This window comes from Adiantum capillus-veneris, chromosome 4 (genome assembly GCF_014529385.1).
Source record: "Adiantum capillus-veneris isolate H3 chromosome 4, ASM1452938v2, whole genome shotgun sequence".
NCBI classification, from domain to species: domain Eukaryota; kingdom Viridiplantae; phylum Streptophyta; class Polypodiopsida; order Polypodiales; family Pteridaceae; genus Adiantum; species Adiantum capillus-veneris.
The window spans coordinates 47,919,133-47,991,221 of record NC_140934.1 but is presented as its reverse complement, the minus strand read 5'-3'; the positions used below and the strand labels follow the sequence as shown (position 1 = coordinate 47,991,221).

The 72,089-nt window shown below is 40.5% G+C and overlaps 1 protein-coding gene across 1 annotated transcript; it reads left to right on the top strand.

The window, feature by feature from the left end:
• The first annotated feature begins 34,420 nt into the window (after positions 1-34,420).
• On the top strand, positions 34,421-63,820 carry LOC147459108 (uncharacterized). Its single transcript, XM_086509773.1, has 7 exons — positions 34,421-34,851; positions 34,945-34,995; positions 60,689-60,979; positions 61,123-61,228; positions 61,324-61,365; positions 62,514-62,570; positions 62,926-63,820. The coding sequence occupies exons 1-7, from the start codon at positions 34,658-34,660 to the stop codon at positions 63,649-63,651; spliced, it is 1,467 nt and encodes a 488-aa protein (XP_086365899.1). The 5' UTR covers positions 34,421-34,657; the 3' UTR covers positions 63,652-63,820.
• The last annotated feature ends 8,269 nt before the right edge of the window (positions 63,821-72,089 follow it).

The window sequence follows — 72,089 nt, the reverse complement described above, 5'->3', positions numbered from 1 at the left end:
CATCGATATGCCAACATACAATTCCTTTGAAATCGGATGCAAAACCCAGCAAACAACGTCCTTATACATATAATGACACATTTGCTAAACGAATCAAAGAGGAGATTGACAAGCTGATGGAAGCTGAATTCATCTATGAGATCGAGCATATAGATTGGGTGTCACCCATTGTGATAGTCCCCAAAAAGAACGAAAAACTGCAAGTGTGCGTAAACCTCAAAAAGGTAAATGCAGCCACCATAAAGGATAATTATCCCTTGCCAATCACATAACATGTACTTGAGAGGGTGGCCAGAAAACGGGCTTATTCCTTTCTAGATGGATTTTCAGGATACAACCAACTGGCAATTGCAATGGAGGATCAACACAAAATAGCGTTTGCCACAGAATGGGGAATATATGCGTATCGAGTTATGCCGTTTGGCTTAACTAATGCCCCAACTACCTTCCAAAGGTTAATGACGCACGCGTTCAAAGAATACCTGAGAATATTCTTAGAAATATACATGGATGATCTTTGTGTACACTCTCTTCTACGAGAGGAACATATTGACCATTTGCAAAAGGTATTTGAAAAATGCAGAACATATCGAATCTATCTTAACCTGGAAAAGTATATTTTTATGGTTAAGCAAGGCTGCATCTTAGGACACATTGTCTCAAGAAATGGCATAACCACTGACCTAAACAAAGTCAAAGTCATAGTAGACCTACCCAGGTCTACTAATGCGAAACAAGTGCAATCTTCATGGGACACTGTGGGTATTATCGAAGATTCATATATATGTATGCAGTCATCGCACAACCTCTCTATTGTTTGCTAGTCAATTTCGATTGGACCGAGGAGTGTGAAACTTCATTCGAAAAGCTGAAGAAAAACTTTGTATCAGCACCTGTACTTAAAGCACCGGATTGGGAAAAGATATTCCATGTTCACATTGATGCTTCTGCATATGCAATCGGGAGTATTCTGGCTCAACCTGGAGACGGAACAATGGATTTTCCAGTTTGTTATGCCAGCCGACAGTTAAAAAGTGCAGAAAAGAACTACATAACCACCGAAAGAGAGGGGTTAGGAATGATTTATGCTTTAAATAAATTTCAGCATTATTTGCTCGCAAACAAATTTGTGTTCTTCACAGATTATCAAGCTCTTTTGTATCTGGTGAATAAACCATGCAATACAGGGAGGATTGTACGCTGGTTTATTATATTGCTGAAGTTTGATTTCACAGTGGTGGTCAAAAAGGGTAAAACCCATCTAAGAGCGGATCATCTTTCAAGGATACACAACGGGGAAGCTCCTGAAGGAGTAGACGATGACATACCAGATGCTTATCTTTTCAATATTGAAATGATACCCAAATGGTCTCAGGAAATTGTTAGCATTCTTTCCTTTGGAGGTAGGTTTGATAACACGGAATATAGATCCAAACAACAAACAATTCGACAAACAAAAAACTTCCAGTTGATTGCAGGACCAAATTCTACGATTATGTATAAATCCGAAAGAATTCGAGTGTTATCTTAAAGAAGTACATGTCCAAGATTGTGCATTTCATTGTTCAACGATGAAAGCACACCAGAGATTGAAACAGTTAGGGGTTTATTGGCCAACTATGTATGCGGACTCACATGCTTATGTTACCAATTGTACTATATGTAGTGCCAAACGACCAGTAGATCACGTGACATTGTTTCAGGTAAACATTGCACCTGCATGGAGTCAATATATCATTGATTTCTTAACCACAAGGACGTTTCCTGAAAACATAACAAGAGCACGGAAAAGGGCTATAGAGCTGGAGGCTCGGGACTTTCAGTTAATTGGGAACCAACTCTATAACAAGGAAAGGACAATCAACTTAAAATCTGTGCAAGTGAAAGTGAATACCTACTGATTCTAGAACATGCACATAGCGGAATAAGTGGAGAACATTTTTCGAGCGAAAAGACGGCAAAAATCTTCTTAACCGCAAGAATATGGTGGCCTACATTGCATATGGATGCTGAAGAGTTTGTAAAGCGTTGTGACGCATGTCAGCGCACAAAGGTGCCGATAAAGAGAGATGAGATGCCACTACGGCCAATGATGGGAGCAAGGGCATTTGCAAAATGGGGCATTGATTTTGTGGGACCTATTTCACCCCTTGCATATTGCACCCATACCCAATATATCATTGTGGCTACGGATTATCTCACAAAATGGGCGGAAGCTAAAGCAACACAAAAAGTAGATGCACGGACCACTGCACAATTTTTGTATGAGAATTTTTTCGTACGATACGGTTTACCAATAGAAACTGTCAGTGATCGTGAAACACATTTTTTTAATGAAGTCATTGAATATCTTCTAGAGGAATTCATGGTCATACATAGGAAATCTGCTCCATACCATCCACAAGCAAATGGACAAGCTAAGGCCACAAATAAAACACTATGCACGGTTCTCACGAAAATTGTATCAGAGTCAAGAACTGATTGGGATCAGCAGCTACACTCAACACTATGGGCATACATGGTAGCTTACAAAACATCGATAGGAACGACACCGTACAACATGGTGTTTGGTCTAAATGCTATTTTACCCATAGAGTTTTTAATTCCAACTCTACGAGTAGCAAAACGCCTAGAATGGACAGGGCATGAGCTCTCTTCAAGAATAGATGACCTTGAAAAGCTAGATGAACTCCGCTTGAGAGTTGTAGCTTCGATCTATGCTAAAAAGAGACGACAGAAAGAGTTTTTTGACAAGCATGTGTGCACGAAAGAGTTCAAAACAGGTGATTATGTACTTGTTTATACTTTGAAGCAACATGCCAAGAAACTTAAAAATCGAGGGATGGGACCCTTTGTGATTAGTGACCTATCGCAAAGCGGACCTGTCAAGCTTGCTACATTAGCAGGTGAAGAAATGCCAAATTGGATTAGTGGGTGTCGATTGAAGAAATATGATTTACCACTAACACAGGATATGCTTCAACAAATCCATCAAGGAAAACAAAAAATGAAGGAGAAACAGAGGGTATGAGAAGAAGCTCAAGCAAAAGCAAAAGAACGCATTGCAAAAAGAAAACTTCTGCGACAACAACAACAATGTGGAGCACCATTGAATCAATGCCATTCGACTAACGAAGTTTGATGAAGACAAAGTGGAGCCAATAATTGCAGTCAAAGTGGGTAGCAATCAAGTTGAATCGACGGCATTTCTTGATTCTGGAGCTCAAGCAAATTTAATCTCTTATGGATTATACAAACAGCTCAAGCCCACAAGTCAACTTCATCCTACTCCACAAGTGCTGGAAAGTAGTACATCACACTCGTTGAAAACATGCGGCTGGACTATATTACATGTACAAGTACATCAATACATCTACCCACACAAATTTTATGTAGTCAAGGATGACAACACACAACACACAATGTTGTTGGGACAACCTTGGCAAAAAGAATACAATGTGCAGATAGATTGGAATGCGAATGCAATCAAAATTCAGCATGCACAAGAACAAAAGGTGATAGCCTTTGCTCAACAACCCTGGAATAATCAGTTGTTAGCAATGCAATCCCTGGATAAAGAGCCAAAAGCAAGGTGCCACCAAAGAAAAACATGATACCCAAGGCTAACAATCAGGTAAAAGCCAACCATGCTCACTACATACATACGAAGTCACCGACCGCAGTGCAAAGATCTAGGTTATTAAAACAAGTATGGATGCGAAAAGATAGAAATGACATGACAGACAGAAAACAAGACAGTGGGGGAATTCAACCGAAGACGACAGTTCAACAAGAGAAACAAGTATGGATGCGGAAAGATAGAAATGACATGACAGACAGAAAACAAGACAACGGGGGAATTCAACCGAAGACGACAGTTCAACCAAACACCAAGGGCATAAAAAAGCTATGGATCCCAAAGAAAATGCTCAGCAACAACTCAAACGTGACTCGCATTTGGATACCGAAACAAAAGCAAAAGGAACTCCCTTCTGTACAAGCAACATCGGCAAGCAGACAACTGCATTTGCAACCGGCAAACCGACTTATGTGGATGCCAATAAGCAACAAAACAGTGGCAACCAAGGAAGTAGCAAGAAACCTACAAAAACCGGCAAAAACAAGATACCAATGGAAAGCAAAAGAGATACGGTCTACGGCCATTCCGGCCAAGCCAATTCTCTCCAAAGAGATAACTATGGCCATATCAACAGTAGCGGCAAAGCAAGCGACTTTTGCAAGAAAGACAATCAAACAAAGAGCAGTAGAGTTACAGATGTTACTTACAAAGAAAATAGGAAGCGTCGATGACGAATGCCAATAAGCATCTTGCTTATACCCTTCTCTTGCACAACATTAATTTTTCCATGCATTGACCAAGTATGCATAAAATAGGGCCACATTACACGGCCAAGCATTAGCACAAATTTTTCAACCTATGTACAACACATACTCCGAGGCGATACCTTGTCGTCCGGGAGGACTTCGGCTAGGAGGGGGGGAGGCATTCTCAAATGCGGAACCAATAGCAGAAAGAGCAAAAAAGGGCATGATTTTCGACTATTTTAAAGGGTTGTTGTTTGATTGCAAAATTTCTATGGACTAACCCAAGTACATATGCCCTTATACAGCATGTATCTACAAGTATATGGGGCCAAACGCCGAATCAAGCCCCTAGGTGTGTGTATATAAGTAGAAATAGCCATTTTTCTGGCAAAATATTGGTAAAACGGAGAATTCCGGCCATAAAAATTACATGTGAGTGTATATAATGTTTTGCGGTGATGTTTTTGATTTATTATGATTTTTGGAGATTTTTTGGATTTGATTTGCTATTTTTCTTTTAATTTTGCTAATTTTCGGAAGAAAAACTTCAAAAATATAAAAAGTAGGTGAAAAACGGTCGTAATGAAAAAAAATAAATATGGGGATGATTAGTGACTATAGGACAACCTATGGCACAGTGGGGGTGCAATTATGAGACTGGAGCGGAAAGCGTGTTGACCAAATTTTGACCGAAATACCAAATTTCTGGTAAACAGAGCAAATGGAGTCCAAATCAAGAAATTTTTGAGCCTAAACCGCATCTCGCAAGTAGTTAGCAGCACATGTCAAATTTCATGAAAAGTGGTTCGGGGACCTCCATTATAATAAATTTTCACCTCATTTTCACTATTGTCCTTTGAGAGAGAGCTTCTGCCACCTAGAGAGAGCGGAACTTCCAGTAGCTTCTACGACGCGCACGACTACCCAACGGACTTCAGACATGAGAGATAGACTCACCACCTTGAGCTTTTCGTGCATGTTTGTCGTTTTGTCGCGAAAACTAGCGTAGGGTTCACACACAAAGCGGGCAGTAGAGACCTACAACTAGAAGTGGCCACCTAACGGCTAACCCAAAAGCAATGAGACTTCATCGGCAGCTTACCCTATCATAGGAGACCAATCTTGGATGTCCAAAGGCAGTAGAAAACCATCGAGAAAAACCCTAATTCCTAGAATCCCGCAAGAGGCCACCAAATGGGAAATCGGCGGGAAGGCGTCCAAATGCTACCAAAATTCATGGGTAGGAGCATCTCGACATGCTCGACAAGTCTATGTAGCCCACATGACTAAAAGGTGACCCGAATTAGCACTAAACTTCAGAAACGGCATCAGACACACAAAGCCTCAAATAGCTCTCGCAGCCAAACCGCATGTCCGTTTGCCACCAAACTTCACGAGCGGCTTTCCTAGACCATCAACAACCAAGTCCTATGGTGGTAGACCACCACAAATCATCAAAGACATGTAAACACAACCACGGGTGCTTATAGAGCGACAAATTGCCAAATGGAGCTCCGATGAAGCCAAAGTCGACAAAAACCATACGGCAACGATCCCCAAGGGATCGGGAAGCTATGGAGACCAACATCAAGAAATTTCATCGCCGAAAAGCACTCCCAAAGTCAGAAAACGGCTCGGAGGCTTTGAAATCCACACAAAGAGTTACTTTCTATCCATTTGACTTTTTGTTGAAATTAGGCTTAAAAGGGACTCAGGGGGACTAAGGGCAGGCACTAGTGACAGATTCCATGAAAAAATCATAAGGAGACATCCTACGCGTAGGATGTCTGAAGGGCATTTCTGAGCACATAACCTAACATTTCTCATCACAAACATTTTTTGAATGGCCTTTACATGCTAGCCACCAAGTTTCATCACATTTGGACCAAAATTGATCTCATATGCAGGAAAAAACGCAAAGTCAGGGCATAGAGGCAATAATGGGCCATAAACCTACCAAAACTTGTCCAAATCACATGTAACTTGCACAACACATTCTGTTGGAATTAGGGTTGCAGAGAAACACACACACCTTGGAGAAGACGAAGGAAGCTCAAGGCACATAATAGAGAGTGTGTTACTTAGTGTGCAATGGAAAGATAGATAGGCCTAGAGTGATGGGCGTATATACAATGCTCGGAGGAAAAAACCTCCTAGAGAGGGAAAAAATGCCCCGACGGTCCTAGTGTGTTCACACACATCACTACCACATGTATATGGTAACAAATCCCCCCTGGAGTGATGCGGTGAACGAGAGCTGGCACATGAGTAAAGGGAAGTGCCATGCCCTGAGGACAGGATCAGTCCACAAAGGGGAGTAAGCCCAAAGCTTTGCGGAAAGCTTCAAGCTTCTCACGAGACAATGCCTTTGTGAAAAGATCTGCAAGGTTGTCCTGTGTTGGCACATAAGCCAAGCTGATCTCTCCTGCTGAGAGCCTCTCCCTGACATAGTGGTAATGCACCTCAATGTACTTTTTGCGAGCATGAAAAATTGGGTTCCTCGCAACTGCCAATGCGCTCTGACTGTCAGTGTAGATAGTGTTGGCAGTGTCCTGTCCAACACCCAAATCAGCCATAAGGCGTCTGAGCCATACACACTCAACCGTAGCTGTGAAGACTGCCCTGTACTCAGCCTCAGTGGCCACAGTAGGTTGCTTCTTGCTCAACCATGATATACACTAACTGCCAAGCATGAAACAAAAACCACTTGTGGACACTCGCGTGTCAAAACAACCAGCCCAATCTCAGTCTGAAAAAGCATGTAAGTCTGGCGGCAATGATCCCCCCTTGGGATAAAACAAGCCAAGATGTAAAGTGCCACTAAGGTAGCAGAAAATCCTCTTGACAGCCTGCCAATGCTTAGACCTTGGGCTATGCATAAATCTGCTGACCTGTGAGACTGCAAACTGAATATCCGGCCTCGTGTTGCATACATAAATGAGGCAGCCAACAGCAGTTTGGTAAAGAGTGACATCAACAGGATCACCATCATCATGTAGACTCAACTTCAAACCTGTTTCCATGGGAGTGGCAATAGGTTTTCAATCCTCAAGTCCGAACTTACATAGCAATGTCTCTATGTAATTTTTCTGACACAAGGCAATACCACCATCACACTGCTTAAACTGTATACCCAAATAATGATGCAACAGCCCCAAATCTTTCATCTTGAAAGTAGCATTCAAATCAGCCTTAAATTTAGCAATATGTCTCTCATTTGGTCCAGTGATCATCAAATCATCAACATAAAGAACCACAATGAGAAGTACATCACCTTACCAAAAGAGGCGGCGACCAACATCAAAACACTAATAGACTCATTTTGTACCAATGGCTTTGAAAGGGAAAAGTTATGGAGAATAGTTCGGATATCCCTACTAGAGGCTACCACGTCCCCTCATACATGTGACCATCACCTTGTCTTGGACCTTCTGAGAAATGGTGGGCACTAGGACCCCAATTTAGGGGGACCTAGTGCCCCCTAAAAACGGGATACCACATTGCTAGTGTGGGAAGCTCCCTCTCTCTCTCTCTCTCTCTTGTCCTTTAAAAATAAGTGCCCCTAAGAAAGATCTTTTTGCCTAAAGGAAGACCACAAAATTAAAAGCCTTATGTTGGGACCCTCCTAAGGCAAAAAGCGTGACAATTTGGAAGCATGAAAGGGAATCACACCATGACACCCTCTCATATGTAGCTCCCAAAAGAGTAGAGGCATGGGGTACCCCACCACTCCCCCACCTCCCATGAACTGGATACTTTCTTGGGCAAGGAAGGGATGAAAAGGGACTACTATAAAAGAAAACCAAAAGAAGACAAGGGATCCACTTTTTGAGATTGCAGGACTACTTGAAGGATACCTCACCAACCTTCTTCCTCTCTAGCATGGAGCCTTCTACTAAGGTAGGAGGTCAATATTTGTTGTAGAAATTAGAATGACATTGATAACAAATAGACAAATCCTATGACACCTGTCTTCCACTTTTTCAAAGACTAACATTCTCATGTTGTTTTTGTGGTGATGGTGACAGGTAACATGACTCGTCTCTTCCTAATTTACACAATCATGTTACCTCCTCTTCCATCTCCCCTTTGTAAAAAGCTCTGGTCAACAACACACATGGTTAATGAGTCTAATTTGATGCTGCTGTTTTGACTGGTCCAATCGGGCTTGGCACCGCTTACTTTGAACTTGTCCAACTCTGTTTTTTTTGTTTTTTTTTTGGTAGTAATCCTTTTAAGTAGCCTACCCTCATGCTTTACATACAATGTGCTTTCTGTTGGACTGTTACAAAAGCCTTGTTTGACCAAATGAGTGTCAGCTTTCTCATACCAAGCACGAGGAGATTGCTTCAACCCATACAAAGCCTTGTTACATTTGCACACTTTGTCCTCTTGTCCTTTTATGACAAAACCGCGAGGTTGCGTTACATAAACTTCCTCAAATATGTCACCATTCAAGAAAGCGGTAACAATGTTTGATTGATGTACATCCCAACCAAAATGAGCTGCCAATGCACATAGAAAACGCACAGTAGTCATACGACAAGTGGGAGCAAAAGTCTCCTCATAGTCTATGCCTTTTTGCTGTGCATAACCTTTTGCAACAAGTCGAGCCTTATGGTGATCGATCTCACCATCCGGCTTGCGTTTCAACTTGTAAACCCACTTCGTACCAATGGCCTTTTTGCCAGGAGGCAAATCACATAAAGTCCATGTGTCATTTTCTATAAGTTCATCATATTCTGATTGCATGGCAACCATCCAATTTTCTGAATTATGTGCTTCATCAAAAGACAGAGGCTCCTCAACATCATGTAAGCTAGACACAGCCAAAGCATAACAATCTGATGCATAAGATGCATGGCGAGAGCCTGAACGAGTACGACTAGACAAAGGTGCATCCAATTTACTGTCACGCAAAGTGTTCACCAGCCATTTTGGCATACCTCTAGCCTGCTCATTTTCAGCCCTTTCCTCATCAAGTACATCATGTACATCTGCATCAGTAATAGGCTGATCTAAGACATTTTCAGAAACCCCCATAGGCTGTACATTTGCCTCATTGGAACTTACATTCGTATTTCCACCACTGAAAAGAGGCAACAAAGTGTCATAAATGTCCTGTGAGCTTACATTACTGTCTCTAGTACATGACAGCAAGGGCTGAACAGAATCTTCCACAAACACTACATCCCAAGAAACCAGAATACGTTTTGTTTGCGGATGATACAACCTATAACCTTTGCTTTCAGCACTATAACCAACAAAAATACATTTGAGAGCCTTATCATCCAATTTTCTGCGCTGCACTTGTGGCACCAAAGCATATGCCAAACAGCCAAAAACACGCATGTGCTCAATAGAAGGTTTTCTATCATGCCATGCTTCATATGGAGTAATAGACTGCAAAGCTTTCGTAGGACACCTATTAAGTACATAAGTGGCACACATGATGGCCTCAAGCCAAAACGAATGTGGCAAAGCTTGACTTTTGACCATACATCGTGCCATTTCTGTCAGTGACCTGTTTTTCCTCTCAGCAACACCATTTTGCTGAGGTGTATAAGGCACTGTACATTGGTGTTTTATCCCACGACTAGCCAGAAATGCATTAAATTCATGAGACATATACTCCCCCCCTCGATCGGAACGGAGGGTGCCCATAGTACATTTTGAGACATTTTCAGCCATAGCCAGAAATTGTTTGAAGCACATAAAAACTTCGGACTTCGCTTTAAGTGGAAATACCCATGCATGCCTGGAGTAATCATCAATGAAAGTCACGAAGTATAGGTAATTTCCCAAGGACGGAGTTTGCATGGGCCCACAAACATCACTAAACAAAGCTGCAACCTGCATGTGGCCCGAACTGAACCATCCTTTGGAAATTTAGAACGTTGCATCTTACCCAAAATACAGCCTTCACAATCATGTTTGACAGATGCTTCAAGAGGCGGCAAAGAAGCAACCATATCACATTTCTGCAAACGCAACAAACTGGCAAAATTCAGATGACCAAAACGTGCATGCCAAAGTTTTGCATCTGAAATAGCCCTTGAATCTGCAACAGCATTTGCAAAATTTTGTCCACACTTGTCATACAAAGTGAGCTTATACAGCCCACGGCACAAAAGGCCAGATGCAACAATTTCATCACCAAAACTGAGATCATGAACTGTACATCTGTCATCCACAAATTTGACTACAAGTCCAAGTCTAGCAAGTGCGGATACAGACAAGAGATTCTTCTTGATCCCAAGTACATAAAGTGCATCAACAAGTGTGAAGGAACTTCCATTAGTAGCAGTGAGCACAATCTTTCCAACTCCTTGAACTGGATAAGAGGCGTTGTTGGCACAAGTGATTGAATTCCCATGAGGGACTGACTCGAGAGAGGTAAACAATTCACGATGTGAGGTAATGTGCTTTGTAGCACCACTGTCAAAATACCACACATGTGAATCTGCAGAAACTGACAAGCATGCATCATGGACAGCAGGATTGTAAGTGCACTCTGCGCTAAAAGCCCATTCTGCATCAACATCAGCATTACAGTCTCCTTTCACAGAAGACTCAACAATGGCCGCATTTGTAGTGGAACCAGCATTTGCAGTGGAACCACCCTCTTTCTTCTTAGCCTCTTTGGCCTTCAACTTACGACACGACTTGATCAAGTGATCATTGGCTTTACAATAATGGCAACGCATCTTCTTTTTGCCCTTATCACTAGAATTGCCAGACGAAGTGCTGCCAACAGAAGCATTAGGAACATAATTTTTGCCACTCGCAGCAGAACCATAAGAAGTGGCTGCATTACTGTTACCACCCTTTCTTTGAGAAGCAATAAAAGCCTGTTCAACTGCACGCTGCCTAGTCCTGTTTTTTCTGGAAAGTGACTCTTGCAACAGCAATGTGCATAATGCATCAAACTTGACAACTTCAGGATTTCCTTGGGTCATAAGTCTCCAAGTACTAGCAAAAGTCTGGTAGGAATCTGGTAAGGCATCAAGAACAGTCTACACAAGGGAACTGTCTGAAATGACTTCACCTACAGAAATAAGCTGCTGATTGATATCCTTGACACTAGCAAGGAAAGTGTCCATATCATCTTCCTCATGCATAATCTTCGACTCCAGCTCTTTACGCAACAAAGCAATTTTAGCCTCATTGCGGCTTGCATAAAGACCTGCTAGAATATCCCAAGCGTGTTTTGCAGATTTTGCTGAACGGATGTGAGGAACAATGGTGCGCTTCACAGACAACGCAATCAATGCATGAGACTGCGCATCCTTAACATCCCAACGAGCTTGTTCTGCCGTAGGCAAAACAACTCTAACAGCTGCAATCCTTGCAGCAAGACCTGCAACATCCTCAACATCGCCTACATCCTCAGAACCAGGACGTACATCAATGCCCTGCACAATGTTCCAGACACCCTTTGACACAAGAACATGTTGCATCATATAAGCCCACATAGGGTAGTTGTCCCCATCCAACCTGTCCTCAGCAGCAAACATCTTGAACACATCTGTGTTGTTGTTGTCAGCCATGATAAATGCTGCACCTGATGTGAAAACTGCCCAAAAATAGGAGAAAAAAGAGCGGGAACAACCTGTGCTATATAGCACAAACCGTAGAAGACTATAAGGCACCTGTTATGCAAAAAACGCCACTGACAGAAATTTTGCACAAATTGACGAAATAGCCTGTGCAGTACTGCCTGTAGTGGAAATGGAGGCCGAAATGAGCCCAAATCAAAATTCTGAGCAGACCAAGCTCTTTGAGCTTACCCAAAATTTTTGTCGACCTGCGAACGCTCACCAAAGCTCACTGAAATCGAAGAAAGTGAGCAGGCGTGTGCTAGAGCAGCTGGCAACTAAGCCCGGGAGGACGTGACCTACTCTGATACCAATTGTTGGAATTAGGGTTGCAGAGAAACACACACAGCTTGGAGAAATCGAAGGAAGCTCAAGGCATAGAGAGCGTGTTACTTAGTGTGCAATGGAAAGATAGATAGCCCTAGAGTGATGGGCGTATATACAATGCTCGGGGGGAAAAACCTCCTAAAGAGGGAAAAAATGCCCCTGCGGTCCTAGTGTGTTCAGACACATCACTACCACATGTATATGGTAACACATTCATGAGCACATAGCCAACCAATCTGTGTGGTCACCTGCAAGAAATGATGAAGTAGACATCCTACGCGTAGTATGTCTATTTGACATTTTTGGCCTACAGAGGGTGTTTGTCCATTCCAGATCTAATCACATCATCTTCAAGAGCTCATATACCAAGTTTGAAGCCATTCTAATCATTTTTGACCCCCAACACCTTCAACATACACTTTTTGAGCCCAAAAACACTACACAAGGTCTTACCAACATCAATTCTTGTCCAAATCAAGATCCAAGAGCATGGCCATGTTCCCCATGCCAAGGACTACCCACAAAACAAATCCCAAGCCATTTTGATGAGATAGACATCCTATGCGTAGGATATCTCCAGCATGTTTTTGAACTTCTGTGCAAAGAATGACATCATGGGAGCCATTACCATGGTGCAAGGAGCCCATATATCAATTTTCAACCCATTTGGACATCAATTTCTACCAGTTATGGACATTCTACCCAATTGGTGACCTAAAGCCCGAATCAGCCCAAAAATCCACTTTTGGATGCCCAAATCCAAATCCAAGTACATAGACATGTTGTACAGGCCAAGGACCACCAACATGTCAAGTATCACCCAAATCTGATGAAAAAGACATCCTACGCGTAGGATGTCTAACTGAAAATTTGTGGCCAGAATTGCACTGTGAGCACATGCACAGTTTCACAAGTTCCTTTTACGCTTTATTTTCAATTTTCAAGTCATTTGGATAGTTAAAACTCAGTTTCTCAGCTGATATGGAAAAAAAAAAATCTCTAACTTCGGACTACTGAGTGCAACAGGATCTATGGCAGCCGCAAAGTCACCGGCAAAGAAGAAGAGGATGACCATAAGAGATTACCTAGAAGAGGTAGAGCCCTTCGTCATACCAGAAGGAACTCTAAAGCCAACCAGCACCTGGATCCAAGAAGATCTGCTAGAGTCAAATGATCTAAAGATTTACCAATGCGTGTTCAAAGACACCGAAGGAAATGTGATAGAGCTACCAATGCTACCGCGGGAACTCAATGAGTTCGTCTGAAGCAAGATGGAAGAGTATCTGGAGAAGATTAATCTCCACAATTATTTTGAAGCGGTGTCGGCAGGTATTGACATAAAAAGAGTATGAGAATTTGTGACAAGAATAAAAGAAGATGGAGTGGCCCAAGTTACAGATCTGCAGAGCAAGCCAGGCACAGAGATTCTAATCACAGAAAGAGTAGTGGCAGCTGCACTAGACCTCTCCAACAAGGGGGATAGTGTAACCAAAAGGAGGGACGAAGTAAAGGTGTACACAGAAAAGAAAGCCAACTACACCTTTGAAGACATTGCCAACCCTAAAGTGGAAATCATGAGTCAGCTGTACAATCAATATTTCCATATGTGTACAAAGCGGCCACAAAAATATAGAATGCCGCCTACAGCAATTGCCACAACATTCACTTGGGCAATGCAGAAAAGCAAGTCGAAGGTCATCAATTATGCAGCTTATGTACATGATAATCTGGTGAAGATGGGCAACAAGAACCCCACATACATCGTGCCAAATGAGCTAATTACGAAGGTGATTTATGGAGCATTGCACGCCAAGGGGAGATGGCCTGAGCCTCCATCACAAAACGACTGGTTGAGGCTCAAGGAAGATAAGGAAGACGAACAACCAAAAGCACCAAGGGTGGCAACCCGTTTGAAACGCCGGTTAGAAACCGTGCAAGCAGAGCAACGAGAGCTGAAAAAGGGAAAGAAAGAATCTTCCCAAGTGCCGGACAAAGAGACGAAATCACAGAAAGCGGCACGTCTAGAGCGGCTGATGGAAAACTTCAGGGCAGAAAGATCCCTCAAAGGAGATTTAGACGAGCTATGGAAGCCATCTCTAGAAGCAATGTCGGGATCATCCCGAAGGGGGCACAGAGACAGATTCGATGATTACATTAAGAATTTTGAGATTCTGGATGCCACAGCAGAGAATATCCCACATGTACCCTTGAGGAAGTGGAGCAAGTCCGACGGAAACTGCTAGAAGAGCAGGAAGGCCAAGAGAGAGAAAGGAAGACAAAGGCGGACAGAGATTTCAAGAAAAAGCCGACAACTCCAGAGGCCCCAGCCCTGAGTCTAGCCCACCGCCCTCACCACCTCCTCGTAGCCCTCCACAAGAAGAGAAAGAGGAGCAAGACAAACCAGAAGACCAAGAAGAATCAAAGCAAGAACAAAGCCAAGAGCAAGAACCAAAAGAAGAGGCTAAGACTAAGAGTGAGCAGCCAAAGCCAAATGAAGCAAGGTACAACACATTTCTAGACCTGCTACCTGTCGGATATACAAAGGAACAGGCAAGCATGGGACCCAAAGAGCAAATGGAAAGCCTACGGTTAGTAGAGCTAAAGGAGATGGCCACTGATACAGTGGACCTGCACCCACCCACCAATGATTGGGATGTGGTGATGACAAAGCTAACCGGGCTAAGAGCACAGTCAATGGCCTCAGAAAGTGAAATGGCAACTCTCAAAGCCACTGAAGTGCAGATAAAGCTTGAAGTTGACACTTTACAAAAACAAAGCCAAAGGCAAATAGAGAGAGAAGCAGAGCTGCAAGCCAGTCTGGCAAGGGCATTGCAAAGATGCCAGAAAATGGAAAGAGAAAATCAGGCAGCAGATCAAAGACTGCAAGGAGCCAAAGAGGAGTCAGAGAAACGGCCAATGAAGCCTTGGAATGGGAGCAGAGGGTTTTTAAATCCATGATCATTCAGAAGGTAGACGCCAGCAACCTCCGGCATGAATAGCTTCAACCCTTTCTCCCATATCCTTTGCTAAAGTACAAAGCCTCCACCATCAACAAGAGGATCAGAGAAGAGCCAACCATGCCACTCTACACAACAGATATCTCCCAGCCTGAAGGGGCAAAGTTGATAGTCGACTCCCAGCCCAGGTGGAGAAAGGCATGGCTGATGAAGTATCCACAATACCTAATCCATTTGGTAGAGGCACCCAAAATCATCAGAGACAACCTAAGCTTTTGTTATCTACCAAGGATGCGGACGTGGAAGGCCCAGGAGATACTACAAAGAAGCCAACCCACTTGGCTGAACTATCCGAAGCTGTCAGGCTTGAAGGCAGGTGAGAGAATAAGTGTTCAATACATGGTGAAAACCCTAACGGGTGCCATCAAGTTGTTCACTGGCTCGCCTGACCTTTCTTGCATAATGATGAGGAAGATCTGCAAAACCCTTTTGGCAGTCTTCGAGACGTTCAAACCAGGCCAGGTGACAAACATTATCTTCTTCTTTCAGGATACTATCAGATGTGCATACGATCTGTCTGATCAACCTTCCAAGGAGGTGATACATGCATTGTATCAAAGGATCATGTTTTTGCCATCCTATCACCTCTAGGCCTTTGAAGAAGCTTTCTACACCGGCTTCTTCACCATTAACACTGATATATTCAGCCCAACACTACTGGATCTACATGCAAGATACAAGTCGCTGCTTAAGATGCGCGAAACCATAAGATGAAAAAGCAGCTCAACAGCCATGTCGGGGACGACATGATCAAGGAGGGGAGGAGTGTTAGAAGCTGGACACACCCTATGGAAACTGACTACTCAGCAGATTATCATTTTTGTAATTATTCATTTATTGAGAAAACCCGACATTTCACCTTGTAAATATTGGGGCTTACAGAAGTTTCCAGATTGTATCCCAGTTTTGACATTTAGATTGAGTAGATGGTTAATTTGGAACTTTAGGGTTTGAGAATTGTAAGGTATTTATACCACTTTTTGACCTTAATGGAAAACCTTTTGTCATTTAAAAAAAACGAAGTTTGAGGTCTATGAGTGAGCGTACTGTGTACGAGAGAGAGTGTGAGCTTCATCTTGACGCTACGTGTGCACTGGTGGTCGAAATTAAGTGTGGAGAAGTGTAGCGTGTTGCCCCCGACGAGAGCTACGTGCCGATACCTACATTGCGCGCATACGGTCCGGTTTTGCGAGCTCCATCTACGAGCTTCATCTGGTGATTCGGTGAGCATACATTGTCCGATTTTGCATTGCAGCATATCCATGCGTTCATATTGAGTAGAGCTACACATTAGGCACTATAGATTTTGGAAACGAAGACGTGCAAATTTCGGCCAGACATCCTACATGATTTTGTACCTGGTGTTTTGGGTTGGGGTTTTGGTTCATAGACCTTAGGGAGAGCGACCTATTGGTGTTAGTAGGGTCTCCTTCAAGTTTTGTGGTGTTTCGAGATGGTTTGATGGGTGTTCGGCTCTAGAAAGCGTTGTAGGAAGTTTCCTCTTATGCACTCCTGAAGGCTGTGACTTAGACATTGGGTAGAGACCTCTGTAGGAATTAGTTAGGAGTCGGTCGAGTGTAGGTTGACACCCTATGCTTGCTTCCACGCGCCTGCGGGTCGAGCTTCGTCCTTAGCTGACAAATCTTGTTAGGTGAGTTCTCGCTGTGCTGACGTCCGTCGCGACGTATCCGTCCAACATATTGGTTACCATTTCAATCAAATCAAGCTTCAATTCTTGTAAGGTGGCAAGTACATAGTATGCGGTTGCAAACCTTGTGCACAAAATATATGTAAAGTTTTATTGGCTGATTTTGTTCGAAAAGAGCATACAAAATTGATGCTCTCTAATAAATTTCACAACATGGTTTGCATACAGTAGCGTTTGTTTTATGACAGCCATTTTACCATTTTACCAATGTCTTTTAATAGCAATAAGATTATCAGTGACACATGGCACCCAAGTAATCTCTAGGTACTTAACTTGAAAAGCCCTCCCTGCAGCCTTGTAATTGGATGCATTATCTGTAACAATTATAGTCACATTCTTTGGCCCACCTACCTTTGCTATGGCGTGCTCGTATATCTTTGCTCGATAATCACTGGTCTTCTCTTTCAAAGAGGTGTCAATGGCTTCTATGAACATGGACCCTCTAGGGTTGATAAGAATCACATTGATGAGCGGCTTCTTCTGATAGTTGGTCCATCCATCCAGCACTATGGTGCAACCATTTGCGAAAACAAAGTCTACCACTGTGCGCTTGAGGATGGCTTCAATATTGTCTTTCACTTTATCTAGATACTCGATGCACATCTGATGATAATCAGGAAGCACAAGGGCCTTTTATAGCTTTGCTCATTAAAGCATCTTGAAATATGGGGTTGCGCAGAGCATTGAATGGTATACCGTACGTCACAAAAGCTTGTGTCCATTTCAAGTGCAACTCAAGCAACCATTGCTTATCTAACGCTTTATACAGTGTTTTTCCATTGGATTATGCTTTACTAACTTTAGTTGAGCTAGGATCTGCTGCTGCTGACATTGAAGCATGTCCATGAAGAGGAGCTGATTGGGGATTGTGATCATTTGCTTCCGTAGGCACATGCTCTATCCTCTCATTGACAATAGATATTTCAACATATATGCAACTTGTTTGGTGGTAGCACTTTTCTTTTTAGCTGCAAGAATTTGCTCTACTATGCAAGCATACTTTGGCAGTCTAGCATGAATATATCTTGGCGGAGCCGTACACTTGGACACATTACCACAGACTTTAAACAGATGCTCTTTAATTTTGGTTGCATTACAACTGAACTCGTGGCCGTAGGTCTTGCAATGTATTCTTTTCGACACGGAGCTCGCGGACGTAACTCCACTCAGGTCCTTTCACCATGCTGACAAATGAATTTAATTTGCTAGAATCAACAAATCCAACTGTCAGTTTTGAGATAAAAAACAATTCAAAGCAACAAACTACACAAGCAATGCTCTATCGATCAATATAGTGATCAAAATCTATCCACATTATCAATTAGACTCACGCCACATTATCAATTAACAATAAGCAATGATAGTCTTATCGTTCTTCACGTATAAACTCATGTCAATCAAATTATCTTTTCAAGTGCAAAATAACTTCATCACTTCAAACAAAACATTTTGATCACAATGCTCACATTGCACTACATCGATTCATCTAAAGTGCAAGCTTTTGTCTTTCACTCATTACAATACTCGATATTATTTAAAACAATACAAATAAATCTCATCATCACGTTGCACTATATCGATTTATCTAAAGTGCAAGCTTAAGGCTTTCACACGTTACGATAATCGATACTATTAATCAAATCTTGCAATTGATTCTCATTGTAACATGAGGATTACGTGCAAACCTTGATGATTTCTATATCTATCTGAATTGCAAACATGAAGTTCTCACACTCCACTATAGATCTTTGAGAGCTTACCTATCTACAGTTGATGCATGTGTTCGATCACACAGTATGATAGACGTAGAAATCCAAATAAAGATAATTTAGTATCAATGTATTTGGACATGAGATTCCTTAATTTAATTCCAATTGAGAGCATAGTGTGATGGCTCTACACGGGAGGAAAAAAATTCTACCTATGTTCACTTTGAGGTGAGAAAATATCTGCGCGTCAAAATTGAACCTACCTAAATAAAATTAACCTCTATTCTATTATATTTTGCAAACTGATTACCTCATGTGAGAGTACACTTTGCACACAACGGCAACCTCTAAATTATATCACTAATTCACTTCCACATGTCAGTAAGCTGAGTACGTAGCAAGTGATTCCTAAAAAATAAACACCTTCTATGAGTGAGAGTTTGAGCTCTACACAATATACAAAGCTTACACAATTTAAATCTAAAAAAAAGAATAAATCAAAAATTTTTAAAAATTAAATTGATTTTACACAAAACTATTCTAAATTTTAATGATTTTTGAATTATAATCTTTTTTCTTTTGATAATGACACGGAATACCTTTTGTGATGAATACTAGTCTCAACAAGGTGCTCTGCTGCTATATATACTTTCTTTAAAATCAATGTATTCTTCGATAAAAAAAAAACTTTGCACAAAGTTTTTTCGATTGAAAAGATTTTCGATCAAAGTTTCTTCAATCCAAAAACCAGGAAAAAAAATGGTTGCCCGTTTTTGTTGACATGGCACCGTATAATATGAGGTCGTGTAAAATACGTATGTATATGATGTATTATACGTATCCTATATAACATATAATGAAAATTAGTGCACTACTCCACACATAGAGATCTCCTCAACCACGTGAACCAAGAGGTGGATTTGGCTAAGAAGAAAGGACAAGAGACTCTTGTACAAGCCATCCTTCGGCCATGCTACCCTCGGGGCAAGCCCTTTGACAAAAAAACCCCTTTAAAGTCTTCATAAATCTCTCCAAGAAGAACATCCACCTGCTATGGACCACCCTAGCAATTGCAACTTCATCGATCACATGCACAAGTACATGCATTTGGATGGTAAGAATGTTTGTTGGAAAGTACTTCTCCACCATGCACATTGCTTCAATAGCATTTAAGCGTGCTTCATCGATGCTGTCTTCTCTTATCTCTTTTGAACTGATCCAGCGTACCAACTCACTGATTTTGTAGAATGTTCTTTTAATGTCAAACAACCCTTTATGGCAATTGGTAAGATGAATTGTAAAAATTTGTGCCAATCGTGGGACTTAAGACCATTGAGATTGTCATCTCTCGTAAAAGCCATTTTCAAACATCGCATGCACCCTCTGGGAGTCTTGAATGAAGATATAGTCTCCTTCGCTTGTTGCTCTTCTGTGCGACTCAGAACCCATGGACCTTTTGGTATAGACCACTTTCCATTGGGTTTAAGTCGAGGCCACATCTCTGACATTCGACCCACAGCCTGCAGGTCATCTCTTTGGGCCTTGCTCTTCCTTTTTCCAGTGATGGTCTTCTAGATGATCCGACCCCACATTCTTGAAGATGTGCATTGGGTTGAGCAAATGATTAATCAGCAGGTCACTCCAGTACGGGAGATCATGGAAAATAGAAAGTCTTTTCATTCCAGGTGGCATCCAATCTCCCCTCTCCAGTCATATGTTTTTCCAATCGCTCGCTTTCAGTGGATGCATGTCATGTTTGCATATGTTTGGTCCATGTAGCTCATGTCCTTCAGGAAAAAATCTACCATGCTCCTCGTAAAGTGTCTTGCTCAAATACTCAGAGCAGTGGAAGCCAAGTCGAGGACCACATTTCGGACATGCATGATTGCCCGAGTAACTCAAGCCTGAAATATCACATATTAATATTTAAAAGCGTTGACATAGCCATGAATCACATGCGTGTGAGGGTTTTAAAGGCACTTACTTGAGCACTCACCGAACCCTGGCCAATAAATCATGGTCCACATGAGAATGCCTTGCACATGTACATTCCATCATCCGATTGGTTGGGACATATCAACCACATCGATTCCTGTCCATAAGATTTGGAGTTCTTCTATAAGTGGTTCCAGATAGACGTCCATGTTCTTTGCTTTGTACTTTCCTGGGGACGATCAATGACAACAACAGATGGCCCTTCTTGATAGCGAGCCATGGTGGAAGATTATAATTAACTAGACAAATAGGCCACGTTCTCCATGACGAAATCCGTAATCCGAATGGGCTTACTCTGCCCATTGCCAGACCAAAGTGGATACATCAAGGCTCGTTCTTAAATGTAGGCCAACTTTCCTCTATGTGCTTCCATGCACAAGAGTCAGCAAGTACCTGCATAACATCATCTGTCGATCTAGTATTTGAGTGCCATGTCATCAAAGCGGCTATGGACTTGCACCTGAACATGCTCTTTATTCTTGGAATGATAGGAAAGTGTCGAAGGACCTTTGCAAGGATAAATTTTCCTTGTGTGTCCTCCCTGTGCCTGTTTGATCCACAATTGGGACACTGTTTCATGTTTGCATACTCATTGCAAAAAAGTATACAATCATTAGGACATGCATGTTTTTTTGGATAATCCAAGCCTAAATTAGTAGGAAGCTTTTTAGCGGATGGACGGGTATGGGGCATTAGGGAAAATTTGGACTCACAAAGGGGCCTTATAAGGAGTTTGACTTCCTCTCTCATGTCCAAAATGGGCGTGTGGTAAAATTTTTGCAAATCAACTCTAAACTTGGCGGAGATTTGGGAGTTAGAATCTACTCTTCAAGCTCTTTCTATTGATATATAGCACTCCATGAGATTCCTCATATTTTGAAAGATTCTATAGAATCTTTCAAAATATGAGGAATCTCATGGAGTGCTATATATCAATAGAAAGAGCTTGAAGAGTAGTATCTAACTGTATAGAATCTTTCAAAATATGAGGAATCTCATGGCGTGCTATATATCAATAGAAAGAGCTTGAAGAGTAGATTCTAACTCCCAAATCTCCGCCAAGTTTAGAGTTGATTTGCAAAAATTTTACCGCATGTCCGTTTTGGACATGAGAGAGGAAGTCAAACTCCTTATAAGGCCTCTTTGTGAGTCAAAATTTTCCCTAATGCATGTGATTCCCTTCTGGCAAGATTTGCTCATTTAGCAACGTGATGTTACATGAACAAGTCAGCCCTTTGATCACTTTATATGAACTGTAATTTGCACTTTACCATGCTTAGGATAAATATGTTTACCTGAAAAGCTCTGTGGATTGAGGCGTCAGACCAACCGTAGACAAACTGCAAATTAAGCATTGCCAATGCGGTATGGAGAACTGAGATTTTTGCACCAGTGTAGAGTGGCATGCGTGCAAGACTTTGCATCATCTCCCCCTTGTCATCGTTGCTATCATGCCATTGATATAAACGAGATGGCTGAGGTTGGTCCATAGTACTGCGTTCAATGTTGTCGCCTTCTATGTTGGAATCCAAGTCAAAGAACTCATCCAACATCTGCTCCATCTGTACTTCTTGGAATGCCGCTTCAGGTATTGGTTGGGAGGACTCGGTCGATGGTTTCTCGTTTGAAAATTGTCTTCTCTGGGATGAAGTTGGAGCACTATCTACTTGCGGACTTTGACCTTCAATCTCTAGACCATGAGATCGATAAAGCAGGTCTTGTACTTGCTCTATTGGAAAGAGATCGTGATTGCGTATGTATTGGTTGTAGATTTTTCGTTTTTGAAAGATCTGATGCTTGCAATGCGTACAAAGACACACCATCCTATCGTCCATACTTTATCTATCAATGATGCAACAAATAATTAAAACACTCTAGTTGTTATAACTACACACTACTAAGTACATGACAAACTTTAACAACCTCATATTCGCTAGCCAGGCCCGATCCTCGCACACCTCGGTCTAGAGGTGCACGGAGATTAGGACCACAGGGTAATAATCTCGTCTTTATTGGTCAATGACTATATATTAAAGTTCTTGAAGTCTGTGTGCACTTTTGAAGTTCGATTGCATTTTTCCAACTATTTTCTGCCAGCTCTAACAACCTCACATTCTCTAGCCAGGCCCGATCCCCACACCTTGGTCTAGAGGTGCACAGAGATTAGGACCACAGGGTAATAATCTCGTCTTTATTGGTCAATGACTACATATTAAGGTTCTTTCAGTCTGTGTGTGCTTTTGAAGTCTGATTGCGTTTTTTCTACTATTAATTTGACGCTAGCTCTAACCTAACCTATAATCTAACCTAACCTATAACATAACCCTAACCTAACTTATAATCTAACCTATAACATAACCCTAACTTAATGTAACCTAACTTATAACCTAAACCTAACCTAACCAAAGTCTGTTTGCGTTTTTAGAAGTACACGAGTCATCTTCGAAGTCCGATTGCATTTTTTTACTATTAATTTGACGATAGCTCTAACGTAACCTATAATCGTTATGCCTAACCTATAATCTAACCTAACGTAAAACCTATACTTAACTTAACTTAATGTAACCTAACTTATAATATCTACCTAACCTATAATCTAACCTAACCAGAGTCCGTTTGTGTTTTTAGAAGTACACGAGTCATCTTCGAAGTCCGATTGCGTTTTTACTACTATTAATTTGACGCTAGCTCTAAACTAACCTATAATCGTTATGACTAACCTATAATCTAACCTAACGTAAAACCTATACCTAACCTAACTTAATGTAACCTATCATATAACATCTATCTAACCTAACCGAAGTCCGCTTGCATTTTTACAAGTACACAAGTCATCTTTGAAGTCCGATTGCATTTTTTCTACTATTAATTTGACGCTAGCTCTAACCTAACCTATAATTGTTATGCCTAACCTATAATCTAACCTAAAGTAAAACCTATACCTAACTTAACTTAATGTAACCTAACTTATAACATCTACCTAACCTAACCGAAGTCCTAACCGAAGTCCGTTTGCGTTTTTAGAAGTACACGAGTCATATTCAAAATCTGTTTTGTATTTTCTCGAATATTATGCCGTCGATAGCTCTAACCTAACCTATAATCTTACCTAACATATAACCTAAACCTAACCTAACATAAAAACAACACAATGGTGAGGCTTTTAGCAAAACGACAAGCCATACAGCTTGCCCACAATGCATATGCGATGTGGGCAAGCTCTATGGCTTGCCAATTTGGCAAACGGCTCACCATTGTATTGTTTTTAGAGTTACGTACGAAGCAATTTTATGGCATGAAAACCGCTCACAGACATATAGACAACACAATGGCAAGCCGTTGGCAATATGGCAAGACATAGAGCTTGCCCACAATGCATACGCCTTGTGGGCAAGCTTTATGGCTTGCCGTATTGCCAAACGGATCACCATTGTGTTGTTTTTAGGGGCACGAAGTAATTTTAGCGCTTGAAAATCGCTTGCAAACATATAGACAACACCATGGCGAGCCGTTTGGAAATACCACAAGCCATAAAGCTTGCCCACAATGCATATGCATTGTAAGCAAGATCTATGGCTTTCCGTATTGCCAAACGGCTCGCCATAGTGCTATTTTAGGACTTGAAAACCGCTCGCGGACATATAAACAACACAATGGCGAGCCGTTGGCATTACAGAAAGCCATAGAGCTTGCCCACAATGCATATGTGCTGTGGGTAAGCTTTATGGCTTGCCGTATTGACAAACGGATCGCCATTGTGTTGTTTTTAATATGCACTGTGGGTAAGCTCCATAGCTTGCCGTATTGTCGAATGTAGCTTAACCTAACTTAACCTAATGTAGCTTTACCTAACCTAGCGTAACATAACCTAACATAACTAAACCTAACGTAGATAAACTTAACCTAACTTAACATATAAGATAACCTAACTTAACTAAACGTAACTTAACCTAACCTAACCTAATATAACTTAACCTAACGTAGCTTAACTTAATCTAACATAACGTATAAGATAACCTAATGTATAACCTAACATAACAATGTAGCTTAACTTAACGTAACCTAACCTAATCTAACTTAACTTGTAACCTAAACTTAACGTAAAACATAAACCCCATCAACTACATAATTTGAAAAACGACATAATTCAATAAAAAATTTCTTCAAAATAAGATTTTTTCATAAACTTAAACAAATTTTTTTCATAATTTAAAATGAAATTTCACATAACAAATCCTAATTTCTTTTAAAGTATTGAAAGCTTAAAGCATTTAAAGTTTAAAGCATGAAATTTTCTTTTCTAAATATACAAAGTAATTTAAATAAACTTAATATGCATTTAAAGGTTTAAGCACTCACATTCGTCCTATTTGAGCAATGAAAGTTGTTGTAAGAGTCCTGGAACCTGCAACAGCGCACACACAAACACAAAGTTAAACCCTAAACCCTAAATCTACAAGTAAATATGAAAACAGTCTTACCTTGGTGTTATGCGCTAACCCACAAGCAAGATTAGCACCTCCGACGGCGTGTATCGCAGCAGATCTGTGAGAGATGGTGAAGAGGAGAGCTTGAGATGTGGCACAAGAACTAAGAGAAATGCACAGAGAAAGCCCACGATTTAGGGTTTTGCAGGTACCGATGGTACAGCTATCGATACAGCCATCGGTACAATCATCGAAAGGTGCGTCGGAATGCACATTCGTGCTGTCATCGGAATACGTACCGAAAGAGGCATCGGAAATTTGAAAATGAATTTTTTTAGAAAACCTTAGCCCCCTCCATAAATACACACACATATACCAACGCCCGCCAATGACGGCGGTAATGTGGCGGAATTCAAGTGACCTCTTGTAGTGAGATATTCTCTAGACAACGTTGGAAAGGGAAGGGTGGTACTTCCAATTGTTACACAATTCTAAGCTAAGGGAGCTAGGTATTCAACAATGAAAGTGAAACTTTTCTAGGGGGAAGCAAATAACTCTCATGGTGGCAATTCTAAAGGCAATCGACAGCACATCGTGATGCACCACAGAGCACTTCTTCCAGCAAACGAGGATAACCCCTACCAAGGTTGTAAATGTGACCTTTATTTGCTTTGGTTTTCTGGTAGTCTTTTATAGTGGTTGTTGTTTACAACAGCTCGCTAATAGCATAATACCCTCATTAGTGTTCATGAAAAAAATTTATCCCAAATATACACAAATCCCTTTATAGGAAATACTTAAGTGATTTTTTTTGCAAATTGAACTATATTTTTAACTATATTTACAATATTTCATTGCTAAAACTAATTAATAAAATTTTATTTCAGTCTGTTCTCAACTGGTTTACATATTAAATTTTTGACTAGCTCAAGGCTAAGTTGACACACTTTTCTAGAACATCGGTCCCTCGTGATCAAGAGGTTGCTTCAATTAATTGAAAAAATAACATTTCCCAAGTTGAAGCTACTCAACATCTAAGTTCTAACACTAAAGTGTGAATTTAACGAGAAATAAAGGTTGATAGAAAGAACTACTAGATTGAAGCCCTATAGAGGAAGTCTCCATGGCCGAACGAGGCTCAGTGCACGTGTGAGCTGCCCTATAGAAAGGTCTCCATGGCCTTTCTCTATCACCCATGGTGATGGTCACAACTTTCTACTCATCTCATGTTCAATAGCACCACTATTTGGGAAAAGTGTGTCTCTCCTTACAATCGTGCTCCTTTGAAATTCAAAAATGCTTCTTGAGAGAAAAAGGAAAAAAGAAATGTCCCGCCCAAAAAATAATGTAAAAAGATATCAAAATTCAGTTTGAATTTTGAAAATTCCTTTTTAGAAAAAACATAGTGAGGAATTGTGTGAGGTTTGGAAAGAGATTTTTCTAGAATACTAAGTAGCACCCTCTCTATTCGCGACCCCTCGCCCTTGTCTTGATGGATGTGAGTAGAAAACCCAATAATACCATGCGAGATGAGAGAAATGGTGCCCATGATTGGTTAACATACTGATTTTTTTATAAAAAAAATACAGTCTTGATGGAGAGTAGAAAATAACGCCATGCGAGACTTGGTAGCTTGGGATATTGTATCCGTGGCCGGTATAAAGAGCACTAGAAAAGCTCTCTCTCTCTCTCTCTCTCTCTCTCTCTCTCTCTCTCTCTCTCTCTCTCTCTCTCTCTCTGTGTGTGTGTGTGTGTGTGTGTATGTGTGTGTGTGTGTGTGTGTGTGTGTGTGTGTGTGTGTGTGTGTGTGTGGACGAATCTTTCTCTTCAAGATTCTGCACACGAACGAGCATGCACAGGCCTTTTCCCAATTCCTTGTCGGTAGCCCGTATAAAGAGCACTAGAAAAGCTCGCTCTCTCTCTCTCTCTCTGTGTTGTGTGTGTGTGTGTGTGTGTGTGTGTGTGTGTGTGGATGAATCTTTCTCCTCAAGATTCTGCACACAAACGAGCATGCATAGGCCTTTGCCCAATTCCTTGCAGTAGCATCGTAGCTGCAATTGTGTGATTGCCGAGTAATCCAATGTAGAACTGACGTTGATGGGTGCCTGAAATACACATCATGCACATGCTACTCCAATATTGTAGGGCACGTACTCAACGACCGATGCTCCAACACTTGCGAGTGGGCAATGCTCCATGCGCTTTTGAGTGAATGAACCTACCTTGTGGGTGTTCCTTCGTGTTTTGTGGAAGATCAAGTCATCTCGTAACCTATCAGAGTCCAGACTAGCATGTTGTAGGCAAGTCTCAAAACCAAGCACGTGGCGGCTTCAAAGTTGAAGCTTGGCGGCTCTAGAATGGCAATGCTGCAGTCAAAATTTTTGCAAGAATTTTTCCTGTAGCCATCCACGCCGGCGTGGATGGCTATAGGCAATTGATAGTGTGAATGTAAGTGTTTAATACAAACATACCTGTAGCCATCCGTGCCAGCGCGGATGGGTACAGGCAGTTGCATTTTCTACCAAAGTAGGCGCGGTCCAATCATTTTTATTCGTGAGATAGGCCGAATCTTTTAAAGATGTGATGCATGGATGCAACCCCAAGGGCAAAAAAACATGCAAGAAATAGTGGCGATGGTCCTGCCCAGATTGTGAGGATGACTGTTGTGGCAAGGGTAGCGATGGGAAATATGTTTTTTAATGATAATAATATGGTCGACCAACAGCTGGTTACGGCAGAGTAGGTAGGGAGGCCAATTGTTATAAATCCAAAATTGGCACTAATCTTTGAGGATGCCCATTGAAGGGTGGGCTGTCACCGGACAAGGGTCAGAGAGTAGGGAAATGCTCCTTTGGAGGTGGAAGAAGAAGGCGAGCAGTTGCACAAGTTTGTCGTAAGAGGGATGATGCAAGGAAGAGTGCAAACATTATCTTCTCTTTTTTCAATTAAGGAAAGCGGTGCTTTGGACATCGTGAGCCTCGCATTGTTGGTCTACGACAATGATTCACATTCCTTTGAAACGAGTGAGTAGAATTCGATTTTATATTGTTGCTTATATAATGATTGCCAGTGGACAGCAACCTTAGGCTTGGCATGAGAAATCTTGTGGAATCTACAGGAGAAATGAATAAACATAAAGTAGAACCAGTATGTAGTATAAAGTATAACCCTTTAATTTTTATGGTGCAAATGTAACAAGATTTAATGAATTGTTTTAGTGCATGAAGAATTTTGTGTCCTTGACACCTTTGAGTTAATATTCTACTGTAATTTGCTTACCAAGAGCACTTTCACATGCAACAAGAGTAGCATTTTTGCTTACTTGAGCAATCGTGAACAATCGTGGTTGGCTTGCGTAAATTGTCCATCAAAAACCTTTGATTGCACTAGAAAGGATGAGAGAGAGGGCATAATTTTTCCAACTCTGCTGACATTGATGGCTAAAGACACAGCAAGAGAGGAAAATATTATTAACACACACCAAAAATTATAAATTATGCTTAATTTTAATGACCTAAGTTGACCTATGATGGCACTCTTCTACCATAAAGAATTGCACATAGCCATTCGTGCTATCTTGAATGGTTGCTAGTCCTCTTTACGCAAAAACCAAAGCTAGGGCTCACAAACTCCTTTCTTTGTCACCTTCCATTGCATGTACCCATCCGTGTCCGCACAGATGGCTCAAAGAGATAGAAATAGGATTGTTTTTTCTATTTTTATGACAGAACAAGCATTGTTGCTCTCAAGCTTCAAGATACAGAAACTTGACATGCTCTATTTTCATCATAGAAAACACACTAGAGAAGGGAAAGAAAATAATTGGAGAGATGACCCTTCATGGGCATGTGCCATTGCAACATGGTGATTGTTCATTCCAATTTTTTGATTAAATATCTATTGATAGCTTGGTTATAGTGAAAAAATTGCCCTTTTTTTGTTGTAAAGATGATGCACTAGGGTGGGTCGCAAAGTATACTCATTAATTGGACTTGACTATTAGTAATTTCATTATGGTTTATTTCTTTTGGCTATCTTGAATTCTTGGGTGATTGCACTGAGTAAAGCATGTTTTTACTTTAAATGGAGATTCAATCATATAATTTGTTTCAAGCCATAGCTGTTGGTTTTTGTGTTTGTAGTGCCAATACTCTATGATCTTCATGGGGCATAGAAGAGGTGCGAGTCCACTTGATTGCACTGAGGAGAGGAAAATTTTTTTCTACATCTCGGAAGTATCACCAATTGATTCATTTATGTGACACCACATACTTAATCACCCAAGTGTGGTAAATCGGTTATTCCATTTCCCTCTTGAATAATAGGTCTTGAGTTCAAGTACTCTCCTCGTTGGCTAGATCTTTAAGGTCTCTTGGGATATTTTCCTACGAAGTTAAAACTCTTTTCTTCTGAGGTGTGTGTACTCTCCTCGTTGGCTAGATCTTTAAGATCTCTTGGGATAGTTTCCTACGAAGTTAAAACTCTTTTCTTTTGAGGTGTGTGTGTTCTTGGGATAGTTTCCTACGAAGTTAAAACGCTTTTCTTCTGAGGTGTGTGTGGGTGTGTGTGCTAATAAAAAGAAGAAAATGGTATAGCCTTTCTATCACCCAAGTGTGGTAGATTGGTTATGCCATTTCCCTCTTGGATAACAGGTCTTATGTGAACTCTTGTCGTCGGCTAGATCTTTAAGGTCTCTTGGGATAGTTTCCTATGACATTAAAACTCTCTTCTTCTTCTTCTTCTTGTCTCTCTCAAATTGCTACTCGGTTATTTACTTGCTCGAAAATATTCGCTCGCCATATGGTAGGACTCGACATCAGCAAGGACAGTGTCCATATCATCCTCCTCATGCATAATCTTCAACTCCAACTCTTTATGCAACAATGCAATTTTTGTCTCATTGCGACTTGTATAAAGACCGGCTAGAATATTCCAAGCCTGTTTTGTAGATTTTGCTAAACAAATGTGAAAAGTAATAATGTGCTTTATAGACAACGCAATCAATGCATGAGACTGCCCATCTTTTACATCCCAACGAGCTTGTTCTGTCATAGGCAAAACAACTCTAACAACAGTAATTGTTGCAACAAGACCTGCAACATCCTCAAGATCGCCTACATCCTTAGAGCCAGGACGTACATCAATGCCCTGCACAATATTCTAGACACCCTTTGACATAAGAACATGTTGCATCATGTAAGCCCACATAGGGTAATTGTCCCCATCCAATCTGTCTTCAATAGCAAACATCTTGAACACATCTGTGTTGTTGTCGACCATGACAAATGCGCGCACTTGATGTGAAAACTGTCCGAAAAGAAGAGACACGAAGCAGGAACAACACGTGCTATATAGCACAAACCGTAGAAGACTGTAAGGGATCTGTTATGTAGAAAACGGCACTGACAAAATTTTTGCACAAAATGCTGAAATAGCACGTGGAGTACTATCTGTAGTGGAAATGGAGGCCGAAATGAGCCCGAATAAAAAATTTGAGCAAACTGAGCTCTTTGAGTTCACCCAAAAGATTTGTCAACCTATGAACAATCGCCAAAGCTCACAGAATTCAGAGAAAGTGAGCAGGCGTGTGTTGGAGCTGCTGGCGACTAAGACACAACCTGCTCTAATACCAATTGTTGGAATTAGGGTTGCAAGAAAACACACACATCTTGGAGAAGACGAAGGAAGCTCAAGGCGCACGATAGAGAGTGTATCACTTAGTGGCAATGGAAAGATAGATAGCCCTAGAGTGATGGGTGTACATACAATGCACAGGGGAAAAAACCTCATAGTGAGGGAAAAACTGCCCCGGTGGTCCTAAGTGTGTTCACACAAATCGCTACAACATGTATATTGTAACAGAATTTCCACCATGCGCCATGATTTCGCCCAGTAGATCTTGTCGTACTCTTTCGATCTTATGTGCTAGAGGACCCCCACTGAATGAATTTCCAGCTTGGCAAATTAGAGATTTGCAATAGCAAAACAAGCCATTCTCTCCATCACCAACAAAGTTTAATAAACCAATAGGATTTGCAAATGTAGGAGAGGCATTAGTTATAGGTTTTTCAAAGGATACAATGAACCCTGTGTTCAAATGTCTACATATTTTGCTCCCTCTACTCTGAGTCTTTCTTTCTCTGCTAGCTGTATCACTTATGTGTGTACTAGCTTGTGTTGGTAGTTATACCAATGATTGTGTACTACCGACACCTTGTATAACTACTGACACCTTGTATGACCAAGGTGTACGCTGACACCCATAGCGATGCCTAGGCTAAGCCACATGGGGAAAACCTTTTCAATGTACAAACAAATGGCATGTTGGAACTTATAAACCCATCTTGGGTCACTATCAAAGGTGCCAGTATGGCCATGACCCTTTGTAGTATCATGGTAGCTATGCTTTATAAATGGTGAGTGCAAGTGGACATGGCAAGAGTATCATGATTGAGGTAGAGTCGGACATAAAAGGAATCCTTGGCCTAGATGAGAGGGCCAAGTTATCTTTTATGTATGTGTGTTTGCATAAGTGGGTCAATGCATAGCATGGATGCCTCATGCATGTGTGGAGCCTTGGGCTTCTAGGGTTTAAGCCTCACAAGCACCCCTACGAGGAGGATAGGGGTGGTATAAGCCGTGAGGCCGGGTTGTTGCAATCGATACTAACCCACTCTTTGTCAATAAAATTTGCAATTTTGTCATGCGACCCTATGAGGGGTATTGGGTTGGTTGTTTGCTTTTTCCTAGGCTTAAACTCATGGGATGCCTTCAGAGAGATGACCTTGCACACTTCGATCTTCCCAAGTGTACTTGTCGATAGTCCCACATTTTATCATACCTCCCTCAAAAAGGATGTGGGAAAAGCTTTATGTATCTATAGTTAGAGCTTGAAATGCTAAATTGAAAGAAATGTCCTAGAAAAAGTATCAAGGGATAATTTTTGCATACACGCCACATGAAGCATTATAGCCTGTTGCTTCACAAAATTTAAAGTTATCTTTGTAGTACTATTAGGTATCTTAGTGAAGAGATGCCCTTAATACTTATCCCACATGACGCAATGCTAGTGTATTGTGTGATCCCAATTTTCCAAATTTGTTCAAGAGCCCAAGTTTCAACACATGTAGACAAAGAAGGGTGGCATATTTGGAGATGAGGATCGAGGAGCAAAAAAGAAAAGAAAAAGGGCTCCATAAAAGTAACACATGACTTACACTGGCAAAGGAGAAATCCGGAGGGTCATTATTTGAACTATTTTAAGAATGCTTTTTTGATGAAATACTTTAAATTTATTGGTAGGGTACCTAATTATTAGGGTTTGTGAAAGCAACACACATGACTTACATAGGCCAATGAGAAAAAGAGACTAGGGTTTGTGAAGGCAAGGAGAAAAGGGTGGAAAAGGGGGTTGTTATTTGAAATGTTTAGAAAAGACTTAGTCTATTGGTAGGATTAAGTACTTTGTACCATAAAAAGAAGGAGATCCAAGATTGTTGGGGACAAAAGCATAGAAATTCTCAAAGGGTGAGCTTATAGGGAGTTGAGAAATGAGACTTGTGGGGAAGTGGGTCGTTCATCTTCCTTCCTCATGTCCCCCATTAATTTAACCACAAAAAGGCTCCTCAAAAGGGGTGACTCTTGGCACTCTTTTGATTCACCATTAAACTAATCCTAGGAGGTTCAACCCTTGGTTTGAAAAATCTTCAAGTCTTTCCTCGAACGGATAATAACTAGTCTCCGGACCGGTGCTCCGTGGCGGGGGCAAAAGATCACAACCCAACCTACTCTCTCTTTGTGTGAGAAATGGACACACTCTCTATGCAATCACATGGAAGTGTCAATGTTATGATATAATTTAGAAAAAACTAAATGATTACAGTTACTTTTTTAGAGGTAATTTCTCCATAGCTTCATGACAAGGCACTAAATAGTGGCAAGTCATGAAGTCTTAATAAAAATTGTCAATTGTAAAATGAATAGAAAAGTAGAAGGATCAAAAAAATTTGAGCCTATCTTTTGAGCAATGGAAACAAAAAACGTGCTTATAAATGCTAGGCGAGGATATGAGGGAATCATTTCCTTGCATAGTATTGGCCACAAGGTCAGCATAAGCGGTTATACACTCCAAGGGAGCTTTCAAAGTATAGGGTAAAAGTCCCAATAAAAGGATGGAGCTTGTAGTATAGAGACAGCTCTACAGGGATTTATTTTGTACAACACATCTCCAAAACATGGATATCCATGTGGGTGTAATGGTACAAGAAAGGTGACGTGTTCAATTTTCATTCGTCAAGAAGTGAGTTTCATCCCCGATTAATCGTGTCCTGCGGGTATCACAAGAAGATTTAGAAATTTTCTCATGTAGGAGAACGGAGTCTTTGTCAGTGTTTTCCATACAATGCATAACATCATGAGCTTCTGTTCGAGAGGCACCGCGTACCTAGCTAGGTACGATCGGGGGGAGAGGACCACCGGCCCCCCCACCGGGCCGGCGGTCCCCTGCCCCCAATTGTACCTAGCTAGGTATGCGGTGCCTCCCTTGCAGAAGCTCATGATGTTGAGGTAAGTCACAATGTGGGAATATTGTGAGAATTTGTCCAAAACTTCTTGTGTATGAGCCTTGCTATTGGCACTCAATTCTGTTACACAACAAATGAAAATGCGCATTGCGACTTCATTATGGTACATGAAGTGCAACCCCGCCTTTTGCGCATAAAAGCCCTCTTCTCAAGCATCATTTTGTGGCATTCCTCGCCTAAATCGAATTTGAGATGATAATGATCAAGCTGCCTTGATCTCGGTGTCCTTAACTTGGCACCTTTACCCTAGACGTTTTTGCGAAATGCCATTGGAAAGAGTAATTACAAATGGTAATCAAACTATGCCATTTTTGGAGATGCATGTTATGAACAAGATCAAGTCTTCAAGTGGTCGATTTTTTCTTAGAAACTACCATTTATCAACAAAAAAAAGGTTTATTCAGTGCTTTGCATAAGTTATGAACTGGATATTCGGATTTGTTGGCTTCATATGCTGGTTTATCTAAAACGGTTGATCTTTTCGTTCTCTCTCTCTCTCTCTCTCTCTCTCTCTCTCTCTCTCCGCGCGCGCGCACACACACACACACAGAGAAGAAAGTCTTGGGTTCAAACCCCGTCCGATAGATCTTGGAGGTCTCGTGGGATACTTCTCCTCTCTCTCTTTCCCTTCTCTCCCTCCCTCTCTCTCTCTCTCTCTCTCTCTCTCTTTTGAGTCTGTGCTTTCCACCTTACTCTCGTCCCTCGTGCTCCACTTTTGTCTTTCCTCGCATGTATGAGGAGGTCTCTCTCTCTCTCTCTCTCTCTCTCTCTCTCTCTCTCTCTCTAATACTGCTCGCCAATGGCAGCAGCAGTCGAGAGAGGCCGAATAGAGCAGGACTCGCAGGATGATAATATAATGGAAGCAGCTGCTCGGAGATATAAGCGCAAATACATACATGCATGAATAAAGTGCAGGTGCATAAATTAGCTAACGATGCTGATATTGCAGAGCAGGGTATTGTATACGCATGAGACGGGCATCGAGCTGTGGTGGATCTAAAACCGACGTCAGTAGCAGGAGTCTAGAAGGAGAGATGAATATGCAGGGAGTGGAGAGGAGCAAGGAGGCTGCGGCCATGCTGGCCCTACATGACGCCCTCAGAAATGTGTGTCTCAACTACGAGTGGACCTACTCCGTCTTCTGGACCATTCGCCCTCGCCCGTGAGAACTCACCCCTTTCTAATTAATTGCAGCTGGCTAATTTCACAGAGATTAGCATCTGATCGCCTGCATGACCTAATTTACTTATTTCAGGAGGTGCCGTGGCGGCAGCACTTGCAAAGTTGGCGAAGACAACGGCAGCCTGTAAGTGCACCGCTCTTTTCTTTTTTTTTGCCATAAGCGCCCTTGAAAATTTGAGAGATGAAAAAATGGTGCGACTACTCCCACATGGAGCGGAGAAGTGATTGTGGCCTTTGGAGTATCACGCACACGGGGACGTCGGGTTGGCCTTTTGCATTTGTTTTGCAACAGTTAGTGGAGGGGGGAGCTGGGGTTGACTCAAAACAGTTAAACGGTAAACCCCCTAGACAATGGTTCGATCATATTCAGGGCTAGAAAAATACATTTTTCCTAACCCATCAAAATAAGGGGAACCTTGAAATATTCCCGGTTTTCATGTCAAAATTTGAAGCTTTTGCCAGTAATTACACTAAAAATTGTGTAAATTTACCAGTTTTCTTAAAGGCAAGCTCAAAATCTAACCGGGATTTTATAATTTTAGCCGGTTAAAATACACTAGACCCCGGTTTTTTCTAACAGTGGGACTCATATTGTTACTTTTTGAAATAGCTATGCCTCATGCATGGTCACACATGCACCATTTATTTGTCGTATATGCAACTATGCAAGACCTTTTGTAACTATGCCGACTTTGACATAGCTGCATCAATAAAATACTTACAGATAATTAATGCATGTGTGACCACATGCTTAGTCCAAGGAACTGACTCCAGGATTAACATTTGATTTGTATGGTATTTTTACACTATGTGTACTATCTTTATTTTTTTGAAAGACATAGGAAATAAAGATGTAGATATTATTACTATTTTTTAATTATATACAATCTAGTAGGCCAAGGATTTGAACTGCATCCATTGTTCATAACGGTCTTTCACAATATGTATGGAATTTTGTTGGTTTTCTTAAAGGTAAGCTTATTAATTAAAATTTGCAATTTAGCTTTATCGACTCAAATTTAGGCGTCCGGTATCTAATTACATATCATTGATCCCTTGTCCTAGGGAGATAGTGGTCAATGTGGCCTACATATTGCTCATTGCGGGAGTAGAGTACATTAAATATTGCTAGTTAGATAAACTTTTCACGTACACATTGTGTTGCATTTCTTGCATGGGATTGCCTTCATGCATGGGATTGCCTTCATGCATGAAAGGTTAACTTGTAGACATAGTCTCATTGGCTGGGTTGGACAGACTGCCCCTTCAACAATGATCACTTGTGTTATCTCTAATACACTAGGAAACTTAGTTAGTTTTGTCCACTACTTAGTGCCTGTAGCATGTGCGTTAGTGGCCATTAATTCAAACAATGTAGCTAGCATTTAGTATAAGGGTCTACTTATCTAATCTATTCTTGAATCTCTAGAATCTGGACCAAAGGAAAAAAAGCGTTTGAGCACGTGAGGTGTCGAACAAGGGAGGTGAGAGATCGATGATGTATATGTAGCACTAGGATAGTGTGGTCAACAACCGCAACAAAGGGGCTAGAACAGTTTTTGTTTAGTGTGGTCTCTCATAGAGAGTAGCAAATTACATGCGTTGGGACAATGTGGTAGACGACCGCAACAAAGGGGCTAAAACAGTTTTTGTTTAGTGTGGTCTCTCATAGAGAGTAGAAAATTACATGCATTAGACTGGCTTAGGTTGATTCAAGTCATTTCTTACTACGTAGGTGATGGGGTAGACTTTGATCTCTACGCGTTGATTTTGAGAAGACTCTTTAATTGAGATATACCCTTCAAGGTGTAATCTCGAGAGATTTTGCCTAATGAAGGGAGTATGGAGCCAATAATAGAAGTGGTATGTTCGTATCATTGCCATCATGAACTCGCCTATAGAGTCATGCAATTTATAGGACATAAGTACAACAAACAGTTTTACGTCCGAAACAACAAGAAACAATCACCTTATGGTAGGTTACATTGCATCTTTCTTTCTTTTGCTCATATGCTAATCTTCAAAACTTAGTACGCTGGTTTCTTACAGTTGTGGTCTAATGCTATTTACGTTAAGACCTAATTTTTAAAAAGATACAAAGATTCTTGGACAATGTAAGGGCTTTTTAAATTGTAACTAAAGTTTACATAAGGTTAACACTAGAATGGTAACAGGACACTTTTATGTCCTTGGACACTTTTGTGTCCTGTTAAGTGACCATTTTGCTTGAATTATTTGAAGAGTATGAAAATGAATTTTTAGGTGCTATATATCCACAAAGTTGCCTTATGATCTGAAAAAAACTGAGCATTTTTTTATAGTATCGATCTCACCATTAACCTTACTCTTGCACAACATTTTTGAACCTAAACTGTGTGAAAAAACGGGTCCTGTTTTTGGTTTTTTTTCAATTTTTGGCAACTATACCATTCTAAACTTCATGTTTGTGAGGTTTAGATGGCTAGAGGTTAGGCCTTCATAGTTCTCAACATGTTTTGATGCTTGTAGGGAGAGCTAAGTGTTAAAATTGAAAGTTATGACCAATTTACAAGAATTGCATAATCCTGTTTTTTTGACCAAAATTAGCACTTTTATGATTTTTTTGGTGGCTTTCTTGATATCCAAATTCAATTTTGATTGTGTAAGTGTAATGTATAACATAAAGCTAATCTTCCTTGAGTTTTGTGGGACCTAATATGCTATATAGCATAGTATGTGATGATGGTTGAGTTTTTTGATTGTTGAAGAATACGATACATTTTAGAGTAGCAAGTATAACTTTCTCAATATTGCTAGTTTCTTAGGCCAATTGTGTGTATTTTGTAGGTAGTAACCATATCTAATCATAGACTACAAACTTGGCTAGATATTGAGTAGTTTCTATGGGTTTCTAGAGGCCATAATGCTAAACCCAGTTTTTTCATGTTTGCTGTATTTAGCACTTTATCATTGCCCCCAAGGTTCCAATTTGTAAGAGATCCATTATCCTTTTGACATGCTCCATGGCTCCTTTTGAATCCAGAGGCCCAAAGGGAACTAAGAATACATGTATATAGTATCTGTATTGAGCGTGACTATAGAAACTTTGATGATAGGTCCGCAGAATGGCAAAAATGCAACTTTTTTATATCTATTTTTTTTGCCCAAAAAAAATTAGTGAGGTAAAAGCAACCATATGTTTTGGTCACCAACCCATTGAAGTTAACGGGGCATTTTACCTCATGTCCTACAAAATCCTCCACTCTTATTTATATGCAATCAACCGTAAGAAATTGCTGTTTTGGGCAAAATGCAATGGTCCATCAACTTTGGAGGCTTGTAGTGACCAAGGGATGAGAAGAATTACAAGTTTCTCATTTTTTCCATATGTAGTAGTTATTGAACTATAAGCTCATGAAAGGATTTTTCAAAATGAGTGGATCTACTCTGGTTTTGGAATTTTTTTCCAAAACCCTGAAAGGACACTTTTATGTCCTGTTAGGTTACCATTCTAGTGTTAAGGATGTGCTATCCCCATTGTATCTAATCTTTGACAAATCAATAAAATTTTTCATTTTAAATTATACAATATTTGTCAAAGATACTCTAATGAATAATTGTATCTCTTCCCATGGTTCATTAAAAGTACCAAGTGATCTTTATTTATTTCTAAATGAGCATGATGAATTGTTCATAGATGGCATCCCAAGGGAGTTACCTCCTAAAAGCAGAGATGTTAATCACAAGATTGATCTGATTCTAAGGAGCTCACCTCCTAATAAGCCTCCTTATTGAGTCTTACCAGCTCAACAAGAGAAAATTATGATGTAAGTTAACGAGTTTGTATAAAAAGGAATGGCAAGGCCTAGCTCTTTGCCATATTGTTCTCTTGTTCTATTATTGCACAAAAATGATGGTACATATAGGATGTGTCTAGACTATTAAATAAATTAATAATAGGATTCTAGCACCCAAGGATTGAGGATTTGTTTGATAAGCCACAAGATTCTATCCACTTTAGTAGAATAGACCTCAAAAGTGGTTACCATCAAATACAAATCAGTGTCCCTAAAGATAATCAAAAGACAACTTTTGGGCTATATAAATATCTTGTCATGCCTTTTGGAATGACAAATGTTCCAACCACATTCAATCAAATGATGGAACGTATCTTTCATGTACATAGAACTTATGTTGGAGTATTTTTTGATAATATCATAGTCTACTTACATCCTTGGAAGAACACAAAGAGCATCTCATGGCAATGTTTCAAGCATTGTGAGATAAAAAGCTTTACGTTAATAGTAAAAAGAGTGAAATATTATTACAAAGGATTTAATATCTAGGTCATAGTATCTCCAAGGATGAAATCCGAATGGATCTACAAAGGCCTAAGGTAATAAATGCATGACATGATCCAAGAAATCTACATGAGCTACCAAGTTTCATTGGAATGTGGTCTTACTATATAAGATTCATAGCAAAGCTATATGCTATAGCAAGACCATTAATTACATGATTTGACAAAGAAGCACATCAAATATGTATGGGTTGATAAAGAGTGAAAAGCATTCACTGAACTTAAAAGGAGACTCACATCTTAACATGTTTTAGTATTACGTGACCTCTTTAAAGCATTTGAGGTTTATTATGGTGCTCTTATGGTGCTTGTGGTAATTACCTTGGAGTGGTTCTTCTCCAATAAGGGCATGCCATAGCATATGAGAGTCATTGATTGCACTCTGATGAAATGAGCCGTGGAATCTATGAAATTGAGCTTTTAGCTATCTTACATGCCTTGAATTCATGGAGGCATTATTTGCTTGTTGCGACGCTATAATTCATCATATAAACAGATCATCAAAGTTCAAGTACTTCATGACAAACCAAGATATGCCTTGGATTCATGGAGGCATTATTTGCTTGTTGCGACGCTATAATTCATCATATAAACAGATCATCAAAGTTCAAGTACTTCATGACAAACCAAGATATCTAATAAATAAATGAGGTGAAAAAATTTTCTTTTGCAATTTCATTTTCATATTTCTCACATTCTTGGCAAGCACAATCAAGTAGCTGATCCACTATCATGATGACCTCATTGCAATGTTATGTTTATAGCCTCTCATAATAATCTTGCCCTCTATGGTAGATCAGTATGCTATATATGGAACCAAATTTTTGAGATGATATGTTAGCCCTAGCTCTAGAAAAAACATAAGAACCATATAAAATTCAAGATGGTTGCCTTTTCTATGGCTCCTAGCTATGTGCTACCAAATCTTTGAGAGATAAGATCATGTATAAGTGCTCCAACTTATGTTGGACATAGAGGGATTTGGTCAACAATGAGTGCCATTGAAAAAAAATTATTTTGACCTACTATAAAGAAGGATATACAAGAATATATATCTCAATGCATTACATGTCACAAGATCAAATATGGGCGTGGAAAGCAGCCTGGTTTTCCACAGCCACTTCAAATTCTTGATTCTCCATGGGAGAGCATAGCTATGAATTTTATCTTTGTTTTACCAAATCCATCCGAGGGAGCACGGGAATATGGATAATCATCAACATGTTTAGCAAACAAGCTCATCTTATACCTATAAAAAAGACCATAAAAGCTCTACATATGGCACAACTTTTCATATATTTAAGCATTAGGGCTTGTCAATAGGGATCCCAAAATGAACACTAATTTTTGGAAGGAACTCTTGGAGAATCTTGGAAGAAGCCTCACCTTTTCTTTGGCCTATCATCCTCAAATGGATGGCCAAAGTGAAATTGTTAAATCCATTGTGCTTGATCTACTAAAAGGCTACGTATACGTCACAGAAGTAGACTAGCACAATCAATGGGAGAAATATTTACCTCTAGTAGAATATGTATATAACAATATTGTGCATACCTCTATGGGTAAAACACCTTTTGAAGGCAGAGCAAAAGTCCCCTCAATATTAAGAATGCATGGAATTTTTTTCGTTGCGAACAAATATAGTGATTTATGCATGAATTTTTTTTCGTCGCTAAGATCAAAGAAGCCATCTCCATGGGTGCACAACAAAATCACAAAGCTTCTATAGAAAAATATTAGACAAGCTCTCTAGCTCAAAGAAAATGATTGGGTTCTCCTAAAATTTCTCAAAGCTCGTTCAAGACATACTGCGGGAAAAAGTTTGAAGGGTGAGCTCATGTCATCAAAAGTACTCTGTTGAGCTAGCACGCAGGTATTATGGACCTTTTACAATTTAAAGACCAATCAATTCCAAATAGATTATCAACTTAAGCCTCCCTCGATCTCATTGGTTAATCCATAATGATTTCCATGTAAGTCTACTCAAAGGATGTAAGGGTGAACCACCACTAGAGCCAATAGTAGAAGATCGTCCTAAATTTGAAGGAGCCAAGGAGATATTGCAGCTTGAGCCGGTAGCAGAATATCCCCATGAATTTGAAGGACCTAAAAAGATATTGCAACGTGTGTATATTCTTCGCCACAAAGACAAAATTCTATGTAATGGTAAGGTCTTTATATATATCTAGTTAAATTCAAAAATTATCCTTTTGAAGATGCTAAATGGATGCAAGAGCCACAACTAGTCTTGTTTGGTGGGCATTGCTAGACATACCCAGATTGACATCAAGCATTCATGAGAAAAGAAGTGTGCATCTATTTGATATATATATATGATGATCAAGATTAAGTGTGTATCTATTAGATATATAGATAAGATGATCGAGATTGAGCATGTACTAGTGAGGAAAACATGTAACTAAACTTGCTATAAAAATTAATATGCACTACCGACATGATAATCGTGCACGAGTGTCATCCAGTTTTCCAAGTCGGAGGACAATGTTTGCGTCAAGCTACATAAAACCAATGTGAATAGTTAAACATTTCGTCTTGCAATGAACTGCCACATCTTGAAAATGCTAAATTACAGTGCACGGTATGCAAAAGTGCCATACAAAAGTATGGTGGGGAGTTGGCACTATGGTCTCTCCAAAAATTAAAAGAAATAGAAGCCGTGCCCTGCCCCGTAGCATTTATGTGTTGCTCCAAGCAAACGTATAGACATAGGAAATTGGATAAAGATAATGAACCTTGCAATATTTTTGAGCCGGTGTCGTACTTGTGCAGTCAAAATGTCCATTGTTGTGAATATATGTTCTTTCTATGACCTCGTTTGTGAACAACTTGAACAAGGCCTTAATCCACTTCTGGGATTCAATGGTACCAAACTCGGGCCTCTTTTGCTTGCTGATTTTCTTTTCAAAAGAATATAGTTTGAGGACATCTTTTGCAATTTCTTTCAAACTACTCATGTAAGCTCTGATACTCTATCTTGATGACTTTGGCTTCCGCCAATAGCACATTAGGCTTACCAAGTAATTATAACAGAAATCCAATGTTTCTCCTTGTCTGTAGTCTTGATTTTACAAGAAGAACATCATGAAAACTTGTGGGAAACTTTTGACAAAGTACATAGGCCACAACTCAACACACACACACACACATAGAGAGAGAGAGAGGTCAAGCCATCGTGAATCCTTGATGACAGCCTCACTTACTTGTTTCCCTCGTAATTTTTATCAACCCACACTCTTCTGTAGTTTGGCCATAACTTTGCCGTTGGTAGTCATTGCTTTCGCCGTGGTCCATAGCACTAATTACGACTGCTGCATCACCACCATCCATCTTCGTTTGATAAATTGAAAACACAGATAGCAACAAAGACCGCATGGGTCTTTAGAGATGATCATGAGCCCTCGTTTACCTGATCATATGAGCAATCGTTGGTCCGCAAACATGCCTTCGTCGCTACCTTTGCTTGTAGGTGTTGTTGCCAACTCATTCACGCTCAATAGTCTTACTAGGCCAACGACAGACATAGAATATGCACCCTCCATCTTATGCTGGTGTGTTCAACTGCAATATCTTCGTGTACCACCAACTGCAATAAAGACAGATGAAGTGAGAGTTGGAGCAATATTGTCGATCCCAAGGTTGTAAGAGCTTATAATATAGTATGCTGGCCACTAGCCTTCCCCGAGCACCTGCTCTCATGGGCAACGCCACTGTTAGCTAGCTCAAGGTCTCGATCTCCGTGTGTAGTCCCACTACCTATCGTCTGAAGTCAGCTCGAGCTCCCAATTGCTATTGTGTAGACTTGTATTTCTAATTAAGGCAACAAGAGGGGATTTTGTGCGCCGATTTCTGTCGTTGTGGAGCAACCGAGCTCCTTCTGCACAAACGTCCGCCTGTTTATTGGCCACTCCCTTTTTTTTGCAAGGGTCCTGTGGCCTCTTCTTCTGCACACATCTTGGCAGCCCACCAACTACTATCAACCCATGCACACAACTCCCATATTCTTGTGACCTTTCGCCTCACATCCAGCACACCCGCTTATTAAATATTTGGCAGCTCATGTTACCAGCTACCAGCGGTCTCCTTAGCCACATGCCATCTGGATCGATGTCTTCTCCTCTGCAGCAGCTTTGCTCTCTGCTCATTCCCTCCTATCTTGCCCAGTAGTGACGTCGATCCATGGCGCTCCTCCCTTGCGCTTTTTCTCGTAGCCTTCCAAATTTCCTTATTTTAAAGAACAATTTAAAAACAAAACAAGCGTCAGGTACTATTGGCCGTTGGTGAGGGCAATGGCTGAGATGATTCCAAGTGGCCAGTTGTACATTCAAGAAACAAGAAAACCTCCTTTGGCTCACCAAGTAATTAAAGGATCATAACCTTATCTTTGTAAATACCTATAATAAATTACACCCAAAGCATTAATTTGTTTTCATCGATGCATTCCATGGAAAATATACTAAAGAATAACCTGATTCTCTCTTGTGAATTTTGTTCTTTCATATTATTCTTTAATGTTTAAATGTCTTAAGTGTAATATGCATATCAAATGTATCACACTTGTGACAGACTTTCTTTCCAACTACCAAGTAGCTTTATAAATGGGTAGATATACCCACTGCTTTCTCCCAAGTGCCAAGTAGATTGGTCATCTATTCTCAAAAGATCTTAGTGTGTTGAAAGTGGATCCTGAGCAAAAAGTCAATGGGCCAAGGATACCTCTCTTGTATATATGCATAGTCAAGGATGACTATCATTTCAAAGGTGAGTAATGTCACAAAATTTTTGCTTTGGTCTACTAAAATGATTTTCTCTTACAATTGGCTATTCTAGTGAGATAAAATAAAAAATAGTAAAAGGGAAAATGAATGCATTTTATAGAGTGCCAAAAGAATTCGATAAGGATTCAATGGGGATTTTATGGGACAAAACTCGGATATTTACGACTCTAGAAGAGTCCAAAATAAATCTTGAAATCATGACTCTCTCTTGTGAATTTTGTCCTCTCATATTATTCTTTAATGTTTAAATGTCTTAAGTGTAATATGTGAAGGGGATCGGGGAGCACCACAGACGGAGAGTGAGAGAGAGAGAGAGAGAAGGAGACAGACACGATGTGGGTGGGGAGACTATGAAGTGGCAGCCCCCTATACACTTATGCTATGTACAAGGTATACAAGTCAGTGGGCGCCCAGACTCTGGGCGGTCGGGCAAGGCACATGCGCCTATACCCCAACAACCTCCCACTTAAAGGTAACTGTGCCTTTAAGCAAGAGAACCTAGTCTAAAGACTACAAAAGGTGAGAGAAAACCGCTCTCAACCGATGCCCACTGGCTGGCTGTGATCGTGTGCATCCGGCTGTCCTGCTCCCGTGTATGTTCATACACCACCAGACGTACCGCACACGTACTGCAAGTATGTACGCAATACCTTCATATCTCCCTCGTGCACTATGCCATCATCAGTCAACAAACGACTGACAACCCCAACTGCAAATGCTCCCACTGCAGCTACGATATCCGGTCTCAAGATCAACATCTCATACAGGAGACCACCGAATGCCGATGCAATGCTAGCGGGCCCTGCTAGCTCTACGGAGCATACATCAACATATATATCCCTGGAAATAGGCATCTCTGACTGACAAGGCGTGTCAGCCACATGCATCTCCTGACTGTCCGCAAAAGACGCATCAACCTGTCGTGCAACCTCAGAGCAAACCAGCTGCTCTAGGTGTCTGCTGGAAGACATATCCTGCACAACTATATCCCCATGCTCACTGTCGAGCATAGAAAGGAATGATTGCATAATCGCTGATGTCTCAACCCCCTCTGCAATCATCCACTGTAAACATGACCACTCAATCTGTTGTGACTCACTAGAGCTCTCATGCTCTAACTCCGTATGCATAGACTCTTGCACAACATCCTCCTGTCGTGACTCACTAGAGCAAGACCGCTCTTCCTGTCTATCCTGCATAGAAGTATCTCGCACAACTGACTCTCTGTTTTGCTCAGTCACTAGCAAAGCATGCATGTCTGACTATGTCACCTCTCTGTGTGACTGCTCAAGTTGTGCCCCAACTGTGTGCACAACGAGCTCACTACTCTGCACTCCATGCAAAGCATCTTGAAACCCATGAGAAAAAGAGACTGTCCGGGTCTCTCGCTCTCTGCATGGCTGTAACAAGATTGAGACTCAACCATCTCGCACCAGTACTACGTGCAATGGGTACCATGTGCCAACTCTAGCACCTCTCGCAATCACTAGCGAACCCAAATGCAACGCAAAAGATCGCTCAAGCAGCGATACCGGACATCCACTATCTCGTAACTGTCTGACTGAGATCAAATCCCGTCTCAGATCTGGCACATAACGCACATGACGCAGGATAAATCTGATACCACTGGGCAAGGACAAACATACGTCTCCTGCACCCTCAATGTCATACACAACACCATCATCCATGTGCACACAACCAAGTCTCCCACGAGAAAACGTGCTAAACCACTCACGATGCGACGTGACATGGAAAGTAGCATCTGAACCTAGTAATCAATGTGAAGACAATGTGCAATCCGATATGCAATCCGTAGACATAAGATCGTCTGAAGACAAGCTAGATGTAAATGTGACATCGCCGTCACAAGCATACTCAGTAACCACCGTACTGATCTCACTAGCATTTGTCATGCCCAAATCTGCATCACGCATCTGTCGCCTCCGTTGTCTCAAACGCCTGAAACATCGACGCCTAATGTGCCCTCTATGTCCACAATGCCAACATGTCAAGTCTCTATGCCGTCGAGACTTGCGTGTGGGACCAATCTCTCCCATGGACATAGAAGTGGGACTAGACTCCCCTGTAGACATGGATGTCGCGTACATAGCATGTAAACTCTGCCATAAAGCATGAGTTGTAGTCTCCCTCGAGACCTGCAAGTAAATAGACTCAACCAGATGCAAACAAATCGTAGACATGGCTAACTCATCAAGATCCTGCCAATCATCATCACACATAGACTTGGGCTTCGCCGATAAACCACGCAAGGGTTTATCCTGCCCCAAATCCGCCAATGCAACAAGCATATGTTCCTTCCAAGCAACAAAATCTACACCATCAAACTGTGTCAGACCATAACGCTGGAAGTCAAATGAAAAATCATCCATAATGCTCGCAAAGAGCAACCAACAATGAGTAGCAAATGTCAACCAAATCAGCCCTAAACTGGCTCGAATCGCATCAACAAAAGTCTGCAAATATGGATGTAAGATATAGCTACAAATCAGCCCCAAAACAGCCCCAAAATTCAGCTCTTAAACAGCTGCATAAACAAGTCACAAACGTGTCCCAGATTAGCCTACAACTGAGTCATACATGGACACCTGCAAAGAGGAAACAATGGCTGAAAATTCAGCACCCAAATAAGCCCTCAAACCTGCCTGTAAACTTGTAAACCTGTAGCTGAAACCTGCTGAAAAACCTCAAGCCATTAGTGCTCGAATCCGGCTACGTAGCTCGTAGCCACACAAGCATACATCACAATACTCACTCCTGTGAGTGTGCCAAGATAACTGTACGCCTGTCAAACTCGTGAGCTAATCACCAAGCCCACACTGTGCCGTATCGATGCATACACACGCACAAATCTCCCACCTGCAGAGAACACCGCACGCAAATGCTGAGTGCAACCCGCAATCTCTACCTAGATCGCATAAATGATACGCATAAAACTCCTGGGAAAATTTCGCCAGAGTTTTGTCAGTAAAATGGCCACAAAACCAGTAACCAAATTGACTGCACGCTCAAAACCACGAGCAACCAAAGCGCATCAAACCGCACTCCAAATGCATACACCAATCTCCACACTTTGCATACATCATTGCAAACACCTGCAAATCTAGTACACAAATATCTGCTCTACCTGTGACTGCCAAAAAATATGCTCGAGGCATACATTGACGAGCTCAAAATGCAATCACATTAGTCTCCCTGAGCATCAAACCACATAAGACATACATTGTATCCTCCCACCTGTGAGGAAACTTGCAACAAATATCACTCACATTTGAGAGCAAACCATGTGTGGAATCCTCGACACACAATAAACTGCTGCTGCAGAAAATTCAGCGTTCAGAATGTTAAAATTCTTATATGACGAGCGCGTCCAGAGCGTGCCAAAACCTCAAGGTAGACTCCTGGATCACATGTATTCGAGTCCGGGTGTGAAAGCTATGCCAAAAACCTCCGTTTCAACCCAAAAACGCAGCATAAACTGCCAAAAGAGGGCTGAAAAATGCATCTCCTCAACCGTAGCTCGAATGAGGTTTTTGATGGCTCGAATGGCTTCGAAAGGGGGGTTAAACGCCAGGACGCCTACTGGAAACGGTCTCGGAAAGCTGAATTTGCCGATGCCGAAGTCGAAACCCTGTTTGCACTCTTGAAAGTGCGCGCGCACGCGGACGCGATTTCAGGAATGAAACAGGCTCTCCGCTGTCGTCGTGACTGTGTACACACGCGCTCCCTCCGCACCTACGCTCTGATATCAATTGAAGGGGATCGGGGAGCACCACAGACGGAGAGTGAGAGAGAGAGAGAAGGAGACACACACACAATGTGGGTGGGGAGACTGTGAAGTGGCAGCCCCCTATACACTTATGCTATGTATAAGGTATACAAGTCAGTGGGCGCCCAGACTCTGGGCGGTCGGGCAAGGCACATGCGCCTATACCCCAACAATATGCATATCAAATGTGGCACACTTGTGACAGACTTTCTTTCCAACTACCAAGTAGCTTTATAAATGGGTAGACATACCCGCGGCGTTCTCCCAAGTGCCAAGTAGATTGGTCATCTATTCTCAAAAGATCTTAGTGTGTTGAAAGTGGATCCTGAGCAAAAAGTCAATGGGCCAAGGATACCTCTCTTGTATATATGCGTAGTCAAGGATGACTATCATTTCAAAGGTAAGGTAATGTCACAAAATTTTTGCTTTGGTCTACTAAAATGATTTTCTCTTACAATGGGCTATTCTAGTGAAATAGTAAAAGGGAAAATGAATGCATTTTATAGAGTGCCAAAAGAATTCGATAAGGATTCAATGGGGATTTTACGGGACCAAACTCGGATATTTACGACTCTAGAAGAGTCCAAAATAAATCTTGAAATCCTATGAAAGTAGGCGGTATGGCTAACCAAAATGTGAGAATGGGAGACAAGGTGTCATTATCCACACATGAAAACCTAAACTGTGTGGAGGTAAGGGATGTGGTCCACAAACGTCCCATGCAAGAGAGAAGGTAAAAGGAGTAGTTCCTTAAAATAGCTAAAGGACCTAGTGTGAGTACTTTTAGGATTACTAAAAAAGGAAGGTGTTTCTTAAAAAATGGACTAGGAATTTTTCTAAAAATTACAAGATGAACAACTTTCATGCTTAAAGTTTTTCGATTTGAGGATGGCAAAAGGGAGATTTTTTCTTTTTTTTCACCAGATTGCACTCGAAAGAGTAGAGGTACTTCTATCTTCCTAACTCTTGAAGCACCATTCAATCCTCACTCTAAAGAAATATCTCCATGCTCTTCTCAAGGTTCATCATGGTCCATGCTCTCTCTCTCTCTCTCTCTCTCTCATGAGTCTCCATGGCTAAGTATATTGATTATGGTAATTAATAGAACAGAACACGTTATTACTTCTTAAAGTTTATATATTCCTCTTTTATAATCTAATTTCTCAATTAATCTTTGTAGATCTTATCCCCCGCAAAGTGTTTAAGGCTTTTAGATTGAGTCTCATGAGTTAATTATATATCACGTTTATTCACAAGATGCTGTCAAAGTCTAGAGTCTCTATCTCTCTAATTTGACTACTAGCGAGAAGTATGATTAGCATTGTAATTAAAATGCTCTTTGATTGAAGAGAACAATCAATACAAAGTCTTTCGGAGGGGGGTCAGCTCCAAAAAGTCTGGCTCTCAATTGGTGTCGCATTCTCTCTCTCTCTCTCTCTCTCTCTCTCTCTCTCTCTCTCTCTCTCTCTCTCTCTCTCTCTCTGTGGTTAACTTTACTTTCTATATTAGATATTTACAAGATTTCTACATTTCATAGCATGACAATATACTTATACATTTGCCTTTGAATATGTTTTGGCATACTCAAGTAATCCTCAATATTAACCTTATTTCTGATTTGAGACGAAGGCAAAGTCAGAGCAAAATTTGACCCATCAAAGAGTTGCTTGTTTTGGCCATTCCAAATGAAGGATAACATTCAAATTTTAAAGACAACACGTAGAATAAAAGACCTGGTTTCATGTTGTGCATCAAACCAAAAACAAACTTGAACTTCGTCAAATTGGGCATCCTTGGCGAACAAATCTTGAAACCAGTACATCCTTAGACAATCTATCGTTAGCTAGAATATTAGACTTGGCCCCAGTCCCCAGTAACATGATACATGAAAACATTCTAGCACCAAAGCCAAGCTTGCTCGTCAACCTAGCCACAAAGTCCCAAATAACAGAATCAAAATCTTTTGCAAAGTCTAGCTGAAGGAACACATTTTTTGATTTGTTTTTTACATGCTTCAATACCAAGCATCACTGTAAGTATGTTTTCCATCATGGATGTCAACCCAATTGAGATTCGTGTATGTGTTTTCTAAGAAAGGGGCTAAAAGATTGCAATAGTCTTGGCCAATACTTTGTACATAATGCCCATCATTGTCATGGGTCTCCAATCTGCTAAGGAGGATAGAAAAGTCTTCTTGGGTAACAGTTTAATGATTCCTTGTTTCAATGAGGGGTCCATGCATTGAATTAGCCATATATGTGGTTGATATCTCTCATCACGAAAGGTATCAACTTGTTCCAGAAAGTCATTACAAATTCTTTTCATAGTCCACAATATCCATGTGTTTTCTCATTTCCCAATTTTTTGAGAGCCCACAATATTTCTTTCTCACCAAAGGGAGCTTCCAATCTTTTGGCATTGCTTGGCTCAATGCCTGGATCCACCACTAAAATCATTAAATCAATCTCCTACTGCCTCTCAGTAGACAAATCGACCTCCTTATTCAAAATACCCTGGAAGTATTGTTTACATTCTCCCATAATCTCGCCAGGCCGGTCTGTCACTACCTCCCCACCTTCCTTAACAATTATGTGAATGCTTTGTCTTGCATGTCTGTTTTTGAGTCTATCAAAGAATAGTTTGGAGGAGCAGTGAACATCCTTCAAGTCATGCTCGGGGGGTTCACCTCTTAGACATGTAAATTATCATGTGAGTTCAAATGAATGGGGTTTTAAATTGTCAAAATTTTGAAATTTTAATAGGTTCTTATTAACAAAAGGGGTTTTTTAATTGATTTTAGAGAAAAACTAGTAAGCTTTTGAAGAAAAAGGAGTCATTTTATTACCTTAAGCTTGTAAGTAAAGGGATTTTCTAATACCATTTGAACACACGTTATATGAATAGTTTCTTAAAGGTGCACCCCCCAAGAACTCATGTTGCCTATCATCAATGAACCCAATTATATCATCATGATTGAGAGTGGCAACATTAATTCTTAGCCATAGTACTGCATGCAACATACAAGTAGATGCCTGAGTCACCTCTCTCTTTTTCTGTATGGCCACAACTTTCCCTACATGTCCGAGTACAACCTTGCATCTCTCCATAAAAATTTTCCAAGACAACACTGGTTGTTCTAATCCATAGATGGTCAAAGAATTAGTGAGAGTAGTATGAACATCATGTTGAAAAGCTTCCAATTTGAGCAATAAATTATTAACCATCAGATGTCTGGCAGTACCATACAATTTAAAAGCATCTAAGGTAACAATATCAGACAACTAAACCATAACTAAAAATTAATGAGAAATCAACATTCGAATATCAACATAAAATTGAGCAAAAGCAGGTAACCACTTAGACACAACTAGTAGACTCTATCCCAACAAGACATTAAGAAGTATGAGATTGAGAATGAAAGGTGAAGCCAGAGTTAGGGGTTTGGGTGGAGAGACAAAAGTCGGTCCAATTCCCTGCAATTAGAGCATCCCATGCTTGCATTTCAAGCCGGGTAATAATTGACCTATTATGATGTGGTATCCTGGATGCTACACACCATGTTAAAGTCACCCCTAGCTAGCCCCTTAGGCAAGTCAATCAAGGACAACCAATTTCAAAGTTCAAGCCTAAATTTAGGGTTATTATCAACATATATATTAACTAAAAATTTTGATCCCCATTCAATAAGAACCTAAAAAATAAAGCATCTCCTAGAAGGGTGATCCAAAATCCATTACGGTCTTAAAGAGGCCTTGATGCATGTAAGGACTCTTGAGTACCCATTGGGTGCCCCACCATAAAAAGCATTGATACCCACGACAATGTAAAACTTGCCCGGCTCTATCATGCCTTTTATGTTCTTGAACCAAGCACACATCTAAACCAGCAGCTAGCATCCACTTGTTAAAAGAGTACAACCTGGAGGGTCATTCGACTCCTTGACATTAAAAGTGGAGATTTTCATAGAGGAGTATTATGGACAACTTGGGTATCTCCATCCTCATTGTCTGACTCATGCATATGAACTTCAATTTGAATACCAGGGGGGTTACCCTCTTCTGAGGATAATTTGGTTTTCTTACTGGAATCGTCTTGTTCCACAATATTATATATTGCAGCGAGGGTCTCAATTGAGGACATATCCTCCATAAGGACCTCATAAAAGTTATGGTAAGAATACCCAGATGAAAACCCTTTGGGCTTAAAGGTTTTTCTAGAGGAGGTCAATCCTTCAGAATCCACTATCCTTTTTCCCTTATCTATGGGCTTAGGGACTGATGATGATGAAGCACTTGGATATGCCCCACTAGACTTACCCTGAAATAAAGGTCTTGGATTGGAGAGAGCTCTCTAACCAAGTGTTCTAGCATAGCTAGGGGTGGCCGAGATTTTTTTAGCAAGGGTAGAGCCTCCTTTCACAACCGGATCCCCTTAGGCAACTGTTTTCCCATATATTTGTTATCTAGGAACTAGGGTTTTACTCTCAGGATAGGAGGGGATTAGATCAGTTGCCCTGTTGACAGTGGACAATTCTTCAAGAAATGCCCCAGGTGGACACAATGAAAACAGGAGCCTACAAGTTTCCCCCATTTCAGATAAATAACCAGTTTACCCACAGTTTCAAGGTCAATTTCCAAAGTATCTTGAAACTTTTTGTCACTTTGCCATAAGATACAAGCTTTTTTGCGGTTGGGACAGTGAATGGTTGGTGAAAATAGCACTTTTCCCATGAGTCGGCAAGTTCCCCAATACAGAGCTATAAGAAGGTTGGCAGATCCACAAATTTGACCTAGATAGGGCATTTTGTTAGCATTTCTTCTTTAGTGAGTGTAATTGGCTGCCACAGTATTACATGTAGTACTATCTGCCCGCATAGGATGATAGTTAGAGCGGACAACAGCGTCAGTTTGTCCTCCTTTTTTAAGAATAGGAGCTCAAAAAAACCAGAGCCCGAGTATAAAATTTTATCTACCATCAGTTTGTTTACTAGTAAAGAAAAGTACAACCGCTCGTTCTCTAAACACAGACAACTGAGACCAGACAACATAAGAATTTAGACAAACTTTGTGATCCCCTTTCACTTCGGGTTCGGGGGTCAAAGCATCTTTCAAGATATTTGCCATGACATTGAGTCATATTCCTCATACCCTCTCACCAACACCGGGTGGCCTGCGGCGGTGCGGGGATCCTGCTGGAAAGCCGAGCGAACAGAATCCATGGCTACAATCAAATAGGGACCACAAATAATGGCAAGATCGGGGTCCTTTGTTGAGTGGTTACGAGCCGGTCCGAGATGATTGCTGCATGTTGTGGTCACCCACTACGACGACAGACAAACCCTACTCGCCATCATGTGTGCATGTGTAATTCAATCTTGATGAAATTATACGTGCTTAGTTATACACAAAGTTACTGATCTACAAATTAATCTCCATTTTTTTGTTGTTATATTGTCAACATTCTAACATAGTCCATAAGTCCCCATGGCAAGGAAACTTTTCATAGGTGGTGGTGTATATTTCTTTTACCTTTTAATACAAATATTCCACTTAATATGGATAAAGGAAACACTTTCTCCTTCCATAAGTAAAAAATGCTACCACCTTATACGCGGTCAATACGCACGTAATATGGTTTTTTGCTTTCTGGAAGAAGCCTTAAAGAAGAAATATATTTGATGGAAGGTAGTTTGGGGTGCTCTACCGACAGGGGTGAAGATTCAGGAAAGAGGGATTGGGTCAGATCGATGCTTGGGGTGCAAGTTGGCTAGTGAAGATCTGGCCCACCTCTTCATGGATTGCCCAACTATCAAAGGCCTCGTAGGGAAAACATGTAAATGGGTCCAAAGAATATGGAAAAATTGGTTTTTACAAGAGTGATCTATTCCTTGGAGGGAAGAATTCACGTGGTCCTGCCATCCTCATCAGCACTCAAATTGTCAGGTACTTCTTCTTGCATAATGTATGGCAAACAAGGAACCGCCATGTGTAATTTGAAGGAGGTCTTGAGGTGGCAAGCTTCGCAAAAATTATACAAGAAAGCAAAGTGCTAATTTGGACGCTCGGGCACAAGCAACACTCGGATGATTGGTCTAGGACTACTTGTGCCTTGTTGTCAGTAGAGGGTATGCCTACAATGGGGGAAAATCTTGGCTATTGGTAAGTAACATATCGCAAAAGAACATGATAATGGACCTTTGGTATCAAGGATAAGGGGGCGAGTTGGTTGGGATCACTGCCGATGTAATTATGGATGATGTCATGGCTCATCACGAGCATGACAAGACATTGTAATTTTTTGGGTTGATTAATATAATTCACTCACAGTTGTGAGTTTTGGGAATATATATATATATATATATATATATTGTGGTGTGTAGGGCGTGAGCCCGCCCAAGGTGTAGTGTGAATGCCCCGAGGACATGTGTGTGCCAAGATGATGGAAGTCCGTTGTAGCTTCATGATGATCAATATAAGTGGCTGCCTCGCTAGTGGAAGGGAAGCCTAATTTGGTCTTATTCCCGTGTACACCACATTGGTGGAGGAGACAGGCACTTAGGCAGTTAGAGGACCCTTCTTGATTTCACATTTCTTGCTCCCACTGCTTGCTGTATGCAGCATGACGTTCTTGTTTGATACTGGGTGAGAGAGGTGCTAAGAGGAGGGAAGCCCATCGACTAGAGATGCTGGGGAGAGGGCTGCTGCTGAGGCATGTGGATGGGTAGCTGTAGAAGCACAAGAACGTGTTGCTGAGAAAGCGGTAGCAGAAGCAAGGGAAGGAGCTGTAACTGAACGAGCAATTTCGGGTGCAAGCTGGGAGCAGCAGCGAAGGAATGAAGGCTAGTTCTCCGCCAGCTAGTTCACCAAGGCAGGCTTCCGAGCACACATGCCTTCATCACAGGCTTTTGCCTGCAGCCACACAAGCTTTCACCTATCTGTTTCTAGCCACCTACGAGCCATACAACGCCCCACTATCCGTCCATCAGTTGGTGGAGGACGCAGATGAATGCATGGTTCTTGAAAATGAGGCCCTCTATGATATCTGCATCTGCACTCTGACGCTTGTTACCCCCACATTTGGTGACCTGAACCTTCTCCTCTCTTCTACCATGAGTGGAGTGACCTGCTGCCTGCGATTTCCTGGTCAGCTTAACTCAGATTTACACAAGCTTGCGGTCAATCTGATTCCTTTCCCTCTTCTGCATTTCTTTATGGAGGGATTTTCTCCATTAACTTCTCGTGGCTCTCAGCAGTATAGAGCCCTTACTATGCCAGAGCTCACCTAGCAAATGTGGGATGTCAAGAGATTGTGCAAGAAAGGACTTCGAATGACAGAGGTTGTGCAAGAAAGGGCTTCGAATGAGGCAATTCTACCACATCAAAATTATGCTGCATAAAAACCAGGCTACGATGGAACAACAAGGGAGTTGCTGCATCTTTGCTGCAGAGGTGCCCGGTCTTTCCGCTTTCATAGTCGTGATGCAAAGTTGGTTCTTCAGACAATTTTCTTCATAAAGTTCTAGTTTTTTTTTCCTATCTTCTAGCAGAGTTTTTCCCGTTGTATTGAGCATCAAGTCAAGCCCACCAAACCCCTTTTGGAAAAGATGTAAGTCGTAAAAAGATCCCATACTAGTTATTATGATGCAGCCCTCAGTCCTTTCTCGTCTTGTCCATTACATCAGGATAGCGACCTGATGTTTGCATAAGCGAGATGTTCGAGTTCCATGCCTTGATGATGATCGGCATGATGACGAGTCTAGCCCCCAAGCTCAGTCCCTTAGCCCCTAAGCCGTTGTATGATCACTCCCCCCAGATGAGGCGTTGGAGTTGATCCCTTTGTGTCGAGTCTTTTCTCAGCCCAAAACTCTAAAAAGGTGTCCATCTTTTTCTCCCTAAAGAGGGAGGTGTGGTGTGTAGGGCGTGAGCCCGCCCAAGGTGTAGTGTGAATGTCCCGAGGACATGTGTGCCAAGATGATGGAAGTCCGTTGTAGCTTCATGATGATCAATATAAGTGGTTGCCTCGCTAATGGAAGGGAAGCCTAATTTGGTCTTATTCCCGTGTAGACCACAATATATATATATATATATATATATATATATATATATATATATATATATATATATATATATATATATATATATATATATATATTTGATATTTTATATATTTACTGAACCTACGTTTTCATGTCTTTCACGTTTCACATGAAGCATTGAAATTTCTTCTAGTATGTGAAAAGCTCCCTTCATTTTATGGCTACGTGAACCTTCAGCTTGTTTCATGAAAGTTAGCAATTTAAGTAACATCAATATGTCTTATGGAGTGTGACCTTATCACGACCCAGAGAGAGGTCGGCTTGTTCCCTTGCCTCGTGAGCAAGGAGGCTCGATTCCTCGAAGGAGGGGGGTTGCATAGGGAGTTTTTTGCTTGAGAGCGGTGCGTTTTTTATGTAAGGAAGTGCCTATCATGCATAGGGCAAAGTTTGGTCCCGAATGAGGGTCCCAGACTACCCGCCCCCTGATCAGCCTAGCCATCACTTCAGTGAGCTTTGGATTGATGATGGTGGAGGGCGTCTCATTGCCCTACTTGCAGGGGTGCTTTGGCACCCAAATTACTTAGCGATTGAAGGTTGGCTCGCGGTGCTACCTTGTGTTCCGGCAATGGTTAAGTTTTGGGGTGCTTGCCCCCGTGTAGGTGTAGGTGACAGGCACAGCCGATCATGATGGATTTCTCGGGGCGCTGCACTTTGTTTAAGATTATAATTTGTTACTCCCTCTATAAGGACAGGAGCATGCGTGTAGGTGAGGCGGTAGAGCTCTCGATTTCTGAGGCCTCAGGCGCTGGGTTCATTATCGTGTGAGCGTTGGCTAAAGTTTGGTCAACAGGCACTAGCCTGCTAGGTGTGACTGGAGACCGGATGGGGCGTGCATGCCAAAATGGCAAGCACCCCAAAATCTACCCTTTGGCTTGGTTGTCTGGCTTCTCTTTTGGTCTCTCACATTATTGGTGGTTCCTAGAAGGAGTTTATGGTGCTCCAAAGTGGCAGTCAGTTGCTCCATCAAGTGGCGCCCATTCTCAAAATCTTGTATTGTAATTTTTTTATAAAAAAAACAAAAATTGTTGGCTTGTTAAACAAGGTGAGGAATCACGAGCTAAAGTGAGGTAAAAAGATCCCATTGCCATTCAAAAAAATATAAAATGCAAAAGAAGTAAAATAAAAATTTATAATAAAGAGACACATTGACAAATTTGCAAAGCAAAATAATGCTTTCATGAGGAAATTTAGGTTCACTAAGCTTAAGAAATAATAAAACAATTTAATGATAATATGTACTTTTTATGAGGTCTTTAAATAAAAATATTCTTTCACAAATTAAAATATTGCAATATCTCATATCATGGGATCAAACTTCTATGAATATACTTAAGGCATTGGGAATTTAAATTATTTTTTAAAAAAAATTATCTTGCAATTGTATTTTAATTTGTGAAAGAAGGAGTACATTCATAGAAGTAATTTGATCCATAGATGTGAGATATTGTAATATTTTAATTTGTAAAAGGATCTTTTGATTTAACACTAGGTTGGTAATGGGACACTTTTATGTCCTATTATGTGACCATTTTGCTTGAATTATGTCAAGAGTTTCAAAATGGATTTTGAGGTGCTATCTATCTAGAAAGTTGGCTAATGAGCTAAAAAACACTCGATATTTTTTTGGAATATCAATTCCATCTTTAACCTTGTCCTTGCGCAACATTTCGCAACCTAAACTGTGTGAAAAAGAGGGTCCTGTTTTTTGCTTTTCTCAACTTTTTGCAACTATTAACCACTCTAGAACTCATGTTTTGTGAGGTCTATAATGCTAGAGAACTATCTTTAGTAGTCCTCAACATGTCCTGATGCTTCTAGGGAGAAATATATGTTAATGTTGTAAGATATGACCAAATTACAAAAATTGTCAAATCCTGTTTTTTAGCCAATTTTAGCTCTTTTATGATTTTTTTGATGGCTTTCATGATATCCAAATGCAATTTTGATTTTTTATGTAGCATATTGTAACATAAAGCTAATATTCCTTGAGTTTTGGGACACCTAATACCTATTTTTCATAGTATACAATGATGGTTGATTTTTTCAATTATAGAAGAAAACTAAACATTCTAGTATATCAAGTATAGCTTTCTCAATATTGCTATTTTCTTGTGACAACTATATGAATTTTGTAGGTAGTAACCATGTCTAGTCATAAGGATCAAATTTGGGTAGATATTGAATAGTTTTTATGGGATTCTACAGCTCATAATGTTGAACCCAGTTTTGTCATGTTTGTGTATTTAGCACTTCATCTTTATCCCCAAGATTCCCCTTGGTAAAAGATATATCATGCTTTTGACATGCTCCATGGCTCCTTATGAACCTAAAGCTGGCCAATAGAGAACTAAGAAAACATTCATATATTATTTATATTGAGCATGGCTATAGAAACTTTGATAATAGGTTCGCAGAATGGTAAAAATTCAACTTTTTTGTACCTATTTCTTTTGGCAAAACAAAAAATAGTGAGTGAGAAGCAATTATATGTTATGATCACCAACTCATTGAAGTTAACTAGGGAATTCATCTCAAGTCCTACAAAAATCCCTAATCTTATTTTTATGCAACAAAACGTAAGAAATGATTGTTTTGATGAAAATGTACTGGTCCATCAACTTTGGAGGCTTGGTGTGATCAAAAGATGAGAAATTTTACAAGTTTCTTATTTTTCCCATGTGTAGTAGGCCTTGAACTATAACCTCATGAAAGGATTTTACAAAATGAGTGGATCTACTATGGTTTTCGAGGTTTTTTTCAAAACCCTGAAAGGACACTTTTATGTCCTATTAGGTTACCAACCTAGTGTTAAGGACTTCCTTTTTTTTTTCTCATTCAATTGTATTTATTATTATATGTTATGCTTATAATTAGACCTACCTTTTCTTAAGAAAGCATTAAAGTATTATTTTTCTTTGATATGTCAATGAGCCTCTTTATTTTGTTGCTTTTGTTTTACTTGTTTTGCATTTTATTTTGTTTCTTTCAAAGCTATTTCTTTATTGAATTTTATTCGTTATGTTTTAGTAAACGATATACATGTATACATATATAAACACACTTTCTTTTACATCTTTTCAAAATAGAAAATTTACTTTTTAAATCATGTAATTTTGTTATAAATTTATATTTTTTTTAAATTTACTTTTTTTTTCTTATATTTAACACTAGAATGGTAACAAGAGACTTTTATGTCCTTGGACACTTTTGTGTCCTGTTAAGTGACCATTTTGCTTGAATTATTTGAAGAGTATGAGAATGGATTTCTATGTGCTATATATCCACAAAGTTTCCTTATGAGCTAAAAAAAACTTAGCATTTTTTTTGAAGTATCGATCTCACCATTAACCTTACTCTTGCACAACATTTTTGAACCTAAACTGTGTGAAAAAACGGATCCTGTTTTTGGCTTTTTTTCAATTTTTGGCAACTATACCACTCTAAACTTCATGTTTGTGAGGTTTAGATGGCTAGAGGTTAGGCCTTCATAGTTCTCAACATATTTTGATGCTTGTAGGGAGAGCTAAGTGTTAAAATTGAAAGTTATGACCAATTTACAAGAATTGCATAATCCTGTTTTTTTTGCCAAAATTAGCACTTTTATGATTTTTTGGGGGGCTTTCTTGATATCCAAATTCAATTTTGATTGTGTAAGTGTAATATATAACATAAAGCTAATCTTTCTTGAGTTTTGGGGGACCTAATATGCTATATAGCATAGTATATGATGATGGTTGAGTTTTTTGATTGCTGAAGAATACAATACATTTTAGAGTAGCAAGTATAACTTTCTCAATATTGCTAGTTTCTTAGGCCAATTGTGTGTATTTTGTAGGTAGTAACCATATCTAATCATAGAATACAAACTTGGCTAGATATTGAGTAGTTTCTATGGGTTTCTAGAGGTCATAATACTAAACCCAATTTTTTCATGTTTGTTGTATTTAGCACTTTATCATTGCCCCCAAGGTTCCAATTGTAAGAGATCCATTATCCTTTTGACATGCTCCATGGCTCCATTTGAATCCAAAGGCCCAAAGGGAACTAAGAAAACATGTATATAGTATCTGTATTGAGCGTGACTATAGAAACTTTGATGATAGGTCCGCAAAATGGCAAAAATGCAACTTTTTGTACCTTTTTTTTTCCCAAAAAAAAAAGTGAGGTAAAAGCAACCATATGTTTTGGTCACCAACCCATTGAAGTTAACAGGGTATTTTATCTCATGTACTACAAAAATCCCCACTCTTATTTATATGCAATCAACCGTAAGAAATTGTTGTTTTGGGCAAAATGCACTGGTCCTTCAACTTTGGAGGCTTGTAGTGACCAAGGGATGAGAAAAATTACAAGTTTCTCATTTTTTCCATATGTAGTAGTTATTGAACTATAAGCTCATGAAAGGATTTTTCAAAATGAGTGGATCTAATATGGTTTTGGAATTATTTCCCAAAACCCAGAAAGGACACTTTTATGTCCTGTTAGGTTACCATTCTAGTGTTAAAGTCTACAAATTTTAAAGGGCAAAATAAACTAAGAGACGCTTTTTGAGAGGATTATATGTTTTAACATGCCTAAGTGATGATCTTTACTTTGTCTTCATGAAATTTGCATTATAGTCACAAATGTGCTCTCGCTCTCTCTTTCTCTCTCTCTCTCTCTCTCTCTCACACACACACACACACACACACACACACACACATATTGGAGAACTAAAGAAACTCTTTGCAATAATACAACCGTTTCACCCTATAATAAACCATCTATTTAAGCTAGGCTAACTATGGTTTTGGGTTGTAGCATGCTAATGTGGGAGGATGGCTACTGCCACTTGGATCAAAGGCCTTCACAACCCAACACTATAGTGATGCAGCAGAGGACAAAGGATCATCAACAGCATATGCACATGAATGCCAACACTACAATGCATAATCTAGGAATGACAAATGGTCTTGTGAGTAGCAATGGCCCAATCCATGATCATCAATACCTTTGTCATCATGAACAACTCAATAATGTAGCAGATGGTGAAGATCCTGTGTGGAAGGCCTTTCGCAAGATGTCCATCCAACTTTACAACTACGGGGAAGGGTAGGTGTTCTAATATCTATTCGTATTGTTAAAAACCTCTCTCTCTCTCTCTCTCTCTCTCTCTCTCTCTCTCTCTCTCTCTCTCCAAGAGAGAGAGAGAGAGAGATTTCTAGTCCCCAATTAACGATGGTGGTTTCATTAAGGTTGATGGGAAAAGTGGCATCAGATAAGTGTCACAAGTGGGTGTTCAAAGAGTCTCCTGAATCTGAAGCTGGCATTTCAAGCTATTGGCAAAGCTCTTTCGATGCTGTAAGTTTTCTTTCTCTTTACTACAACCCTTTTTAGAATACATATTGTTTAGTGTGTCTTGCCTCAAATGTACTTTTTTATGCAATGTATTGCAGCATCCACCTGAGTGGATAGATCAATTTGCCGCCGGTATCCAGGTGCTCTCTCTCTCTCATGTTTAGTTTTCAGATGAATTATTAGCTAGTACTTTTTGGTCCCGACAACTTCCTCAACTTTATTTGCCCCTATGCAGAAGGAGCCTTGTCACTTATCATGAGCGTTGATCTCTTACCAGCTAAGCTAACATTATATGGCGGAAGGGGGAGGCTTTTAATTACACATGTCAAAATATGCGACATGAAGGCTAAACTCCAAAACTGAGAGAAGCCCTTGTGCACGTGATAAAGAGGGAGAGAGAAAATGAGAGAGAGAGGCCGTCGAAGGCGGCCGGCTGTACTAGTAAAAATTAATCTGAGGAGCCCTCCCATGGTGTGTGTGTGTGTGTGTGTGTGTGTGTGTGTGTGAGAGAGAGAGAGAGAGAGAGAGAGAGAGAAGAAGACGATTTGAAATTTTCTCATGTAAGAAAACGGAGCCTTTTTCAGTGTTTTTCATACAATGCATAACATCATGAGCTTCTGCTCGAGAGGCACTGCATACCTAGGCAGGAACGATTGGGGGCAGGGGACCCCCGCCCCCCCCCCCCCCCCCCCCCCCCCCCCACCGGGTCGGCGGTCCCTTGCCCCCAATCGTACCTAGCTAGGTATGCAGTGCCTCCCTCAAAGAATCTCATGATGTTGAGGTAAGTCAGAATGTGGGAATCATTGTGAGAATTTGTTCAAAACTCTGTGTGTGTGTGTGTGTGTGTGTGTGTGTGTGTGTGTGTGTGTGTGTGTGTGTGTGTGTGTGTGTGTGTGAGAGAGAGAGAGAGAGAGAGAGAGAGAGAGAGAGGGAATTATTGTGAGAATTTGTCAAAAACTGTGTGTGTGTGTGTGTGTGTGTGTGTGAGAGAGAGAGAGAGAGAGAGAGAGAGAGGGAATTATTGTGAGAATTTGTCAAAAACTGTGTGTGTGTGTGTGTGTGAGAGAGAGAGAGAAGGGGGGGGGGGGGTATGAATGCTCACTCGAAACAACCCTTGCCTTTGATATTTGCAAGATGTTGTGATTTTTTTTGGCATTTTAGTGTAGCTTTAGAAGGGTAGCTCACAATTTTCACGTATTAAACACAGGCAAAATACCCAAATTAGCAGGTCAATTTCCCCTTGAAAAGCAATCCTGACTCCAAAGCTTTGATGTTTTGTTGATTACAGACCATTGCCGTTATTCAAGCTGGACAAGGGCTACTACAATTGGGCTCCTGCAAAGTGGTATATAATACTCCCTTTATGCTCCTGACCAGCTACCACAAGAAGATTTAATTAGAAATTTTCTCATGTAGTAAAACAGTCTTTTTTAGTGTTTTTCATACAATGCATAACATCATGAGCTTTTGCTCGATAGGCACCGGATACCTAGCTAGGTACGATTGGGGGCAGGGGACCACCGGCCCCCCCACTGGGCCCAATCATACCTAGCTAGGTATACGATGGCTCCCTCACAGAAGCTCATGATGTTGAGGTAAGTCACAATGTGGTAATTATTGTGAGAATTTATCCAAAACTTCTTGTGTATACAACCTCATGGATGACTTGTAAGCTTCTTTTTTTTTTTGTAATTTGGCAGATCTCAGAGGACTTGCACTTTGTATTGAGAATGCGGCATGCATTTGAGTCGTTGGAATATCCTTCCAGCATCTTCTTGCCACCGGGGTTCGCCGGTAACAATAACAATAATATAATGATGAGAGGCAATGTGCACGTGGGAGCGGCCGCCAGCATGCTGAGCAACATGTACACAAACGCATTGGGGTTGGCTCCCCCGCCGCCATCCCCGCATAGCTGGAGCCTCTGCACAAACGGCCAGCTGCAAGCAGCAGAGACGCGAGCGCTCCGGTCTGCTACCGGCGCCCTCTTGCTCAAGCAAAGCCCGGGTGATGGCGGCAACAGCAGTAGTGTGAACGTAGCTGCATGCAGCGACAACGACATGATGAATACCATGCAGAGCCCGAGGTTGACGTTGAACCCATCAACCTGCATGATGATGAGCCCAAGGGGGGCTGATCAGCGGCGAGAGTTGAACTCGCCCCTGAGTCTCCATCACCACGTTGTGGCAAGCACGCCATCATCAAGCAAGCTCTACCAAAGGAGGTTCAGCAGCTCTAGTCTAAATAATCTTATGCCTCCCGTTGGTGCAGCTGCTGCTAAGTTGGGCATGCATCACACGAGTGGACTTTCATTCCTGTCCAATGTGGGAAATAGCCCCCCTGCTTCCATCTCTAGCCTGGAGGCTCTCCTCTCCCAACGCTCCCCCCTCCATGCAGTAGCTTCTTGTCGCAAATCTTCCCAATAGAAGCTGGAGTAATGGTTTCAAAGTCAGTTACCTACAAGCTTGCAGTACTTCCTGCATGGAATGAATTTGCTTTGGATTATTGTCTTTATTGTTTTTTCATAGAGCAACCATACGTTACTACTAGCATGAAAGGATCTTGAGAACATGTTCAAGAGACTTTCCCACACCATTGTGACCTAAAATTTTAAACAAATAGTTTTTTGGTACATAGTAAGGTCGTGGTAATATAAAGTCTAGCCTAATGATAGTGTACATACAACCAAACATGAAACCATGCCCAAAATGGCTTCATCCACATCAATTCTCAATAAAATTAAGTAAACAGCAAGAGTTACTTGATGTCAGAATAGCTTTTTCTTGAACCAAAACCATTACTCTAATCATATAAGGTAAGTTGGCCGAGGCAAACATTTTTTAATCACAATACTGGCAGTAAGCGAGGGCGCCACAACGAAAGTAAACTACATGACTGCTAGACTTGAATCCTTTCCACCTCATCATCCACATTACCATCCTCTTCTAATTATGCATGCTCATCCAAGTTATGATCATCCTCCTCCTCTTCTTATCAATACTCTTATAGATCTTGTAAATTAGTAAAAAGATAATCTTTCTTCTAATCAAGCCATATATCTACCATACCCTCTATTTTTCCTTAGCCTCTTCCTCTTATCTTGCATTAGAAACACAAGGTAGTCTATTGTTCATATGCAAGCTCCTCTATTTGTGAGAATGGCATTTTAACCTATTTCTTTTATCAAGTTGCATACGAGAAGATGCAAGGTACTGTAACATATTAACCTATTTCTTGCCTAAACTCGAAAAGGAGAAAATGTTCTCCGATTTCTTTCACATGGAAGAGCACAAGTACCTTGGTAGAGTCTACAAAAAACCAAGCACTATGAACTTCATGTACTTGCTCCAGCTATTTTTCACCATTTACACTCTTGCATTATTGGTTACTAAGTATACCTTTGTTATACTTATGGTAAAATCGCCAATAATATTTCTATACAATTCCAAAGCTCCACTCATGTAAGCCTTAAATCAAAATCATCCAATTTTTAAGCACTGCTTTTATGCATCACACCGCCTTGCTCTGTGTCTTCTCATTCAAGACGACATAAGATGTATCAAATCAGTATGTAGAATAGAGCTCAAAAGACATGTGAGTAGGGACATAAAATATTAACAACACCAAGAAGAGAACATAAGAAATACAAGTATGGATATACAAAGAATATATAGCACTAGTGAAGCTAAAAGCAGCACGTATGTGTAAACACTAGTTCCAAAACCACCACTCAATATTTGAGGCCGGTCCCTAACTTTGGATGACAAAAACCCCAAAGCGGTTGATTTTCAAAACGTGTATCATACCATGTGGGTTTACCAAAGAGGATAAATATACTCCAAAAATGATAAATTTTAAAGGTGAGTAACACAAGAAGATTTAGAAAATTTCTCATGTAGGAAAAGGGAGATTTTTTTTAATGTTTTTCATACAATGCATAACATCATGAGCTTCTGCTCGGGAGGCACCGCATACCTAGCTAGGTACGATTGGGGGCAGGGGACCACCAGCCCCCCCACTGGGCCTACAGTCCCCTACCCCCAATCATACCAAGCTAGGTATGTCGTGCCTCCCTCACAGAAGCTCATGATGTTGAGGTAAGTCATAATGTGGTAATTATTGTGAGAAGAATCTGTCCAAAACTTCTTGTGTAAGGGTTGTTAGAAAGGCACACCCAAAGTGTAAAAGTAGCTTTTATATAGCTTGGGTACTATCAATAAACTCTTGATGCATGTGATACACAGGACTTTTTATGAGTGACCACCCAAGAGAAAAACCTATGAGAGGTAAGGGAAAAGTTCCACAATTTTTTTATTTTACTACTCTTTTAAGTAATTAAATTGGTAAAATCGGTAGCAATGCCATCGACGTCTTACATTAGGAAAAAATATCTTACATTTTGTTTATTATACTAATATTTCACTAAAAGTAGATCTATTCAAATTTGGAACTCTTAAATTCAGCAAATCCAAGTCTAGATTTTCCATCTAAGCAATACATAACATGGATATTGTTCTTAGGCTCAAGACCTCTTTGAAACCTGAACACTCAGAATCTAAGCCTCATTCTAGTTTGCAAAAAATTTGAAGTACACAAAATCATAATATCTCATAAATATTTAGCTTTGCCAACTTGTTACATTCTATCAGCATTTTGGTGGGGATAATCTTTGATTGCTTTGGTGTCTACTCCGTCCGCGCGGGGGGGGGGGGGGGGGGGGGGGGGGCACTACGTATATATATAATCTATATATGATGTGCATTTAAGGACTATTTATAAAACCCCATAGCTATTGCTTTTTCACCAATAAAAGGGAACATTTTCCTATTCAATTTGTAAATTTTTTCAAAATATCATTTTTTCAACACCCTTCTATTTGTGAAAATATGACAAAATATAATTAAATAATCCCCACAGTTGAACCCATTTGTAAGACATTTTTTTCATATTGTAGTAACCCCTCCAAGGGTGTATACCCCATGTATACTCTCAAATCATATCATATGGTCACTACTAGTGATATATGGTGGTCGTCGTATTACCCATGCGAAAGGTAATTACAACATTTTTTTGAGGTAATAATTCATTTTCATCCTTTGAGTTCTCTTTTATGGAAACGTGTTCCTAGCCTCCTGCCCCCCAACACCCCCAAATACTGCTTGTACATAGCTCTTTTGGAGTGGTTTTACCCTCCCCTTCTCTGGTTATATACTGCATGAAGCCATTTCTGCTCTTTCTAATAAGATATATATATCTATACAACTACAAGGTGCTCTTCTAACTTGTGGCATATTAACATGGGTCTAGTTTTACCCATGGTCTTGTTATAATTATTGGTATAAGTATAGTTATGATCAAAGTGTCACTATATACATCACTATGAAAATCTCAAAACGTTTATCGACACCTTTTATCATGTTTTGTAGAGAGAGTCCAAAATGGGCTAGCCAAAGAAGAAAGAGGGGGGCGGGGAGGCTTTTCTTTGTATTTCAAATATTATCGCAGATATTGTAGCCCATATTACTGCGTATATAATCGTAATTATTGTCGCTTTAATTACCAAGCTTATTATCGGTTCCTGCTTTAATGCTTAAACATTCAAAGTTTGGTGTTTTCCTTTGTTTTGCTTGTGAATAAAAGTTAAAGAACATCATTTAAATTTAAGAAAAAGAAAAAAATGATATTAAAACATGAAACAATGGCTATGTATGTGTGTGTGGGGGGGCGCGGGAGAGAGAGAGAGAGAGAGAGAGAGAGAGAGAGAGAGAGAGAGAGAGAAATGGACGGCACAATAAAACCTTATCATGAATTAAAGTATACAAAATATTTATGAATCATCTTCCAAAAGATCTCTACAAGAAGCGTCATCTAATTCTAAGTCCATGGCTCCTAAATCAATAAAGAAAGAAATAGAATTGTCGTTTGTCAATGTGTTGGCTTCATCATCTTTGAATTCGTCATCTTCCATCTCATCATCCTCATCTTCATGGCAATCATCCTCGCTAAGACCGGTGGCCGTTGGACTTGAATCATTGATCGCTCTCTTCTTTATCTCCCCCTCGTCTCCCCCCATTCCAAAGTAGTAGCTGGGAGAGGGTCGAAGATGGTCTCCACTTCATTAGTGGAAAAATTGGTTCTCCCCCGAGGTGTTACAGGAACTACAAACCAAAATTTTGGTTAGTGGCTTGTTGGAATATAAATGACCTATAGAAGAGAAGTCCAAATTGAGTAACATTGGTATAATTAATGTTACAATCAAATAAGGGTAAAGAAGGTAATCACTCACCTCCTTACAATTGCATGGCAAAACTAAATTGTCATACCTCCCTGTGTGATGCACACTAGAGGCCATTCTCATGCCGTCTAGACACATTTGCAAACCACTTGCACTCAAAGATGAAGGTATGAAAGGTTCTAAAATTGACCTTTAGTATCCTTTAAATAGTCCCACAATACCTAGCTTCATCACCACATTTATGTCAAAGTTACCCATGATGCCCCAGCCCATGGTGGTTCGACGCTCGTCAATGTGACGTGTATGAAAGTTTCAATCCTTTGACCACATAGAGTTAAAGGAAAGGCACTAAAAAATAAGAAAATATCTTTTATGAATTACAAATATAAAATCAAGAAAAGAGTATACTATATGCCTTAGGTATAAGAGTACTCTACCTTTGGTACGCAACCTCATGCATACTCCTATTATTTTTCGATGATGTCTTCTTTGTGTGCTTCTCTCATTCTCTCATGTGTACTATAATTTTAGGTTAATAACAATAGAAATGCAAAATAACAAATATTTTGTTAATTGACATTCATCTTGTTTTACCTCCAGGGAGACCTGGAGACCGGCTCGTAGCCCATCGGGCCCGTCGGGCTAGTGAATCTTCCCAGCGGTCACGCCGAGTAAAGCTATTTTCCCGTCGGGCCCGCCATGGCTATATAAAGGTGACGGGTGCTTGTCTTTTCACAAAAGAGGTACATTGAAAAGTCTTCACCAAACTTTCTGGCAACTTTCCACATTCTCAAAGCAGTGTAGCAGTAATGTTTTAAACCCTTCCTTATTTTATTGATCTTTTTTTGAGTTTTTTGCATTAAAACTTAAAGGTTTAAAATTTCTTTTATCAAATCATCGTACGTGGATGCACTGGCACATGGTTGCAATTGCGGCTTGCTGCTAGAATGACATGAGCATTTGTTTGAAAGAAGTAACCGTGCATGAATGCACTGGCACATGGTTGCAATTGCGGCTAGGTGTGTCATTGCAAAAGCGTAGGGTGATTATGTTTTATGTTGCTCCCAGTCATTCATGCTTCGGCACATGGTTGCAATTGCGACTAGGTGTGTTGCTGCTAGAATGACAGGAGCATCTGTTTGAAAGAAGTCACCGTGCGTGGATGCACTGGCACATGGTTGCAATTGCAGCTAGGTGTGTCATTGCAAAAACGCAAGATGACTATGTTTTATGTTGCTTCCCGTCATTCATGCTTCGGCACATGGTTGCAATTGCGACTAGGTGTGTTGCTGCTAGATTGACGGTAGCATCTAATGCATGAATGTGTGCTCAAATAATTTCATAATGCTTCATATGCTTGAATCTTGAAAGAAGACATCGTGCGTAGATGCACTGGCACATGGTTGCAATTGCGACTAGGTGTGTCAATATTGCAAAAGCGTAGGATGACTATGTTTTATGTTGCTCCCAGTCATTCATGCGAGAATCACTTGGATAGTTTTTGTAACATTTGAAAACATTTACTCATTGTCTTGCGAGAATTTATTAGTGAATTGTGAATTGTCTTCACTTCAGCTTCAATTATGATATGTGATAATGTAAAGATTTGTTAGGGCTTTGTATATGATGAAGCTTTAATAGTGATTTGTGGCCTTGTAAAGGTTTTTAAGGGCTTCGTTTATTCTTAAGCAAATGTCTAAACCTTAAACTAAATATAAAAAAAAGCTTATAAGATAAACAGTTTCTGAACTTAAACAGAAGTCACTCAATGGATTAGATAATCTATTAATTAAACCACCGTCGCTTGTTGCGACGGGTCAAAGTTGGTTCAATTTCCAAATTCTCTTCAATCTCTTCTAAAGTACATGTAGTTTCTACTTCATGAGATTCTCCTTGCAACTCACTATCTTCGTCCACCTCATCATTGGTTACATCATAAGTCCAGCACGGCATCTCCTCTTTGTAGTTCTCAGCTTGCACTCTTGCCAATAGTCGATGGTTGCAGTGCATATACACTAATTTTTCAGCTCTTGAATTTAGAATGCGGTTTCTGATGGTGGAATGTACATATTTATATGTACTCCAGTTTCTCTCATAACTTGAATTAGATGCACATGGGCTAGGATTCTAACAGCTAGGCGTTTAAGGGTGGGTGCACTACCACCATTCATCATCCACCACTTCCACGCTGGTTGCTCCGTGGCAAGTTTCTGCACAAATTCTGTACCAAAATTACCCTCTTTGAGTTTAAACTTCGTAAGATCAGTAACAGCTGATGCATGCTCATCAAGATCAGCATAGAACCTGCCTATCACATCATAAAAGTCTTCCAGCACCTCCTCATCAAGTTCGTCTATTTCCATTGCCCAATACTCTGGATCCAATAAGAAAGCTACGCTGTGTAGTGGACTATGTGCTCCAACCCATCGACCATGCACATACTTTCTCAAAATTTCTCTCCTCTTTTGAGTGAATGGTGTCTTCCAAGGCTTCACAATTGGCTCCTGGGGCTCCTCTAGATTTGCAAGGCTTTCTTGAACACTCCACCAAGCCATCCACACCTTACCTATGTTAGGCAAGGCAGAATCCAGTTCGCGTAATGCGAGCAATACCAATAAACATAGCATAGTATTCATACTCCCCAATGCGTTTCCAAGCTGAATTCCATGCATCACGGGTGACAATGGCCAATGATCCCCCAGTGAAATAGACGGCTTTAGCTAGTGCAAGTTGTGCTTCTTCTAAGGCAAGCGTTTTGAAGCTCGTCTGTAAGCTAACCTGTCTACTTTTTGATGATCCTACCTGAAAGTCAGGAGATCCATGGTTTTGAGGTGTAGTTCCATCGATATGAGAAGTTGGTCCCCTGCTTTGAGTGCTTCCATTGGTGGGCGTTACACCCAATGATCCCTCGTCCTAGTTTGATCTTATCGATACCGGGGTGTGATGGTTAAAAGTAGAGAAATTTGATCTTTTGCTCGTGGAAATTAGCTTACCAATTAAAGCTTTTAAGCGCATAGCTGCTTCTTCTGCACCTAAGCCCTTGCACTTTCCTCCTTAGATTCTGGTATTTCCACCTAGCAAATGATCCCTTATTCTTGGTGCTCCTCCAGATTTCTCTTCGCCACAAAAGTTACATTTCCAATCTTGATACTTATTTAAATTTGTGGAAAAATTCCACTTGGGTCCTGGACTTTTTCCACCTGCCTTTCGCTTGCCCTTCGAAGTGGTGCCCTGCGAAGGAGGACCTGGCATCGAGGTAGGAGGTCTCCTCAAGGAAGCCAGGCTTGAGACACCAACATCACCGCTCACATTTCCGGTGGAAGACATACTTATTGGATGCCTGCAATACCAATAAACATAGCTCAGTATGCAATCTCTTCTTTCAAGTATTATTCAAACCAAACATTAGTGTTATAATCAATATCACACACAAGCGTAGTAGTGAAGCCTGAAGGGAATAAACCTCAATCTACTCAAACATGAGCAAGCAAATACAACGGTGAATCAAATATGTGTTCAGTCCATCCCAAAAGTAGAGATATTGACCCAAAGATTCACCTTCCTACCTCCTTTCATGAATCAGTCCAGTCCAAAAAAGAACTAATGACCCATGATTGGAGCTCTAATCGAAATAACAAGCAAATATAGCAGTGAATCAAACATGTGATCAGTCCATCCCAAAAGTAGAGATATCGACCCAAAGATTCACCTTCCTACCTCCTTTCATGAATCAGTCCAGTCCAAAAAAGAACTAATGACCCATGATTGGAGCTCTAATCGGAATAGCAAGCAAATACAGCAGTGAATCAAACATGTGATCAATCCATCCCAAAAGTAGAGATATCGACCCAAAGATTCACCTTTCTACCTCCTTTCATGAATCAGTCCAGTCCAAAAAAGAACTAATGACCCATGATTGGAGCTCTAATCGAAATAGCAAGCAAATACAGCGGTGAATCAAACATATGATCAGTCCATCCCAAAAGTAGAGATATCAACCCAAAGATTCACCTTTCTATCTCTTTTCAAGAATCAGTTCAGTCCAAAAAAGAACTAATGACCCATGATAGAAGTTATAATCAATATAGCAATCAATTTAGCAAATATAATGGTGAACCAAACATGAGATCAGTCCATCCCAAATGTAGAGATACCGACCCAAAGATTCACCTTTCTACCTCCTTTCAAGAATCAGTTCAGTCCAAAAAAGAACTAATGATCCATGATCAAAGTTACATTAAGTTTTAATTTTTTTAAAAGACTATTCATTTTTTTACCTTTAGTTTTTCTTCTAAATTTTAAAGGATGACCAAATTTAGAGGAAGAGGTGATGTGATGTGATGTGATGTCTATAAAAGGGTTATATAGAGCCACCAAATATGGAGGGGGTACACGACGGGCCCGGCAGGATTCTTGCTTGTCCCGCCGGGCCCGCCGGGTTTCATATTAAACCCGCCGGGTCTGCCGGGATTGTTGGTTGTCCCGTCGGTTCTACGTTTTCTACCGGTTTTTGTAGGTCATGACATTAGATATGCTATTAACATGAAAAAAATAGTGATAATAACAACAATAATTAACATTTAACAAAATGCGTCATCGCGTAATTAAAATCCCTGGCTGTGGTGTACC

What these genes read in the sequence shown, in the direction of transcription:
- LOC147459108 (XM_086509773.1), top strand. Translation starts at nt 34,658, where the DNA reads ATGAGACGGGCATCGAGCTGTGGTGGATCTAAAACCGACGTCAGTAGC. An exon ending in TGGACCATTCGCCCTCGCCC is followed by an intron (nt 34,852 to 34,944) that starts GTGAGAACTCAC and finishes TACTTATTTCAG; the next exon opens with GAGGTGCCGTGGCGGCAGCA. An exon ending in CTTTACAACTACGGGGAAGG is followed by an intron (nt 60,980 to 61,122) that starts GTAGGTGTTCTA and finishes GGTTTCATTAAG; the next exon opens with GTTGATGGGAAAAGTGGCAT.